Below are 72,089 nucleotides of genomic sequence, written 5' to 3'. Positions count from 1 at the left end.
ACCTCAAGAGGAACCGGTTCAAAATCCCATACAAGAGCTGGCTCAGACAATGCGGGGAATTACAGATTTTATGCAAAAGATAAATTCTCGTATGACGGTTATAGAAAAGGGGATGCTTCCTGCACAACCTCTCCCCAATCCTAAACCGCAGTACGAGATTAATGATCCCAGCTCTTCAAATCAGATGGGGCATGCTAAATCCATCACCACTCTTAGGAGTGGGAAGATCATTGATAAAACTCTTCCGGTTAGACCCGAAAAACCTCAAGAACCAGAAGAGGACAACAATGATGGAGCTAGTGATGCCCCACAAAAATTAGAACCGGAACTTCTAGAGAAGCCAGTTGCTCCATTCCCCCAACGGTTGGTTTCACCAAAACCTCTTTCTAACTCTCAGGATATCCTAGAGGTGTTGAAACAAGTGAAAGTCAACATTCCTCTACTTGATGTCGTGAAACAGATTCCTTCATATGCCAAATTTCTGAAAGACTTATGCACGACCAAAAGATGAAAAATTATTCAAAAGAAAATCTTCTTGACTGAGAAAGTGAGTGCCATCCTGAAGCAAGACGTGCCGCAGAAATTCAAGGATCCCGGTAGCCCAACCATATCATGTGTAATCGGGAACCATCGAATTGATCACGCACTTCTTGACTTAGGAGCGAGCGTCAATCTGATTCCCTACTCGGTATACAAACAGTTAGGTTTGAGTGAATTAAAACCCACCCTAACCACACTACAACTTGCTGATCGCTCTGTTCGTGTACCAAGAGGGATAATTGAGGATGTGTTAGTCCAGGTCGATAGATTTTACTACCCTGTAGATTTTATCATCCTGGACACCGAACCCATCAATAACATAAGCACTCAGATTCCCGTCATTCTTGGTCGCCCATTCCTTGCCACGTCAAATGCAATTATCAATTGCAGGAATGGTGTCATGACTATGTCTTTTGGAAATTTGACATTGGAGTCAAATATTTTTTCCAATAACGGAGCAACTCAGAGGATGATGACGATTTCCATGACATTAACATGATTGACTCTTTCGTGGAAGATACGACACCGCTAACCTTATCCTCCGACCATTTGGAGACGTGCCTGGCCCACTCCCATGATTTCGATGATGACATGATTAGGGAGACGTGTGCCTTGCTTGATACTGCACTGGTACTTGAAGTTAACCGGTGGAGGCCACAATTTGAAGAATTGCCACAAACCGATGTAGTGCCTCTACCGTCTAATCTCAAGCCGCCGAAGCTTGACTTAAAACCTTTGCCCTCTGATTTGAAATATGCCTATTTAGGTCTAGATGAGACATACCCGGTGGTGATCTCTGCCCACCTGGAGAAAGAACAGGAGAGTATGCTCATATCTACTCTCATTGAGCATAAAGGAGCCCTGGGATGGATGATAGCGGACCTCAAGGGAATCGATCCCTCGATTTGTACTCACCGCATATATCTTGAGGATAATGCAAAAACCACTCGGCAACCACAACGTAGACTAAATCCAAACATGAAGGAAGTGGTTAAAGCCGAGGTTCTCAAACTATTGGACGTGGGTATTATATACCCTATATCTGATAGTCAATGGGTGAGTCCAACTCAAGTGGTCCCTAAGAAGTCCGGAATCACCATCGTAGCCAATGCTAATAATGAACTCGTGCCAACTAGAGTCACTACTGGTTGGAGAATGTGCATTGAATACAGGAAGTTGAATACCGTCATGAGGAAAGACCACTTTCCTTTACCATTCATTGATCAGATCCTGGAAAGGTTAGCTGGTCATTCCTATTACAGTTTCCTTGACGGGTATTCGGGCTACAACCAGATAGAGATAGCCCCTGAAGACCAGGAAAAGACCACATTTACATGTCCCTACGGCACCTTTGCCTATCTAAGGATGCTATTCGGACTATGTAATGCCCCTGCCACTTTTCAGCGATGTATGCTTAGTATTTTTTCGGACATGGTGGGGCAATATCTAGAGGTCTTCATGGACGACTTCTCTGTTTATGGTCCATCTTTCAGCAAATGCTTGGAAAGTCTTAAATGTGTGCTGAAAAGATGAAAAGAAAAGAACTTGGTACTTAATTGGGAGAAGTGTCATTTCATGGTTCAGAAGGGAATTGTCCTTGGGCATATCATCTCGTCCAAGGGAATCGAGGTAGATAAGGCAAAAATCGATCTTATCTCTAACCTACCTCCACCCAAGAACATCAGAGACGTGCGATCCTTCTTAGGACACGCAGGATTTTACAGGCGATTCATAAAGGACTTTAGTCTCCTCTCTCGTCCTTTATGTAATCTTCTTCAAAAGGATGCTCCGTACGAGTGGACTGAGCAATGCCAGGAAGCTTTCACCAAGCTTAAGGGCACGTTAACCACTGCACCTATCATGCAGCCACCCGACTGGAGCCTTCCTTTTGAGCTTATGTGCGACGCTTCTGATTATGCTCTTGGGGCGGTCCTAGGCCAGAGGAAAGATAAGAGGCCCTACGTCATTCATTACGCAAGTAGAACTTTAAATTCTACCCAGGTGAACTACTCGACTACGGAAAAGGAACTCTTAGCTGTAGTGTTCGCCTTGGACAAATTTAGGTCCTACTTGATCGGATCCAAAATCATTATCTACACAGATCATGCGGCACTTAAGTATCTTCTTTCTAAGAATGATTCTAAGCTCCGTTTGAGACGATGGATCCTTCTACTCCAAGAATTTGATTTGGAAATTAAAGATAAAAAGGGAGTAGAGAACGTAGTGGCCGATCCCCTTTCTCGCCTTAATACCTCTGAACCCCTTGAGATGACCCATATCAACGACATGTTCCCTGATGAACAACTGTTTCGAGTCTCCCATTCACCTTGGTTCGCTGATATTGCTAATTATCTTGCTATAGGTGCCATACCAACACAGTGGACTGCGCAAGATAAGAAGAAATTCTTCACCGAGGTGCGCAACTTTTTCTGGGATGATCCTTATTTAAATATTGCCTAGACCAAATCCTAAGGAGATGTGTACCAGACGATGAGCATCAGAGCGTCATCTCCTTCTGTCACTCACAGGCCTGTGGTGGTCACTTTTCTGCTAAAAAGACCACGGCCAAGATTCTGTAGTGTGGCTTTTACTGGCCCACTATGTTTAGGGACACTCATGAGTTTTGTAAAGCTTGTGAGCGTTGTTAGAAATTGGGAGCATTGTCCCGACGAAATATGATGTCTTTGAATCCCATCCTTATCATTGAAGCATTTGATTGCTGGGGCATCGATTTCATGGGACCATTCCCCCAATCGTTTGAAAATCTGTACATTTTGCTCGTTGTGGATTATGTCACTAAATGGGTTGAAGCGATTCCGTGTCGAAAGAATGACCATCGCACGGTCATTAAATTCCTAAAAGAAAACATCCTTTCTCGATTCGGAACGCCTCGAGCCATCATTAGTGATGGGGGCTCACACTTTTGTAATAAACCATTTGAGAGCTTAATGAAGAAATACGGTATCTCTCATAAGGTGAGCACCCCGTACCATCCACAGACAAGTGGACAAGCTGAGATTTCTAATAGGGAAATTAAACACATTTTGGAGAAAATGGTTAACCCTGACCGTAAGGATTGGTCAATCCGATTGACCGATGCCTTATGGGCATACCGTACTGCCTTTAAAACCCCTATTGGAATGTCTCCCTTTAGACTTGTCTATGGGAACGCTTGTCACTTGCCTGTGGAGCTGGAACATAAAGCGTACTGGGCGATCAAAAATCTTAATTTCAATCTGGACAACGCTGGCTCGTTACGCAAACTTCAATTGAATGAACTTGAAGAAATCCGGAATGATGCGTACAATAATTCGAGAATTTACAAGGACAAGATGAAAGCATTTCATGACCAACACATTTTGTGAAAATCATTCACACCTAGTTAGAAGGTCCTTTTGTACAATTCTCGATTACATCTCTTTCCGGGTAAGCTTCGATCTCATTGGACCGGCCCTTACATTGTTGTCACTGTTTTTCCGCATGGGCCGTTGAGATAAGAGATCCCGACAATGACAAGGATTTAAAGTCAATGGACATCGATTAAAACCATTTGTCTAGAAATTTGATTCAGAGGACATGTCCATGCCTCTGACTGATCCTGTTTACCAGGATTGATCTCCTAGTCTGATGGAGGTATAGGTAGGTTTCCTATTTTCTTAGGACTAGGGTAGTTGCTTTATTTGTCTGGCTGAAGACGGTAAACTTAGCGCTCCTGGGAGGCAACCCAGTTCTTCATTTCATTTCATTTTTATCATTAGTTAGTTCAATGTTTGTGGGTAACATTACTGCAAACCCTCACGAGACTACAACTCATCCACTAGGGGCAACCTAGGGGTTTAAAGGCTTGTTGTATACGCTAAATGCAATCGAGAGCACCTACGAAAGTGGTATAGATAGGATTTTATTTTTGTTATTTTATTATACTTCTGTTGGTTTCTCTCTTGTGCTTACCCGCTCTTACGTAGATATCTTTGGAAAGCCTCTTGCTTCTTTCGTCCAGGTACTATCTTTCCATCACTCCTCTTATATTTTCGTTGTCCCATGTGCATTGCATGCTTATTTCTTTTACATTGAGGACAATGTAGATTTTTAGTTGAGGATGGGAGATTAGGCTACCTAATCAGTGTTTTCTTGGTCTTGAGCAGAAATTGTGAAATTTTTTAAATTTTTCTGGAATTTCGTATGAATTCGAAGTGATTTTGACGGCCATCTTGGATTTAAAATTACAAGATAAGTGATGTTGGTAATTTATGACTCTTGGATTCAGTATCTTTTAGATTTCACAGTTAAGTTTGAACTATTATCTTTTAGACCCCCACAACAGTAGCGATAGCAGCCCCCACCACCGAGGCCACCTCAGCAGCAGCATCAGCCTCTGAGACCGCAGCAGCAGAGGCAGCAGTTTCGATCGCCTTAGCTACAGCAGTAGCAGCAGCATGCTAAGAGGGGACAGACACCTTCCCAACCGACTCAGGCTAGGTTTTATGCAGCTCAGCAGGACCCATAGTCGTCCGGAGGAGTCGTTGAGGGTATACTTTTAGTATCTATATGCATCGCACATGTGTTGTTTGATTCTAGTGCATCGTATTCTTTTGTAGCTGAGAGTTTTTACCGATCGACTGGTTTGCCATTGGAGTCTGCTCGTGAGGGATTGACAATATCGACTCCCTTGGGAAAGACGGCAGTGTTGGGCCGATTTTGCTTGTCTTGCCCCGTTCTGGTTGGGGGTATATTTTTACCTGCCGATCTATTTGCATTGCCGACGTCTGAGTTCGACGTCATCCTGGGTATGGATTGGCTTGCCGAGTACTATGCCATATTGGACTGCTCCATGAGGATAGTCACGTTCTGTATACCCGGCGTGCCACAGTTCCAGTTCATTGCAGAGCCCAGAAGAGAGCCGTTATCTTGTATGATGTCGTGTGCCATAGAGGAGCCCATAACGGTGAGCATCGACCAGTTGCCCGTAGTTTACAATTTTCCCGATGTGTTTCAGGAGATTCCGGGATTACCGCCTCGTCGACTCACCGAGTTTCAGATTGATCTTGTGCCCGGTACAGCGCCTATTTCGAAGGCCCCGTATCGTATGGTACCGTTGGAGTTGCGAGAACTGCACAAGTACTTGGACGAGTTTCGCGAGTTGGCCTTTATCCGTCTGAGCAGTTCACCATGGGGAGCGCCGGTACTCTTCGTGAAGAAGAAGGATGGCTCGTTGAGGCTCTGCGTAGATTACCACGAGCTCAACAAAGTCACGATCAAGAACAAGTACCTGCTCCCGAGGATTGATGATTTGTTCGATCAGCCGTAGATTACCACGAGCTCAACAAAGTCACGATCAAGAACAAGTACCCGCTCCCGAGGATTGATGATTTGTTCGATCAGCTGTAGGGTTCACAGTTCTTCTTAAAAATCGACCTGCGTTCAGGTTATCATCAGATTCGGGTCCGAGAGGAGGACATTCCGAAGACAGTAGTCAGGACGCGTTACGGTCATTTTGAGTTTCAGGTCATGTCCTTCGGACTGACCAATGCACCCGCAGTGTTCATGCAGTTGATGAACGAGGTCTTTCGCCCTTATCTCGATCAGTTTATTGTAGTCTTCATCGACGACATTTTGATCTATTCGAGGACCCGTGAGGAGCACGAGCAGCATCTGGAGGTTACGTTGCAGACCCTCAGCGCACACCAGTTGTATGCGAAGCTGGAGAAGTACGAGTTTTGGCAGGAGGAGTTGAAGTTCCTCGGTCACATGGTGACGAGGGAGGGTGTCGTAGTGGACCCCTCGAAGGTTGAGGCAGTGCGTCAGTGGGGCCAGCCCACGAACACGTTCGAGATCCGCAGTTTCCTTGGTTTGGCGGGCTACTACCGGCGTTTCATTGAAGGCTTCTCTCGTATTGCAGCCCCACTGACCAGGTTGACTCGAAAGGGCGCAGAGTTTATTTGGAGTGACGCCTGCGAGCGAGCTTTTATAGAGTTAAAGGATTGTCTGACGTTCATTCCTGTCCTCACTCTTCCCTCTGGGAGTGACGGATTTATTGTATTTACTGATGCCTCGCATATTGGTTTGGGTGCTGTCCTGATGCAGCACGGCAGGCCTGTAGCCTTCGCGTCTCGTCAGCTCAAGGTCCATGAGCTGAACTACCCCACGCATGATTTAGAGCTGGCTGCAGTTGTCTTCGCACTAAAGGTGTGGAGACACTATTTCTACGGGGTTAGGTCTAGCTCTTTTCTGACCACAAGAGCTTGAAGTACCTCTTCTCGCAGTCTGAGTTGAACATGAGGCAGAGGCGCTGGATGGAGCTCCTGAAGGACTATGATTTCGATCTCTAGTACCACCCGGGTAAGGAGAACGTAGTGGCAGATGCCCTTAGCCGTCAGGCACGAGGTTTAGTGGCGCATATGATGATTCGGGAGTGGAGGATGCTCGAAGATATCGCAAAGTACGGCTTTGAGTTTGGCTTGCAGTCTTCTATTGTGTAGTTATCGAGCCTGTCGATTCAACCATCTCTTGTCGCAAGGGTGATCGAGGCTTAGCAGGCAGACGAGTCATTACAGGATTACTGAGCAGAGGTAGCATCTGAGATTCAGGTAGATTGGTTCTAACGGTGGACTTCGCTTCAGAGGCCGATTATGTGTCCCGGATATTCCTGAGTTACGCAGAGATCTTATGACCGAGGCACATCGATCACGGTTTTCTATCCACCCTGGCTCGTTGAAGATGTATCGCGACATGCAGCGACAGTATTTTTGGGTGGGAAGAGCCAGATCGCCAGTTTTGTGGGCGAGTGTGACACGTGCCAGCCTGTCAAGGCCGATCATCAGAGACTCCCTGGTCTATTGCAGCCGTTGAGTGTCCCGATGTGGAAGTGAGAGTACATATCTACAGATTTCATTATGGGCTTGCCGATGACTTAGCGTGGTCATGACGCCATCTGGGTTGTCGTTGATCATCTGACAAAGTCGACACATTTTACTGCGATACGTGCGACTTGGCCTTTGGACCGGCTTGTGAGATTATTTATCGAGGATATTGTGAGACTGCATGGCGTTCCAGTCTTGATCATTTCTGACCGAGACCTGAGGTTCACGTCTCAGTTTTGGGGGAGCTTCCAAAGAGTGATGGGGACTGATTTGCAGCTTAACACCGCGTATCATCCGCAGACCGATGGCCAGACCGAGAGGGTTAACCAGATCCTTGAGGATATGCTTCGGGCCTGGGTGATTGATTTCAGAGGTAGCTGGGATGAGCATCTGCGATTGGCTGAGTTCGCATACAACAACAGCTATCAGGTGACCATCGGCAAGGCTCCTTTTGAGGCATTATATGGTAGACCATGCAGATCACCGAGTTGTTGGATCGAGGTTGGAGAGCGTCGTCTCCTAGGTCCCGAGCTTGTGCAGGTGACGTCAAAGGCTATTGATATCATCAGGCAGAGGATGCGCACAGCTCAGGGCCGGCAGAAGATTTTTGCTGATCGTCGACGTCGTCCCTTGGAGTTTGATGTAGGGGACCATGTGTATCTCAAGGTCTCGCCCATGAAGGGCGTAGTGCGATTTGGAGTGAAGGGCAAGCTTGCCCCGAGATTCATAGGACTTTTTGAGATCACTGGACGCGTTGGCGCCGTGGCCTATCAGCTTGCCTTGCTACCTCAGTTGTCTGGCGTCCACAACATTTTCCATGTCTCTATGTTGAGAAAGTGTTGGGTCAGACATCGTTCCTATTATAGATTGACAGCCATTAGAAGTTCGGGAGGATGCTTCCTATATTGAGCAGCCAGTCCGTATCCTTGATTGGAAGGAGCAGGTCCTCCGGACCAAGGTCATTCCATTGGTGAAGGTTAAGTGGGGTCACCATTTTGTTGAGGAGGCTTCTTGGGAGCGGAGGCCGAGATTCATGAGCGCTATCCCCACCTTTTTGATGATTGATTATGTTGTATTTTGTATGTTATCTTTGAATTTTAAATGATGATGTCATGTCCGTTTTTTCTCATGAGTTATGTCTAGTTGTGATGATTGTGTAAATTTCAAGGATGAAATTTTTATTAAGAGGGGAGAGCTGTAAGCCCCGTATCCTAGACCGTACTATTCTATAGACTTCCTCGGTCTTCTCGGTCGAATTCCGGCAACCTTCAACCCTTAACTCGTATTTATGCGCGACCCTGATTCACATGCCGTCAACCCGAGTCGACTCAACCCAAGACTTGTACCATAGCGACCGCACCATCGCCGCGGTTCTAATGCCGCGACTCGCGCGCCGAGGTGATACCCTGGTCAGGAGATGTGGGTGTGGCCCACTTGAATGAACCCCACCATGGGGCATGTATTCTATCCAACCATCTACAAGTGGGACCCACTTTGTGTGTGTTGTATCCACACCATCCTCCATGAGGTGGCCCACCTAAGCATGGCCCACTTCAAATGCATGTGCAAGGCCAAACCGTCCAACGTCCCTGAACGCTGGACAAAAAGGGAAAACACAAATATCAGCTTATTTCCAAGCTTATGGGTGGCCCACTCATGTAGGCCCCACCTTGATGCATGTGTTCAATCCACGCCGTCCAACCTTTTCCCCAGACCATTTTAGGCATTAAGCCAAAAAATGGAGCCAATCCGAGGTGCTGGCGGACCATAGCATAGCAAACAGTGTGTCTACCATTAAAATCTTCCCTGAAGTTTTGATGTGCCAAAAATATATTGAATATTGGACTCGTTGGGTCTGTCTTAAGCAGTAAAGACCAATGGCTAGGGTGGATTTACATGATGCTGGCCGCACACCCGAAAAACCGAAAGAAAACGTGATTTAAAAAAGATAAAAATAAATAGCTGCTGCTGTTAGAAGGCAACAGGAGTTACCTGCACACGCACGGGCGGACGGGCGGGTGAACAGCAAACCACGGCCCCAGCCGTGGGCCCACCATGATGTATATTTTGTATCCACACCGTTCATGAGGTGGGCCACTCCCTGAAGTGGGCCTACTCCAAAAATTAGCTTAATACAACTCTCAGGTGGCCCACATCATAGGAAACAGTGGGAATAAATGTCTGCCCTTGGAACCCTTTTCTGGGCCACAGAAGTTTTGGATCCAGCTGAGATTTGTTCTTCCTATTCATTTGGGTCCGTGGGACCTTATCAACGGATTGGATGGTATGTAAACATTATGGTGGGCCCCACGTGGAGCCCACAGTGATATATGTGTTTTACTCCCACCGTAGGCGGACGATGGAGCCCACTGTAATTTATGTGATTTATCCCCACCGTCCAAGGGATGGTGGGTGTGTGCGTGTGCATGTGCATATGTGTGTGTGTGTGTATAATATTATATTATATATAATATTGTATATACTATATATAAATTATATATTACATTATATATAATATACTGGGTGGTGGGCCTTAGGAATTTTAATGGTGGAAATCATCACCACCACATTGTTAGGTGTGGCCCATTGGATGTGCATGGGGCCCAATTGGTGTGGCCCATTTGATATACATAAGGCCCATGTGATTAGGCCCATTGTGATGTATTCTGAGGCCCATGGGCTATGGCCCATTGCAATGTACCTAAGGCCCGTTGGTGAGGCCCATTAATACGACCCATTTGGTGAATGTAAGGCTCATGTGATACGGCCCATTTGATGTATTGAAGCCCAATGGAAAGTACCTAAGGTCTATTGCAATGTGCGATCCCAACATGGTGTATGTAATGATGTTTACGACGGGCTATGCCTTGGGAGCAATGGTGGTTTGACGTCCACATTGCAAGTATAATGTTGGTTGAATGTCCACATTACAACTCTCCCTAGGGCCCATTGATAGGACCATACTTGTTGTGTGTAGGCCATCTAGGCCATCTGCATTGAAAGGATAGTGCATTACTTTATAACATGTGTAGTATAGCTCCATAACTCATGATCATACACATCATATGTATGCTTGATATGAGAAGTGACTGATCATAGCATATGCCTTCGGGCAGATTGTTTAAGGGCTCCTGGATAGGCGGTGTTGCCCTACATGAGCGCACGACACGCGCATGATTTCTGCATGACTGGATAGTGTGATTCATGCATTCGCATTGTGTGACATGGTTATCGTACGCCCTAACGACATCAGGGCCGTAGCCTCCACAAGCGTATCGTGGTTGGCAGGATTGGATACTAAAAATCTTGTTCTACATGGGGTGCTATAGATATCCCTGGGTGAAAGTTCCTAAACCCTTATGGTACCAAGAGGTTGCTCCAATGTCTAGACCGAGTGGGTATAGGAGCACCGAGTGCCGATTACCAGACGGTCGCGCTTTCCACTGTGTCATGGTCGGTTGGAAGGGGGTGCGGCCTTACCTGCCCGAGAGTAGGGGCAATGCTAGGCTGAGTTTGACCAGCTCGAGGAATGGGTCTGCTATCAACGAGCCGAGCCCGATATTGGCAGGCAGATAGTGAGGTCTCTTCCACTTACCTTATCACGTGCGATGGGGCGGCGATCTGGTTTAGAGTGTACTAGACTCCGGTGATATTTCAGATTTGAGCCGTATTGATATATGGACTTAGATGAGGATTTGTATGCTTTAGTTATATTTTGCATTGCATGGCTTTGGTATGGCCGACATCATTCATGCTTTGCACCGCATGATCTTGGTATGGCTAATGGTATTCTTGGCTTTCATCAGCATGTTCCGCATTACTCTAATACTACATAACTGCATTACCACCTTGAGCACACACTTTCACCACCCTCTAAGCTTTCTATAAGCTTATGCACGACCGTTAGGTGCAGGTGACGTTGGATCGCAGCAGCACTGAGGCTTGAGCACATGGCTGATTATTTTGGAGTTTTGTTCATCATCATTATATTTCCCTTTATGCTCATTGTACTTGTAAAGTTTTTGATCATAGTGAAAATGTGATGGAGTTTTTGGTTGTTGTTTGTGGGTTATGTCTTTGGTTATGCTTATTACAAATCAAACTGATGTGCAAAATCCTCCTCGTAGTAACCCAGGATTAGAATCTGGCGAATGGGCGCTGGGAGCCGAGAATGGGGTTCTACGGAGGCTGTCGGTGCCGGATTCGACGTTCGGGAATTTTGTGAGCCCGATTTCTGAGTTTGGGGCGTGACAAATTGGAGCGTGGTTTGTCTCCCGCATGGAGGACTAATTGGTGACCAGCTTCTCCCCTCTGGTGGGCAATGGGGCCTCGACTCGGGCCTATAATCCAAGATGATGACAAAGCAGCTACAATCTTCATAAGTGTAGGACTGCCCAAGATTAGCAGGCCCACCATTGGAAAACATACGCTACCCATGTAGCGGTCCCGAATGACCATAGTTTTTGGCCCAAATAATATCGCATCCTCCACCCCGCCTACGCCTCAGGCGACTCCGACCCTATATATGATGGGGCAAATGCTGTTCCTAATGTAATAGCAGCAGCAACAACAACAACAACAACAACAACAAACTTTGGCCACACTTGTGGGAACCATCACCCAAAATCTGAATGCTGCCTCGTTGGCGCAACCCACGCTAGCCCTCGTAGCAGCAACGACATTTCGGTGCTTTTAAAGGCTCAGGCCGCCCACCTTTGCGAGCACCCACCGACCCAAAGACGCCGAGTGTTGGATAAATCGGGTCTCTAAGATGATCAAACCACTTCATTACTCCGAGGCGGAGCAAGTTGAACTCATCACATATGGGTTCGAGAAGGAGGTAGACCCGTTGTGGGACAGTGTGCTAAGGTCTGTCCTGGCTAGGTTTGTATGGACTTGGGACGAGTTCAAAACATGCTTCTTTAAGAATTACTATCTGCTCACCTATCGAACGAAAATGATAGTGAATTCCTCCGCCTCCAACAGGGAGGGATGTCAGTGGTAGAATACGAGAACTGATTCACCGAGCTGTCGAGATATGCTCCTTAGATAGTGGCGGATGAACAAACAATGATGCGACATTTTTCTGAGTGATTACGGGTGGGTATCCGCATGAAAATGTGTTGCTCCAACATTTACACCTACGCTACTTAGTAGAGATGTCCCTGCGGTCTAAGTAGGATGGGGAGTGGGTTTCCTGAGCTCGCCTGCATTTAGGCCTAATGCTTAGGATGGAAGCACAACCCTCACTACTCAAGGGCAAAAGGCCATGAATAGGCTCACTACTGACATTCATGGCTCCACTAGCTCCTCAAGTGAGGCCCGATCGCGTATCCATGTACTGTAAGAAGGTGGGCAATACTGCCCCTTTTTGTTTCACTAAGATAAGGGACAACGGCTACACACCCCCTCAACGAATCAATTACTAGCCCCAGCAAGCGATTACAACCCCTCCTCTGCGAGCAATAGGTCCTGCACAACAACTCAATCGCTTGCCTGCACACCAGAATAGGCCCCCTCAACAGCCTATGACTACACCACCAAACCATGTGCAACAGGCGTAAGTGCATGCAATGACAGTTGAAGGCATCGACGCTGCTATCACGATCCCATCAACGTTCGAGGTTATGAGCCACATTCAAGGTATCCCCATATTTCTCTTAGTGAACACCGGGTCTACTGTTTCCCTAATATCATGTGCCATAGTCAAGCATCTAAAGTTAACACCACCCCTATGTCAGGAATAAGGGTTATAGCAGCCGCATGGACCTTCTCAGATGCTACCGAAATCTGTCGCAACTGCCCTATAAACTTAAGAAATAGGGAGGTGTACATTGACTTGATCATGACAAAACTATTTTATTACGATGTCGTCCTTGGCATAGACTGGTTGACCACAATGAAGGCAGAAATCGATTGTGAGGCCCAATTGGTGAAAGTCCACAAGGTCGAGGGCGCCTCCTTCACATTCCCGATCCAAGTCAACCACCCACACTGAATTCGTTTCTATACTTCCCTGTTAGATGGGTACGATGGCCTCTCATTAATGAACAAGCCTGTGGTCCAAGACTTCGCAGACGTGTTCAGAGCAATACCTGGACTCCCTCCACTGTGCGAGATCAACTTCACTATCGACCTCACACTAGGCGTGATGCCTATCTCCCTACCAACCTACCGCATGCCTCCATGTGAAATGGATGAGTTAAGGGCTTAGATCAACGATTTGTTGGAATTCGGCTTCATTCATTTGAGTGTCTTGCCGTGGGGAGCTCCGGTGTTATTCGTGAAAAAGAAGGACGAGTCGTTGTGGCTATGCATTGATTACTGCAAGAAAAACTACATTACAATCAGGAACAAGTACCCTTTGCTTAGGATAAATGACCTGTTTGATCAGCTAAAGGGTGCCAAATATTTCTTAAAGATAGACTTATAGTTTGGGTATCACCGGTTGCGGGTCAGAAAGGAAGACGTGGAAAAGAAAACTTTTAGGACTAGCTTCGGGCATTATGAGTTCCTCGTGATGTCGTTTGGACTCACGAATGATCAACAATGTTCATGGATCTTATAAACAGAATCTTTAGGCCTCATCTGTATCAATTATCATTGTATTCATTGATGACATCTTAGTATACTCAAGGATCCAGCAAGATCACGAGGAACACTTGCAGGCAGTCTCCCATACGCTCTTGCAAAACCTGCTATTTGTGCTATTTTGTAACTATGACTTTTAGAAGGAGGAAGTCAAATTCATAGGACATTTAGTTTCAAAGGAAGGCATAACCATGATCTCGCCAAGGTGGTGGCACTACAGGATTAGAAATAGGTTGGCTCAATTACGAAAGTAAGAAGCTTCCTTGAAAATGAGGGCTACTACTGTCGATTTATCAAAGACTTCTCGAAAATAGCCTGACCGTTATCCCAAATCACTTAGAAGGATGTTAAGTTTTCTTGGAATGGGAAGGCGGAGGCGACCTTTCCAAGAGCTAAAGGACAAATTCAGGGTTCGCGGTGCTAGTGTTGCCCGAACAAGGGGTTAAGTACACTATCTACACTGACACTTCCTCGGTTGGATTGGGGTACATGCTCATGCAGAAGGATAGATTGATCGTTTACACTTCCTGACAACTAAGGAAACACGATGAAAACTACCCCTCTCATGACCTGGAACTAGCGGCGGTCATCTTAACATTGAAATTGTAGGGGCATTATCTCTATGGCAGGGAATTTGAATTCTTCTGTGATCACAAGAGCCTCCAGTTGATCTTCACACAAAGGGATTTAAACATGAGGCAACGCTGCTAGATGGAGAAGTTAAAGGAGTTCAAGTTTGAGGTGTCCTACCACCCAACCAAGGGCAACCTGTAGCTCACACTTTAAGCCGCAAAAAAGCCCTAGAGTTTACGGCCCCGTTAATGGTGGAATAGTGGAACATGGTAAAGTTTGTGTGCAACTTCAAATTGAAGCTAACCATGGAAGAGCTATACGAGACCATAGCCCACCTTTGTGTTTAGCCATTGATCGATAGTTGGATCATTGAAGCCTAGAGAAGGGACGATTTGCTAATGAAGATGAAGGAAAGGGCATGAAATACAAGGATTCTAATTGGAGGGTTGGCTCCGACAGAGGTTTGCGGTATCATGGCCTCTTATGCTCCCAATCCTCCATGAGCAGAGGAAAGAAGTCCTCAATGTTGCTCACAATTCCAAATTGACAATGCACCCAGTGAGCATGAAGATGTAAAGGGACATAAGGTGAGCCTATTGGTGGGATAATATGAAGAGTCAAATAACAGACTATGTGTCTTGATGTCTCACCTATTAACAGGCCAAGGACGAGCATCACTGACTGCTGGGCCTCCTACAGCCCATGCCACTAGTCGAGTAGAGGCTCTGTATCGTTAAGGGGTGATTGCTCAAATGGTGGCTTCCACTGGGTCGTTTTAACTATCGGATTCGTATTAAGCAAGTCCTCCATCTCCCTAATCATATCATAATTTAAATCAGGGGAGTAGGCCAAGCATGCCTCAAAAGAGTTGTGTGGTTCAATTGAAAGGGGCTCCTCCACATTGAAATCAAGCGTGTTATGTAGGTTGAGTGTGTCAGCATCATTATATTTGAAAGATACCCATGTCTCTTGATCATTCCTTTGGACGGTCATCGAGATCGACTCTTCGAGAAATTGAACCATATACTCATTAACACAATCCAACTCCTCATTCTCACTTTCAGTATTCTCCACAAACGAGTTAGGATCACTTTCCTCGCATTGTGTTTCTAGATTGTGCTGAGGCCCGGATAAACTAGCCTCTTCCTCATCAATAAGGCACAACTGAATCACTTCTAATGATTTTGTAATGTCGGCAACGAATTGGTTGAGTTGTTGTTTGTTTGTTCTTGAGCATCCATGTATTTCTGAAGTGAATTCTCTTAGATTGTTTCCCGTTGGATCTCAAAGATAGGGGATTCAAAAGAATAGTCACTATAATCGATTGTTGGTTCATCTCTCCAATGTTGATTTTTCCACTGATCATAGTCATACGGGTCATATGTGGGAGGGTGGTTTGATAGTTGTTGGTATGCATTATCACCCATAATGTAATCATCCATTGTTTTCTTCTTATGGGATAGGTGATAATTGTTCTCATTTCAATAATCACGTAATATTTTCTTAATCTGTGGAGTGTAATTATTCTCCTGCATATGATCGCATATAGACTTCTTAACCGGTGGAATATCATAGTCAGGTTGGCTCTCAATCATAGTTTCAGAAAACTTTTGAGATAGGTTGTTTCCTAACATAATCATCGGACAGCCCTTCATGGTACCTCTCATCTTCTATAAGTAGATTAACATACTTACGGGTCCACTCTTGCATGTCCATGGTGAAACCTTAATTTTGAATCTATTCCTAAAATAAATTCATATATAAAAAAGAATCTTACAGCAATATGGGAAGTAGATGGAAGAAGTTACCAAAAGAGAGGGACTATAATTGAAGATCCTACAAAATCAAAACAATCAAACTATGTTAGCAATGTTAGAAGAAAATAGGAGAAGAAAATAAAGGTGAATCCTAAAAATAAAATCTAAAAATAGAAAAATCCTAAAAAATCTATAATTTTTTTTTCTTTCAAAAAACAACAAAAATCTAACCTAAAACAGAAATTAAACCTAGAAAAACCTAAACCCAATTGTGTTCAACGCCACTCCCCAGCAACAGCGCTAAAAACTTGTTCACAACCCCTAGTGTAGGGTCGAGATTTAGTAATTACTCAGTGAGAACGAGGTTGAATCCATAGGGAATGGGGAACATGGTCTAGAACTAATTTAACTCTAACTTAGTTGGTATGGGTTTATAATCCTATGAGATAAATTTTTTTTTTTTGAATACTAAAGAAAAAAATACTAAGGATCTAGGAATCCACCTATAGCAATCTCAACATTAATCTACTTGATTCAATGATAACTCAATTGGATTTCGGGCCCATGAACGGGGCGGGGGGAATCAGTAGGGACTCCTCTACTTCCCTACTTTCACTTTCTTTTTTGGCTATAGTGTTGCTTCGAACAATACAGCGAAGTTGCGGGCCCTTTATGTTGCGATGGTCATTTGTGTCACTTGGGGATATAATCAGGTTATTCTGGAGTCAGATTCCAAATGTGTGGTGGATGCATTTCTGGGGAAATCCTCTCCCACATGGAAGTGGCGTTATTGGTGGATGAAGATATGTAGATTGAAGGAAAGGGGTATTTTTTTGATTAACTGGATTCTTAGGGAAGGAAACGGTCCTGTCGATGGTTTAACGAAGGCAGTGGCAATGGAACAACTATAGTCCACTCTCTTTTCTGTCGCCAAACTTCCTGTTGAAGTTAGGGGCCTTTATAAATTAGATAAGATGGATTTAGGCTCAATTAGGGAGACCAATTGTTAGGGGAAAAAAATGATAGGCTTTGCCCAGGTCCTTTTTTCCTAGGGAAGCCTGAATGTCCAAATTCATATAAAATTTGCATTAAGATTGAATGAAGGTTATTTTCCAAAGAAAAAAAAACTCAATTGGAATCGAAGTCCTATCCTATCCAACCGGATGATGAAGCAATTAAACTAAATCTAAACTATTCATTGACCTAGCCACACATGAAGGAATATTGTAATGATTGGAAGGGATTCCATCATCTTACCATGCCCGGGAGACGATGGTGAACAACAGGATTTACCAATCTCACAATTTCAAAACAGGAAAAGAAGATATTCAAAGTCATCACAACATCTATTGTAATTTGAGTCATAAAAAATCATAGAAGACTGAAAATATTCCTTAAATCAAACGAAAAATCAATGAACTTCAACATAAACTTGAATCAAAGCAAGATAAATATCAAAATAAACTATAGGTTTCATCCCTCAGCCTTAGCTAATAGATTATCCTAAGAAGACTAGTATCCTAGAAGAAAAACAAAAAGATCAACTAGAACCCATGAAGAAATTGAAGTAGAAAAATGTTGTCGGCGCTCCTCTTAGGCCTCCTATCCTTTTCCAAACCCTAGAAGATGATTTGGAGTATCCTAGGGACTCCTATTTATAGTTGGGGAACTCCAACTTTCATACCGAGTTGAAGAAATCCAGAAACCGCCTCAAATTTACGAACTCCACGTAGGCTCTGCATAACGCCTTTGATGTCATTGAATGTAAGTCGAATTCGGAAGTCACGCCTTTTCATACCACATAACCTTTTATATCATCGAACCTTCCTTTGATATCATCGAACACTCCTTCGATGTTACGAAGGGTATTCGATCAATCGAGAATGTGTCCAGAGTGTTTCAGCGAGTTACTCCAAAAATCTTCAAAAATATCGATGTCATCGAACTTCCTTCGATGTCATCGAACTGGTCTTCGAGCAATCGAACAGGGTTCCGATATCATCGAGAACTACATCCAATTTGTCTAGCAACGAAACTTGATTTTCATGTAATGCTTCGATGTCATCGACTGGTGGTCGATGTCATCGAATATTGGCTTCGATGACATAGACAGTGAAGTGTGAATTTCTACACTTTGCACTTTCGAATTCCTTCCTTCTCCACTTGGTTTCCTTGAATCTCAGGGTCTTGAAATCTTCAATCTTGGTCTCCTAAGATCCATCCCTTGCCTTGGTGATTCTTGAGCATCAAATTAATGCTTTTAACATTGTTTTCAATCTAAGCTCTTAGATTCACTTTGCAATATAAACATGTATAAAATATACCCATTAAGTATTATCATGTTTATAAAACCAAGATATAAATAGGGAAAATATGTAATATTTGACACTTAATACCCACTAGCGGAGCTGCCCCCGGACCATGCCAGACAAAATATGTCACGCCCCAAACCCGGGAACGAACAGCTTCCGTGATGCCCCGAACCCGGCACTCGACTTCCATACACCAAGTCCCGAGTTCGACGCACCACAAGGAAGATTTTTGGCTGAATTTTTTTTTTGATGTATATATATCTATATATAATAATACCTGAGCATAAAGATCCATGATTAAATTACCAAGCAACACTCTCCATCATAAGTCCCGATGGTTATAAGTATAATGCTTTATAAAAGGTACGTAACGTTAACATTGCCAAATCGAAGAATAGATGCAATGCATCAAGAAAGCTAAGTCTTCTAAGCTACTCCAGCCCTGAAAAAAATGGGAAATAGGAGGCTTAGGTAAAAAGCCTAGTGAGTACACACGTGTGTGCAGTGTGTCCTACATGCAGGCAAGATAAATATGCTACAAGGAAATCATACCACAGCCATAACCATATTACATGCATCCGTAATCACATCATCATCATCATATTGTCATGCCATAATTATACAATATTGAAAATACTGACAAGTCCATGAGTCATACAATATTAGAGTACGCAATATAAATCAGCATGTAAATGAGGAGTTATAAAGAGCCAAATATCAGATGTCAAGGATGCAATGCAATATACAGTTCCTGATGAGTTCACGAATACCATCAGCCGTATCTAAATACTGAAACATAGTAACCCAAAATGCTAAATGTTACTAATGCAATGCAATATGTGGTGCGAATGAAATGACTATGCTGGAGTGAAGTCGGGATGGTAGTACGTAGTATCGCAGACTATGGGGTCTATCACAAAGGACTTCTATCCAAACTAGTCCCATACCTAATTTGGATAGTCAGACTCAATGTGGTAAACTCCTGAACTCAAGTTAGTCGCTCACCCCAACCGAAATCATGGCCGTTGCGAAGGTACACGTAACAAATAAGTACGCACCACTAGGCCGAGTGGATAGTGAGTGAATGAATGAATGAGTATGCAACTCCTGCTCAATAAGTCCACATATCAGTACGGTTTATCTTTGGGATCATCACTGGGGTCTATTACACTACGCCAGCTTGCCGCCCTTATCCGAGTGCACAACCGGGTAAGTGGAAGAGACCTCACTATCCGCCTGCCAATATCGGGCCCGGCTCGTCGATAGCGAACCCATTCCTCAAGCTGGTCAAACTCAACCTAGATATTGCCCTCTCACTCAAGCGGGTAAGGTCACACCCCCTCCCAACCGACCATGACACAGTGGGAGACGCGACCTACTGTATACGGCCCTTGGGCGCTCATGTATTCACTCGGTCTCGACGTTGGGGCGTCTCCTGGCCTCGGAGGTTTAGGGATTTTCACCCAGGGACATCTATGGCGCCCATATGCTAGAACCAAACATTTTCGGTGTCCCATCTGTCCATCTACGATATGCCTGTGGAGGCTACGGCCCTGATGTCGCTAGGGTACACAATGCAAGATGCATGAGTCATACAATACAGTCATGCATCAATCCTGCGCATACCGTACACTCATGTGAGATAACCTTCGCCTATTAGGGACTCTCATAACAATCTGCCCAACGACATATGCAATGGTCAACCACATCTCATCACAAACATACAGATGATGCGTATGGGCATGTATAATGATGCTATGCTGTCACATACTCATAATCAGTATCAATAACTGGCCTCAACAATCGGCTTCAACAATGTGAACATTTAACCAACATTGCCCCCAAGGAATGACCCACATAAACATCAATACATACATCATGGTGAAATCACACATCACATCGGTCCTCAGATACATCGCTTGGGTCTCACACAAGGGCCGCACATTAATCACATTGGGCCTCACTCATGGGCCGCATATACATCATATTGGGTCGTATCATATGTGCACTATACATCGCAATGGGCCATGAATACACTACATCAGGCTTCACGACCCATGGGCTTCAAATACACAAGGGGTGAGCCCTGCACATGGGCCTCAAATACATCACAATGAGCCACAACCCATGGGCCTAAAATATATCTCAATGAACCACGCCCATGAGTCTCAAATACATAACATTGGGCCTCGCCCATGGGCCTCGAATACATTGCAAGTGGCCTTAAATCTATTTCACAGGTAGACCACATACCTGGGCCTAATACACGTCACTATGGGCCACATCACATGGGCTGAAAATACATCAGGATGAGCCTCATCATATGGGCCGGAAATATATCCCAATGAGCCTTGCCCATAGGCTACGAATACATGGCTACACCAATTATGATAAGTCTTATACTACAACCACTTCACACGTCACATAGATAATGACTCATATTCGATGTCACATGGTTAAGGGCCGAGAGCCACATTTCATCATACCATTATGGTTTAAAGATCACATTGTATAAAAATCCAGGATCTTGATAGCATTAGCTTGGGTAATATAACCCTAAATCACATTCGGTTTAGTATATAACTTGGTCATATGTGATTCAAGTGGTGATATCTATGTCGATAAGTACAAACCTACGTTGTTGAATGGTCATCAATGCCACTTGATTTCATACGGTTAGGTGGCCTTGTACGTATTTCACATTCAGACAGTTAGATGACTACATATACTACATGTACTCCACCATTGCCTATGATTAGGTGGCTATACATACATCAAATACCCACATGATCAATGGGCCAAACAGGTAATATCACACCCTCACACCACTAGAGTCTATATATTTGTTATAATTAAATATGTTTTTAAGGGTTTAAACACAAGTAACATGATCCTATTACTTGGGGCCGCACTCTAACCAAAGTGCCAAGTGATCAAGGGATGTCCACAATCAGCCCATTTAAAGGATTAATCATCATTACTTCAAAAATTACAATACCAGTTCGTCATACATTCCACACATGAAAATTACAAACTCTTATCGAAGAGGCCCAATGGTTGGCCCAAACAAGGCTACCACTAATGGGCCCACATGGCATTCACTCAAAATGGGCCTTAACATTCTTGGGCTCACATATCAATGGAATTCATAATGGGTCCTATGCAGTAGAGTCCATGGGGATTTCCCATGAGGTTGAGTTGTGTGTGACCCACCTACGACTTAGGTCTGCTTTGATTTTAGTCCAAGTTCTAAAATGATATGAGGAAGGGGATGGTCCGCATGGATTAAATAGATACACCATGGTGGCCTTAGGTTGGATTCAATAGTTAAGTACTTATCCTCACAGCCTTGTATTGTACGGCCCAATTCAGGTTGGATTGACTGTTCTGTGGGATAATGGCCTAAAGGGAACCCGATATATGGGCTGGATGGGTTGAATATCTAATACATCGTCAGGATGGCCCATAACGAATTTTCAATGATGAGAGTTTAATTTGCATTATTTCAGAACGTACGACTATCTAATCATTGGATGGGCCTAAGTCTTGGTAATGTATCGTCAAAAGAGTTGATAAAATAGATAAACGATGAGGATCTTAAATATAAATCATGTCATAACCATGGTGGATTAAGTGGCATAACACCTACATCAAAGTGGGTCATACCACACACAAGTTGAGAGGGTTACCCTCCCTTAAATATTCATAATTATTTGTTGGGCCCACAGAGGTGTGGTTCATAAATCCAGCCCATCCATTATGTGTGTCCCACTTGGTTGAGGGGTAAGACCAAGTTTTAGATACATCCAAATTTTAGGTGGACCTAACAGGTGATTTACATACTCGAGCTTCGAGTTGTACAGATAGTTAAGGAGATCAAAATTACATGGGTGCAAAGAGATGTATTTATTACATATACACAGTTCATCTATTTTTATTTTTATTATTTTTATTTCTATTTTTTTTTAGATCATTTTATAGCATCATCCAAAAAAATGAATGATATCCAAAGATTATCTGGACCTCACCACAAACAGTAGTGGAGATAATGATTTCACCGTTAAACAATTTACAGGGCCCACCATACCATTTATTTTCCATCCAATCTATTCATAAGGTCACAAAGACCTGAATTAAGGGGAAAAACAAATTTCATACTGCTCCAAAATTTCTGACCCAAAAAGGGTTCCAATGGTTTACGTTCAATCCCTGCCACTTTTGTAGCGTGGCCCACTTGATAGTTAGATCTATCTTATTTTTCTTCTCAAGCCTTAAGACAAACTCGCCAAATGGATGTACGGTTTGGATATAACACATACCTCATGATCAAATTGATCCAAATCTTTTTTTGTAATTATTATTTATTATTAATATTTTTTTATGGGGTGGGCCGCCTGAGTTCTGTGTACGGCTGAAATTTGGGGGTGACCCATTTTTAAACGGGACCCATCAAATGCACAGTGCTGATGTTCGACATACATCAAGGTGGGGCCTGTGGTGGGCCCCACCTCCTTCTAGTGTCAATAGAGACGCTGGCAAGAACAACGTCACCACTGTTGTGTTTTTTTTTGTTGTTTTTTTTTTTCATATATGGGGCCCACAACAAGATGATCCAGTCCATCTGTTGTGTGTGTCCCACGTGGTGGAGGGTTCAGACCAAGTTTCAGATGCATAAAAATTTCAATTGGGCCCAGCAAGTACTTATATATGTTTTATCATGTCTTCACATGATTTTTGATGGTATGGCCTACCAGAGAACTAGATTGGTTTCATTTTTCGTTTCAACGCCTAAAATGATCTGAAAAATTGAATGGACGGCGTGGATTTAATACATCAATCATGTTGGGGGGTGTTGTGGGCCCACAGCCCCCCCCCCTTCCTTTGTAAAAGCAGCCTACACGCTGCTGCTTGCTGCAGCTCTTCCTGGACGCTGTCAGCGTCCATCCCCCACCCCCCCCCCCCCCCCCCCCCCCCCCCCCACACACACACACATATATTTCATTTATTTATTTATTTTTATTTCTATTTTTTTTTGTGGTGTGTGAGAGTTGGCCCCATACATGGACAGTTTGGATGGCATACAAGCATTTTGATGGGGCCCACTATCAATGGGTCCCACATAAAGTCTATAATAAATTATTTTTATTATTAATCTTTTCATATGTTATATGTATTTTTCCATGAATCCACACCATTAAACACATCATTATTATCATAGCATCACCATTTTTTTTTATCATCTTTCTATATGTACTCTCCTCTATATCCACACCATTGATCACATCAGCATCCTTAAATTGTCATCACTAACAATTATACAAATAATAAAAAAGAAAATAAATTAAGAGTGGAGTGGGTGTACTCACGTTGATGAATTAGATGGATGGTTGAGATGGAATTGATGGTTGAGCTGGATGGAAGGGATGGGATTGATGGAGTTGATGGCCCACCAAGATCACTCCTCTCTCTCTCTCTCTATCTCTCTCTTATGGAAAAATGGTGAAATGCTAAGGGATGGAAGGGTATTTATAAAGAAATGGATAAAATTTTGGTTAAGTTAAGCTAATGTGATTAATATTATCTTAGACTAGGATTATGGTACTTAATTCATGCTTTGTAATTAATGGTGGATTAAAGGAGCATGGGATGGCATGGTGTGGTGATGTCATGCATAGTGTATGGCATGGAGAAAGGTTGACTTTTCATGCACATGAGAGAGCAGAGGTATGGGTATGTGACATCACACACATGGGTAGAGATTCTCTCACCCATGTGTGGCATGTACATGTGTGCATGACATGTGTTGTGCACATGTGTGGAATGAAATACATGGTGCCATGCGCACATGATACACTTATTATTCTTCACGACATATCTCACTAACGGAGTATCATACCGACGCACGGGTGATACCTCCACGATCGCGGTGATGGGCCGGTCGATATGAGATAGATTTAGGGGTCTTGGGGTTCCGGTCAGTTGGGTGTGTACTAAGAACGGCCAATCCAAGTCTAGCTAAGGGTGTCGATCATCATGCACATATGCATGAAAAATGGTACGGAATGGACGGGGAGTTACAAAATAGAAAGGGAAAACGTATAAAACCTAGGAACTAAGGATAGTTAGGGTCAGATGACCACTTCTACAAATCATGGATGGATAACGTCGCAAACATTACTAACCCTAAGGATAACTAGGACTCGAAAGGAGCCTTGGAATCTACTCCCCCAAGATTCACCCCAACGAACCAAAATAGAGCTAAATTGTGCATTGTAGGTCCGTTAAGTCCAAAACTATAGAAAACTTTCCGTCTCACCAGGCTCAACGCCCATCGCGGGTGGCAAAAAAAGAAAGTTCCTAGGATCACTCAACTTGGGCCAAAGGCCGAGTGCTTGGGATATGCAAATGCCCTATGTAGAAAATTGAAATTTAAGTGGATTGGGCTATCTACTCTTTCGCAGAGATGTGGCTTTCCAACCATTGGGTTTCAACCAAACTCAAGGTACGAGTTAAGGATATTTTTCTGCACATGTCTGTATAGTTGTGGCCCCGATCGATCATCGACGATCGTCAATCGTAAGTGGGGCCCCCACAGCTAATTGAAGTGTCTGATTGCTGCATGGTTGTGATCAAATGCAGATCTCATAGCAAGGAACCTTCTCCATGGTGTGGATAAGACAACGGGCCCCCGGAAGGACCCGTAGGTCGAAAATAACCTCCTCCGGTATAGTTTTATTAAGAAAAGAATCACTATGGCTATTTATGCACATTCTAACATTATGAGTAGCCCCCCATTTCTACTCTTTCACTCCCATAAGAATTTTTCATTACAAATAGAGGGAGTGGGAGGAAAATAGGGGGAGGAAGTGTGGGAGAAGGGGGTTGATTGGAGGAGACACGCCCCATCCTTACAAGCCAACAACATAGCCGCGACCGCACCACATCGTCAGAGTTGCCCCGATGATGATTACAGGTAAATTAGCGAGTTCCTTTTGGAGGTTTTAGTCTTGAAAATAGATGAATCCTTATGATCTAACTGTACTGGTGTAGGGCATCCGTAAGCCATCCCGAGGAGCCCTTGCCCTAGGAGCAAGTTCGGATTTGATGAACTAACTCAAGGTGCAGACCATTACCCCTAGCTTACCATTTATCAAACCCATGCCACAATTAGTGATTTGTGTTGTGAATGGATGAATGCATGCTATCCTACGCATACTCATATGACTCAATTTACTTTTCGTAAATTGCTAACTTGTATAATGAAGCCTGCATGTTTGAAAGGATGTTAAAATAATTAGGATTACCTAATTTATTGATCATGCTTCCCCCTGCTCACCTGTGTATGTACTTAACTTATTTTGCCTTTCATGATATAACCTGTATGTTCGATAAAATGCTCAATCAAGTATAATTTCTTGATTTATTATTCATACTCCTCTATGTAGTCGCGGTGGTTAACTTACTAGTATTTTTGATTGATTGGGACTATTTGGGTAGTCGGGTTGGTCGGCAAACCATGAAAACATGAGGGTGGCTCTAATTGGGTCAGCCACCCTAGAATAGTGCAATTGACTTGGGCTGAACGCGGACAACTGATAGTAGTCAGACTACACGGGATGCTTGCACCAAATGCCGATTATGTCGAGGTTCGCCCGAGTCAACCGAACTAGCCTAATAGCCGACCAACAATGTGCGTCCACCATATATGATAACGCCTGCATGAATCTGGAGTACCCCATACCCTTGAGAGGTATACTATTAATCATTAGTGATACGATCCCTGAGTCTCAGGAGCTGAGCATGGTGGTATGGGATAACGTGTCAGTGCTGTCAGCCTATGTTGGGGTGATGAGCCTCCCTGTAATGACCAAGAACGACTTCATTCACAATCTTAGCTATCGTATGAGTTCAGTTGGGAGTGACGAACCCAGGCGGATCAAGGATCATAGGCACAGAGCCGTGTTGAGACTCAAATATTACATATTTTCCTCCATTTATATCTTTCTTTTAGGAACATGATAATGTTTAATGGTATATTTTATACATGTTTTTGTTGCAAGGTGAGTTTAAGAGCTTGAATTGAAAAGAATTCTAAAAGCATGGATTTAAGGCTCAAGAATTGCCAAAGTAAAGAACGGATCTTTGGAGACTAAGATTGAAGATTTTAAGACCCCAAGATCCAAGAAAACTAAGTGGAGAAGGAAGAAAATCGGAAGAACAAATTGCTAAAATTTACTTCACAATCTGCGTCATCAACCACTGATCGATGACATCGAAGCCATTGTTCGATGACATCGAACACAAGTTGATGACATCGAATTTTCACAAGAAAATCAAGTTGGTTGTAGGACATATTGGATGCAATTCTCGATGAATCGAAGACATGTTCGATGACTCAAAGAAGATGCTCGATGACATCGAAGACTGTTCGATGGCCTCGAATTTATTGAAGATATTGAAGCAACTCGCTAGACTGTTTTGGATACTTTTTCGATGGATTGAAGACCCTTCGATGACATCAAAAGACTTCTCGATGACATCGAAGGAAGGTTCGATGACACAGAGATTTACGCAATGCGAAAGGAGAAAAGTCGCGACTTCCGAATTCAAACCCCTTCGATGACATCGAAGCCATTAAATAGAGTTACGCGAAGTGTGTAAATTTGAGGCGATTTTGTAATTTTACGGAAACTAGCCTATAAATATGGGTTTCCTAAGTCTTTTTGAGATATCTACAGTTTGGAGGAGTAGAGCAAAGGGGTGGAGCCGTCATTCACGAGTTTCTTCTTCTTTTCTTCTTAGTTTTTAATGCTTTTTTCTAGGGTTTTAAATCCAATCATATTTATGGTTGGCTAAATCCCTTAGCTAGGGCTAAGGGGTGAAGCTTGTAGTGTGATTGGGATATTTTTCTTATTTGATTCTTGTTCTTATTGAACTTCTTTGATTCTAATTTGATATTTAAGGAATACTTTTAGTTTTTAATGATTTTTCATGACTCTAATTACAATGGATGTGCAATACCTTTGAGTTTTTTTTTTTGAATTAAGATTGTGAAGTTAGTAAATCCTGTTGTTCACCATTGGCCCTTAGGCATAGTTGGGTGATGGAATCTCTTCTAACCTTCATAATTCTTTTATGTTCGGCTGTGAGATTGGTATATCCTGTTGTTTACTATTATCTTTAGGGCATTGTTAGATGATGGAATCACTTCCAATCCTCACAACTCTCATCCGTTGAGAATTAGGTCAATGAAAGTTCAGATTGATTTTATTGATATATCTTCCAATTGGATAGGATAGGACTCCAATTCTAATTGTGTTCCTTGAATCAAATAAGAAAACATCCTAATAGCTGCAAGTGGATTCCTGTAACTCATAGTTCCCACCTTTGAATTCTTAAGTTTCTAATTAAATACCTCACAATTACTTCCTTTATTTTCCAGTTGAGATTTAGATCTTCTTCTAGTTTTGATTCTAGTTACTTTCAAAATACACACGAGATTAGTCCCTGTGGATTTGACCTCGGTCTTACCGAGATTATTACTACATTTCAACCCTACACTTGGGGTTGTGAACAAGCCGCTACTACTGCCATGGGGCCTACTGATCTAGATATGGCCATTGATTCAATGGAGGTGTTCCATCTTCCCCAATTTTTCTAGATGAACAAACTTAATTAATTACTCGACTAACATGAACATTCATCACATCGCATTAGTTTAGGCTATGGTGACTTAGGTGTTGTGGTAGCATGATGAGGGAGTGTTGGCATTTGCGAATGTGGCATCGGAATCGCTTATGAGGGAGTGTTGGATTGTGAGGGTATGTATCATCTCATGACCACATGCACATGCCTTAATAAGAGTATTTATGAACTGGGTGTTTAAGTTGCTTTATCATTACTTGTGCTTGTGGAGTTGATAACATGTGTAACTTAGAGTTAATGAAATCACCAAGTTGATCACTCACTCCCACTCTGGGACGATGTTTTAAAATACCGACTAGAAAGTATTATAAATGCAGGTACCATGATTTCCGATGCGGTGGAGGAGGCGCACATGGACCCGTAGGAGGAGTTCTCGTACTTTCAACTGTCGGACGGGCTGATGTAGGACATCATCGGGATGCCGATGAGATTTTAGGGTCGACACATTTTTTATATTTTTTGAAATTGTATATTTTGCCCAGCTATGGACCCGTACTTAGATGGACGTTCTTACCTTATTAACTATATATATATATATATATGTCGGAGGACTTCACACCCATGGGCGAAAGTGACTCCCGGGATATCGGAGATTGAGTATGTGCTCGATCCCCGAAATCCGAGGCGTTATAGGGAAAGAGTCAGAATACAGGCCTTACACCCCGTTACTTGTGTTTGATGACCCTTGGGAGGACTTATCTATGGACTTCGTGCTTGGTTTCCCACAAACACATGGCATAAATTCAATGTTTATGTTGGTAAGTCATTTTTCAAAGATGATACACTATATCTCATATAAGAAGACCCTCAATGCAATACAGGTTGCTAATCTATTCTTCAAAGAGGTTGTGTGGCTACGTGGGATTCCCAAGACCATTACTTTTAACCGTAATTCAAAGTTCATTAGTCACTTCTGGCAGACTTTTTGGAATCAGTTCGGTATGCAACTTCAGTTCAATAGTTCCTACCACCAACAGACCGATGGACAGACTGAAGTTGTGAATTACACATTGAGAAATCTCCTTTAGTGTATTTCAGGTAACAAATCAAAGCAGTGAGATTTTTCTTTGTCTCAAGCAGAGTTTGCATTCAACAACATGGTAAACCACTCGATAGGGAAGTCCCCATTCCAGATTGTTTATGGTTGAGTGCCCAGCCACATACTTGACTTGGTCCCTTTGCCGAAGTTCCCGGGCATAAGCATTGCAACAGAACCTATGACAGACCAAATCATCGACATTTATACGGATGTACAAGCCAAGTTGCATGCCTCGAACAACAAGTACAATGAGCAAGTCCACAAACATTAGTAATAAAAGATGTTCGAGGTGGTCCATCTACACACAAATTTTTTTGACCAGGACCTACAATAAGTTGAAGAACAAGAAGATTGGATCGGTATTGATCCTCCCAAGAAATCTCTGCGAGGAGTTTGCATTCAAGAAATCTATGTGAGGAGTCCAGAAAAACACCGTAAATTAGGAGTATTTATCCCTAGGGAAGACAGTGATCTACTTCATCATGTCCTTCCCAGCGTCACATACTCCAATTACATGTGGCAATTTCACTTAACACCTATTTGTGAAATCACCAAACTTCTGTAAATAAAATGTTCATGAATTTAATGGAAACAGTCAGCACCAAGAGTCAGTGATAACATTTCTTCAGCCATTGAAGCCAGTTGCTACGAATCCAGGACAATTTTCAAAAGTGGCTTCTTCTGCAAGTCCATGTTGAAGCAGCTTTTCAACCCTTTTTTAGAATACAAATTTTTAGAAGGTCATTTTGAGTGGGTTTATTTAGAGACTATGGTGCGCACCTGACTCTCTGTGCGGTGTACAGACGAGGTATTGCCATAAAGATAATAAAACCCGTTGCCGATTATTTTTTTTCCCTGAGTAGGGCGGTTCTAACATGTGCAGGAAAACAGATACAGGAAAAGAAAATTGGATCACTTTTTCACTTTGATGGGGATGGCCATAGCCTACGAGTGACCATCAGAGCAGAGAGAAAGGAAATGACGCAACTCAGGACAGAGAAAAAGTGAGAGGTCCAGACTAGGAAAGTGCCACAAAGGTCCCCAACAGCCTGCCTTTTGTCTTAAAATCATTCTCTACAAGAAAATAGAAAGATCAACCTGAAAACTTCACATGAATTTGTACCCATACATTCAAAATCACAATCACAAAAATATTCTCCATAAAAACCTCAAGAGATCGAGTGGGGGAGAGAGAGATTCACATGAACTTACAACCATAGACTTACAATCACCATAATACTCGAGACAGACACGAGAGAGAGAGAGAGAGGGGCTTCAGAGACATAGTCTTCTACACCATCTGTCTCATCTGTACGTTATTCTACTCAAGAGCTGAGCAATAATGGCTAAAAAGCTAGATGCTTATTTTAGGAAGTGACAGGAGTGATTTTGAACGTAGATTGCACATGCAGTGAGGGGGGGAGTGTTCGAATCAACGTCTCCTTGCAACTGTTTGTCTCTGAGCATTGAAATAGACAATGGCGACGGGGAAACCAAGATCATTGTCGTTGGCGAATCGACGGTTGTTGAAGTGGTCTCTTGAATGGGGTGGGGTGACTGCTTGCCTGCGCTTCTGCTTGAACAGAACGAATACAAACCTGTGGATGCCTATGTTGGGCCTTGGGATCCCGTACCCCACCACTTCCCTTCCTGTGTTGTGTTTCAACGTCAAAAGAAAGAGTGTGCCATTAGATTTACTTCTCTCTCTCACACGCGCACACGCATCCCAAGGACTCTGATTGGATGGTGATGGAAAAGTTCCGTGGGCTCACCATGATGTTTATGTTTTACCAGATCATTGATCATTGTAGGGCAGATCCAAAAAACAAGTGGACCAGTGTGCTTGAATGCATACAATTACAAACTTCTTGGACCCATTGCCCCAAGGCTCAAGATTTTTTGGATCAAGCTGATATTTGTGTTTTCCTTTCATCCACAGTTACGTGACTTTATCAATAGGTTGGATGGGAAACAAACATTGTGGTGGCCCCAAGAAGTATTCAATGGTGAGCATTCAATCCTCAACTATTTCCCATAGTGTGGTCCACTTGAGCTTTAGATCTATCACATTTTTTGTCTTGTGCCTTATAACAAGCTGGAAAAAGAGATAGATGGTTTGGATAAAACACATACATCATGGTAGGTCATGGAGCCTTTTCAGTAGATAGCTGGCTGTTGTAGGGTCACCAGCCAATCCTCGTGGTCACCAGCCAATACTCGTCCCATTTGGGCTCTTGCTCTAAGCTGAGTAGGCAAAATGGTTGGACCACATGAATAAAATACACACATCAAGGTTTGATTTTTTAATTATAGAGGTAATTCAAGGTAAAGGGGTAATAATTATTTACCCTTGTATTTCTGGTTGGATTTCCAAGGTGATGTTGAACGCCACCTTTCATTTATAGCACTCCTCACATCACTCGACAAGAAAAATATTAAATTATGGGGCCCACCATGATGGTTGTGTCTTATCCACGCCGTCCATCCCTTTAGCCAAACTCATTTTAGGGTAGGAGCCAAAAAATGAGGCAAAGCCAAATATCAAGTGGACCACACCACAGGAAACAATGGGATTTGAACTCCTACCATTGAAAGCTTCTTGAGGATCCCATAAGTTTTAGATCAAACTAATATTTTTATTTCCATTTTATCCATGATTGTGTGACCTTATGAACAGGTTGGATGACAAATAAACATCAATTTGGGCCTAAGGGAGAAAACAACTTTCAACCATTGAAATCTTAATGATCATTGTTTCCTAAGGTGTGTTCCACTTGAGCTTATGATTTTCCTCATTTTTAGGCTCATTCCTTAAAATGTATTTTTTAAAAGGATGGATGGTATGGATAACTCACATATATCATAGTGGAGCTCACATATTTAAATCAGTAATAATAGGGTTTGTATGGACCAATTTTCGAAACATAATTCCGGCTAATTTCAAACAGGTGAAGTAAGTAATAATTACTTATTTCCATGTATTTACAGTGGGAAGTTAAAAATCAAACAGCCCCTACAAGAAAATAGAAAGATCAACCTGAAAACTTCACATGAATTTGTACCCATACATTCAAAATCACAATCATAATAATATTCACCGTGAAAACCTCAAGAGATCAAGTGGGGGAGAGAGAGATTCACATGAACTTACAACCATAGACTTACAATCACCATAATATTCGAGACGCACACACGAGAGAGAGAGAGAGAGAGTGAGAGAGGCTTCAGAGACAGTCTTCTACACCATCTGTCCCATCTGTACGTTATTCTACTCAAGAGCTGAGCAGTAATAGCTAAGAAGCTAAATACTTATTTTAGGAAGTGACAGGACTGATTTTGAACGTAGATTGCACATGCAGTGACGGGGAGTGTTCGAATCAACGTCTCCTTGCAGCTGTTTCTCTCTGAGCATTGAAATAGACAGCGGCGACGGGGAGACCAAGATCATTGTCATTGGCGAATCGACGGGTGTTGAAGTGGTCTCTTGAATGGGGTGGGGTGACTGCTTGCCTGCGCTTCTGCTTGAACAGAACGAATACAAACCTGTGGATGCCTATGTTGGGCCTTGGGATCTCGTACCCCACCACTTCCCTTCCTGTGTTGTGTTTCAACGTTAAAAAGAAAATGCCTTTAGATTTACTTCTCTCTCTCACACGCGCACACGCATCCCAAGGACTCTGATTGGATGGTGATGGAAAAGTTGCGTGGGCTCACCGTAATGTTTGTGTTTTACCGTATCATTGTAGGGAGATTCAAAAATCAAGTAGACCACACGATTGGAAACAGCGGGATTGAATGCCTACAACTGAAAACTACTTGGATCCATAGCCCCAGGGCTCAAGAAGTTTTGGATTAAGCTGATATTTGTGTTTTCCTTTCATCCACGGTTACGTGACTTTATCAATAGGTTGGTTGTGGTGGCCCCAAGAAGCATTCAATGGTGAGCATTCAATCCCCAATTGTTTCCCATAGTGTGGTCCACTTGAGCTTTAGATCTATCACATTTTTTGACTTGTGCCTTAAAACGAGTTGGAAAAATACATAGATAGTTTGGATAAAACACATACATCATGGTCGGGCCATGGAGCCTTTTCAGTAGATAGCTGGCTGTTGTAGGGTCACCAGCCAATCCTCATCCCATCTGGGCTCATTCTCTAAGTTGAGTTGGCAAAATGGTTGGGCCGCATGGATAAAATACACGCATCATGGCCCACTCAGCTTTTCCACCACCCATGTGGGTGGTGTTGGGGTCACCACCCAATCCTCTTCCCACACACGCACCAACAACCCCATATACAACGGGAGGACGCTGCCCTGTGGGGCCCACTTTGACGTATGTGTATTTATCCACGCCCTCCAATAGTTTTTCCAGCTCATTTTAGGGCATGGTCTCAAAAATAAGCAGATGCGTTTTTCATGTGGACCACACTACAGAAATAGTGGTCATTGAACACTCACCATTAAAAACTTCCCAAATGTTTATTTGCCATCTAACCTGCTGATAAGGTCACACAGACCTGGATGAAGGTAAAACACAAATAGCTGCTTGATCCAAAACTTTGTGGCTCCCAACAAGTTTTTAATGGTAAGAATTCAATCCCTACTGTGCGGTCCAACTGAGATTTGTATCTACTTCATTCTTTGGACTATGCCCTACAATGACCTGGAAAAACTGATGAATGGTGTGGATATATAAAACATACATCAAGGTGGGCCCCACAGTCAGTGCTGCACCCACATGGCCGGATCCGGGTCGCACTTAATCCGCCTTCCACGCACACAAAATAAAACAGGTAAAACTCTCTCTCAGGAGAAAAGACCCACCAAAAGTTGCGTCTGTTGTGCCTGGAATATCTGTCACTATCCTGTAGCATAGTCAATTCAAATTAAAATGGTAAGATCCTCTCTTAATTGCGGCCTATTAAATGCATTTCATTGATTTCATGTTCCCTTGTCATTTATGTTTGGTTCTATTGCAGTTGGGTCAAAGAGGGCTTTTTTTTTTTTTTTTTTTTTGACTCGTACCCAGAAAACTAAGCCCTTGCAATTGGTCGGGATTCGTCCAGAACTGGGTCAGCCCAAGCCTGACGCATTTAATCAAACGGGGTCAAGATATTTGGTTAACATGATCCAGTACTTATTACCAAATGACCTGACCCAACAGGGTCAACCCAACCCAACTTACTGTAATCTCTCATGTTAGGTTTCTCAGCTCTTCTTGGAGTTTTCATGTAAGGGAGCTCAATATGGCGCGCTCATAGCTCATATGGTGGATCCGACAACCAATGGTTTGGATTTGCTCCCTTGAATTCTTAAACATTCTTTAGTTATCTACTTTTTTAATCAAAGAAAATAAAATAAACACAGCCAACAACATTTGTTAGAATACAAGTGGTAAGCAATTTGCCAAGAAGTCTTAAGAGGTCTAGAGATAAAAACTATAGTTGGGTTGGGTTGATTTTGGCCTAAACCCGAGCTCAACCCATTAATTTAAATTGGCTACCTTCTTGGCTAAATCCCAACCTGCAACCCAAACCGACTTGGCCCAAACTCAGTTTAGAAGCGGGTCAGGCCAATTGACCTGAACTCAACCCGCACGACTATAAAGAACTGCAGGAAGCCTTCCCATGCATACATATTCACAAATCAATGGAAATGAATATCACATGCATACAATTACATGGATGGTAATAAGCCTCATCTAGGACAGGAAAGATGAGGATGGGTCCAGCTGATTTAGCAACCAGGTATTTAATGACAATCCCAAGCGCACCTATTAACATCATAAATTGGTCTGATCTTCGTGCTCCGCCGGGATCCAATAGAAAATTTGCAGAGCCTAAGCCCAAGCCAGACCCATTTATTAATTGAGCTTCAACATCAGGCCCGTACTCAACCGATGTGCCGTTATTACAGGCGCAAGCCTGACCTGTCTCTGGTTAGGACCAAAAACCCGGCAAACCGGACCGGCTGATTGCCGCCCCTATTTAGAGGTGTCACCGTGACTCATATGTGGGCACACATTTTAATTTCATACATACATACATGTGTTCATATGCGTGGGTGCAGGTGTGTGTGCATATACATGCGCCTGGCTTATTTAAATTTGAGCTTATGGATGATATCTACGTGCAATATAGTATGTACCAGTGTAGGTGCTCCCTCAGGTATGGGTCACTGGGGCCAGGAACATCGGGGTCTGTCAAGACCTACAAAAGGAGCAGTTGATTGAGGTAGAAAGAGATGAAATAATACAAACAGTGGTAAAATTTTAAGACCATACATGGAAAATTGTAAAAAGAAAAGGATAGGGAAAGAAGAGAGTATAAGAATAGAAATAGAAGCATACCAATGTGAAGAAAGACCTCATGTCACCTCCTTGAACTTCAACCCTAGGCTTGGAGACCACTGATGATGGATAGAGCTCATGACCATTGCACACTTGCTTGTTGGAGTTGTAAGTTACAGACATCTTTACACTTGGATTGAAAGAATCAAGAACATCTCCTATCACTCTCCCAACGATGAGGGGCTCTAACATTCTTGCCATGATAAGAACTAGTTTTTTTTTTTTTTTTTTTTTTTTGGGGGGGGGTGGGGGGTGAGAGAGAGAGAGAGAGAGAGAGAGAGAGAGAGAGAGAGAGAGAGGCTTGTTGTAGTAGGGAAGGGACTTCTTATTGGACAATGCAAGTAGAGGTGATGGTATTTATAGTACTGGAGAAAAGCACATCCAGTTTTCTTCAGATCCATGGAAGATGGAAGAGAGGGATTATAAAAGTGTTGGAGGTGGGACACCAAGAAAAGGCTTAGTGGTGGTGTTTCATTTCTCGTCTCAAATTAATAATGCAAAAGGGGCCTCTTTGTTTCTAGAAAAAAGAAGAGGGAAAGGTTAGTGTGATGTGTTTATGCTTCTAGTCTCTCTCTCTCTCTCTCTCTCTCTCTCTCTCTCTCTCTCTCTCTCATGTGTTGGGGTCCACATGGCTTGGCATCATTTGGCTTGAGAAAGGCTGATCAGTGTTTTCTTTTTCAACTTGTAGATGAAACGAGGTTCATTTGGTCAATTTTTTTGGAGTTTACGTAGACTGAAACATGGGCTCATGGCCTTGGGGAGAGCGAGGGAAGGAGAGAGGGGGGGCCCCGGGAGAGAGTGAGAGAGAGAGCTGCAGTCTTCATTTCTTTCTTTGATTTTTTTTTTTTTTTCCTGGGTTTTATGTACATGTTACATGTAGATATTTTGAAGAAGAGTCATGTGAACTTTGCCAATCATTTTCCTCTCCTAGATATTCTAGTGAAAAGTTATCTTTTTTCTTTTCTTTTCTTCTTCTTCTTTTTTTTTTTTTTGAATGATTTTATCTTACGGTTCTTACTTGATGTGACCCAGGATTTAGCTAACTGTTGTAATTTTCCTTTTATTTGTCCTTTCTTTCCTTGGAATTAACATAAGGAACTTCCTTTGAACACAGAAAAGAATCAGATGAGGTGAATCTTCTTAATGGAACTGATAATAACACCCTCTTTCAGTGCTGCTCACCCTTCATTTCTACATTCTCACTAGAATGGAATAGTGTGCTTTGGTACTGAGCTAGCAATACGAGTAGGAAATGGGGTGTGTGAGTGTCAAAAACATTGGTTCTATTTATCATTTACGTTTCTTAAATGCTAAACCTTAAAATTTTTAATTTTTTAATTTTTTGCAAGGAGCGGTTAATTTTTTATTTTTTATAAAAAAAAAGCTTATAGGTCCAAATTGAGAGGGATAATACCATAGAACTACAGACCAGGAAAGAGTTGAGCCATCTATCTGCAGTATGAATGGTAAGTGTTCTATCAATCAGATCCATCCATCCACTTTTCCTTATCATGGATGGCTTCTATGTCAAATATCACACTTATTAGACAATCTTATCCATCCGATTGGTGATCCTCGAAGCGATGGTAGAAAACCAAAGAGATTAGGACCAGAAAAGAGTAGAGCCATCTTTCGGCAGTATAAATTGTAAGTATTGTATCAATCAGATCCATCCATCCACTTGACCTTATCATAGATGTCTCATATTTCAAAAATCACGCTCACTAGACAATCCTATCCATCTGGTCAGTAATCCTCAAAGCTACGGTAGAAAGCCCAGGTAGTTTTATTGTCAGATATTCAGCATGGTAAATTGAACAAAATTGATGGATTAAATTGTGTAGTAAGTTTACTTTCGAAGCATAACACATCATTCTAGGGTCTGGATGGATTTGACTGATACACCAACCTGACAAATGTACCGTGTAGAGATGGACTGCCGTATTGTAGTTCTCCTACACTACCATATCCTCTCCGCAGATGAAATATATTCCCCTTTTAAAAAATATGATAAACATGAGCTGGGTCTTTTTTTTTTTCAACTTTTCCAATGGGGACTGTTTGATTTTTCATTCCGTCTGTAATAGTTGTAACCGGTGGTGAATAAGCATTTATTATTTACGGAAGGAAAGCTATCCAGCCGCCCTAGTGACCTGATAGCTAAAACCTTTTGACGTGAGGATTGAAAATTAAAATTTGTGGGGCCCACTACGATATATGGGTTTGATCCATGCGGCTCATTCATTTTATACTAGCTTATTTTAGGGCATGAGCCCAAAATTAAAAAGGATCTAAAGTGCAAGTGGACCATACCACTTGAAACAAGGAAAATTGAATGCTTTACTTACAATAGGTTTTTTAGGGCACCAAAAGTTTTAGATGAAATTAATTTTTATTTTTTTCTTTCTTTCTTTCATCAATATCTATTTGGGCTTATGAACCCGTTGGATTATTACTATACATCACCTCGGCCATAGGAGGTTTTCAACTTTCAATGTACCATCCGCATTGGTTCACATGAAGTTATATTTGCTTTTAAAAAAATAAATAAATAAATAAATTTCTTTTTATCATGACCCAAAATGAGTTGGCAAGATGAATTGACAGTGTGGTCATTCACATCATAATGGACTCACAAATTCTTGTTGCCCAATCTCCATCCATTTCGAAAATATAATCTCAAAAATCAAAGCCTAAATACAAGCATTTTTTTTTCTTATGTCAATCAGCTTGAGAAGTCATAATTATATATTTATCTTATTTAATTAACAGGGTGTTTGGTCCATAGGATTAAATGGTATAGAATTGCACTAGATGGAATTAACATTATTATTGATCAATGATTATATGTATGCAAATATCATGGTATTTTAACAGTCCAATACCCATGTTTGGGATCAAATTCCTCTTCTGGCAAAACTACTATTTTAAGCAAAATTTTATTTAGTGGATGATGAATTTATAGTAAATAAATAAGATTCATAACTGATGTTAGTCACTTGCACATATATACAACTCAAATGTCATATGTAAAGGATGCATATGGATGGACCACATGGATAAACACATCCATCAATGTGGGGCTCACAACTACGGTGGATTTTAAAATCCATTAGAAATTTCACGTGGGACCAAAGACAACTATATTCTACTTAATTCCATTTCTTCTTGTGTCTCCAAACATCCTTTGGAATTTGCATGAAACCAAATACATTTCCATACCAATTAATCCCTCCTAAGCCCACGTACCTGTTGGGGGTCGTTGCACAAAACCTTAGAATCTAGCCTGCCAAATAATATTGAAACTATGGGATAATAAAGTAATGAAATAAATCAAAGTACAAACCACACAACACATAAAATTTTTACGTGAAAAACCCTCAAAGAGGTAAAAACCACGGGACCTAGTTCAGAGCAACAATCCACTAGGAAGTAGAACGTTACAACCGATTACAAGCACACACCGCTTGGATCAAACCTTCTTCACTCACGCAGGAGTGGATAAACAATAAGAGAATAAGAAAAATAGAGAGATCTCACCGATCACGAGGACGTAGAAGCGCTGAGATGTTGAGTGCACAGTAGATTACCTCTACGAGCAAAACCTCCCTTCCACAAGCTTCCTCTCTCTCTCTCTCTCACTCTTTCACTCTCTCACACCTTTGATAGCCATAAACCCTTTAGCAAACCCTTATAAAGCTTTAGGAAACTCCCTTGCATTCCCTAGAAAAGCCCTAGGCACCCCTATTTATAGTTTAGACAACTCCCTTTCGCACCTCTTGCAAAACCGCCTCAAATTTCCGTAGTCCGCACAAAATTCGGACTCAAATCTTCATAACTTTGACTAGTCGAGCAGGGTTCTCGACCGGTCGAGCGGCCCACTCGACCGGTTGAGCACCTCCTTCAACTGGTCGAGCACCTCGGAAAAATTCCAACCAAGCTCGCTGGAGTTTGAGTCGAGTCAGTCCTCGACTGGTCGACCAGCACTCTCAACCAATTGAGTGAAGCTCTCGACCGATCGAGCCATCATGAGGAGAAATCCCCATTAAATTTTTCCCTTTTCGACTCAGAAGAAATCCATATTCTTCAAGCCAACCTGGTTTCTACAAACCTCAAACTTGCCCTTGAACAAAACATTGGTCATCATGTCTGACTAATTGTCGTCCGTGTGGACTTTCTCAAGCTGTAACATCTTCTATTCCAAAGTATCCCTGATCCAGTAGTACCAAATCTCTATGTGCTTCGACTTAGATTACTGACTTAAATTCTTACTCAAGTGTATAGTACTTTAATTATTGCAATAGACCACGTGCTGCTCCTGCTTCAGGCTAAGTTCCTGTAGGAACCTCTTCATCTAACGCATCTCTTTACATGCTTCTGTGACTGCAATGTACTCGGCCTCTGTCGTCGATAATGCTACGAACTTCTATAGCTTGCTCTGTCAAGAGACCGCTCCCCCTGCAAATTTAAAATGTACCCCGATGTAGACTTCCTGGAGTTTATGTCACCTGCCATATCTGCATCTGTGTAGCCCTCTAACATAGGTTTTCTGTCACCAGAGGATAGGCTCCACTTGGATAAGCCTCTTAGATACCGCAGTATCCATTTCGCTACTACCCATTATTCTTTGTCAGGATTGGCAAGGTATTGGCTTATGACACCAACCATATATGCTATGTCTGGGCGCGCACATACCATAACATACATCAAACTTCCTACTGCTGATGCATAGGGTATCTTCTGCATCTCATCCACCTCTGCCTTCGTCTTGGGACACTGCTTGTCGCTCAATCTGAAGTGACCATCTAGTGGAGTACTGACCGGCTTTGTTGCATTCATATTGAACCGCTTTAGGACTTTCTTAATATACCGCTCTTGTGACAGCTAAAGCTTCCTGCTGCTTCTGTCACGGGTTATCTGCATTCCTAGGATCTGCTTAGCTGGGCCCAAGTCTTTCATCGCGAACGACTTGCCCAACTCCTGTTTCAGTCTGTCAATCTTTTTGATGTATTTTCTCATGATGAGCATGTCATCAACGTATAACAATAGAACTAAGAAATCACCATCTGAGAACTTGCCCGTGAACACACAGTGGTCTGACTCTGTTCTGTCATACCCATGCTTCAACATAAACGAGTCGAACTTCTTATACCATTGTCATGGAGCTTGTTTCAACCCATACAAGATCTTCCTCAGCCTACACACCATATGCTCTTTGCCCTTGACTTCGAAGCCCTCTGGTTGGTGCATGTAGATCTCTTCTTCCAGGTCACCATGGAGAAAGGTAGTTTTAACATCTAACTGCTCTATCTCCAAATCCATGCTAGCCGCCAACCCAAGCAACACCCGTATGGATGTCATCTTCACCACTGGTGAGAATATCTCCTCGAAGTCTATACCTTTCCTCTAATCAAACCCTTTCACCATAAGTCTGGCCTTGAACATCGTCTATGAATTCTTCTGCTCAACCTTCTTTTTGAACATCCACTTGTTGCTCAAATCTTTCTTGCCCTTAGGCAATTTCACCATATCATAGGTGTGGTTCTTATTCAAGGATTCTATCTTCTCTTGCATAGCTTTCAACCACTCCCCCTTATGATCGTCGGCTAGGGCCTCAGAATATCTTCTGGCTCTCCCCCATCAGTGAGTATAATGTACTCATGCAGCGAGTACCTCTTGGACGACTGTTTGTCTCTAAATGACATCCTCACCTGTGGCTCAAAAGGTGGATCAGGTGGGGGATGTTCCCCCGGTCCATCTTCTTTAAGAACTCCATCGTCCTCTGCTCCTTTGTATACTCCCCCGTCATCAGGTACCACGGGATGAATAACCGGATCCATGTCCTCTAGCTCCCTTGAACTAGACTGGTTCTTCTCTAGTTTACAAATGTCTTTAATACATTGATCTTCAAAGAATACCACATCTCTGCTCCTTACGAGCTTCTTCTCGGTCGGATCCCACAATCTGTAACTGAACTTTTCATCACCGTACCCCAAGAACATATACTGCCTCATCTTCATATCGAGCTTGGACCTCTCGTCCTTTGGTACGTAAATGGATGCCCTACATCCAAACACCCTAAGATGACTGTACGATGGATCTTGTCAAGTCCACACCTTCTTAGGTACTTCTTCATTCAATGGGGCTGATGGAGACTTGTTTATCAAATACACTGCTGTGTGCATTGCTTCTCCCCAGAACGTTTTGGGCAACTTCACATGGGATAATAGGCATCTGATTCTCTCCACAATTGTGCGATTCATTCGCTCAGCCACACCATTATGCTAGGGGGTCTTGGGAACCGTCTATTCATGTCATATACCTAAGGACTTGCAATACTCATGAAAGTCACCAATATATTCACCACCATTGTCAGTGCGGATGCACTTCAATGATCTACATGTCTCTCTCTCGACCATAGCATGAAACAATTTAAACACACCAAACACTTCATCCTTAGATTTTAAAGCATAAACCCAAACCCTCCTAGATGCATCATCTATAAAAGTGACAAAATACAATGCCCCACCCATGGTTTTTGTTCTCATAGGACCACAAACATTAGAATAAACCAAATCCAATGCATGCACTTTATTAACATGAGAAGCAGATTTAACAAATGAAACTCTATGCTGTTTTCCTGATAAACAATCAATACAGGTTTTGAGAGGTATACCTGTCAAATCTGGAAGGAGCCGCTTCCTCGCTACCTGAAGCCTTTTTTCACTCATGTGGCCTAGACGCCTGTGCCACATGTCAATAGATGAATTTTCCGCCGTGTTTAACCCACCCTTACATACACTGACACTTTTCTTGTAAATGGTATAACACTTCTTTCCTCTGGCTGCGATCAACAAACTCTTGATGAGCTTCCAGTACCCACCAACAAAACGGCTTTCATAGCCATCATCATCCAGCCTTCCCATCTACATCAAGTTGAGGCGAAGGTCTGGGATATGCCTCACATCCCTGAGAACTAATGTGCAGCCCACATTGGTCTTCACACAAATATCACCGACCCTTACAATCTTCGATACACCAGAATTTCTCATCTTCACGGTCCCATAGTCACTTGACTTGTAGCTTGTGAAGAAATCCCTATGTGGAGTCGCATGAAAAGAGGCTCCCGAGTCTATCACCTAGTCGGTGTCCTGACTTGTACCCATGAGACAAACATCATGATCTGCTAAAAGAATAAGTATAATGCTCCATCTGAAGTGACCACAGTGGAATCTAATTCATTTTCCTTTCCTTTCCTTTTTCTTTCTTGTCATTCTTCTTTTTATGACATTCATGCTTGTAGTGGTCCTTCTTGCCATAATTCTAGCATTTAACATCATTCTTGGTACTCGATTTGCCTCTTGATTTATCTCGGGCCTTCCCGTTCTTTCTGTTCTTTCTTCTCCCTCGATCTTGTATCACAAGGGCCTCATGCCGAGTAGACCCCTGAGACTTCCTCCTTGTCTCCTCATTGAAGAAGCAACTAGTTACCTGTTCCATGGACACCTTTTCGTCTGGTGCGGAGTTACTCAGAGACACTACCAATGTCTCCCAACTATCGGGTAATGAGCTAAGCAATAGTAAATCTTATAATTCATCGTCCAGGAGCATATTCATAGTGGAGAGCTGGTTCAATATATTGCTGATTTCATTCATGTGCTCAGCCACAGAAACACCATCTTTGAACTTGAGATTCACAAGTCGTCTTATCAAAAAAATCATATTGACGGCTATCTTCCTCTCATACAGCCCTTGCAATTTCAGTCATATGCTAGCGGTTGAGGTCTTCGTAGACACATGGTGGAATACGGAATCTTCCAACCATTGTCTAATAAACCCCACCGCCTTTCAGTCTAATTTATTCCAATCATCATCTGTCATATCCTTTGACTTCGCTGAAATGCCTAGAATTAGAGAATATAAGTCCTTGCAATAAAGCAAGTCCTTCATCTTAGCCTTCCATATGATCCAGTTAGAACCATTGAGGCTAATCATCCTTGATGAGCTACCTTCCATAATTTAGAACCGATCCCACTCCGTTCAATGAACTTGGCTCTAATACCACTTTGTTGGGGGCCGTTGCACAAAACCTTAGGATCTAGCCTTCCAAATAACACCAGAATTATGGGATAATAAAGTAATGAAATAAATCAAAGCACAAACCACACAACACAAGAGATTTTTATGTGAAAAACCCTCAAAGAGGTAAAAACCACGGGACCTAGTATAGAGCAACAATCCACTATGAAGTAGAACGTTACAACCGATCACAAGCATATACCACTTGTATTAAACCTTCTTTACTCACGCAGGAGTGGATAAACAATCAGAGAAGAAGAAAAACGGAGAGATCTCACCGATCATGAGGACGTAGAAGCGCTGAGATGTTGAGTGCACAGTAGATTACCACTACGAGCAGAACCTCCCTTCCACAAGCTTTCTCTCTCTCTTTCTCTCACTCTCTCACACCTTTGATAGCCCTAAACCCTTTAGCAAACCTTTGCAAAGCTTTAGGAAACTCCCTTACATTCCGTAGAAAAGCCCTAGGCACCCCTATTTATAGTTTAGACAACTCCCTTTTGCACCTCTTGCAAAACCGCATCAAATTTTCGCAATCCACACAAAATCTGGACTCAAATCTGCATAACCTCGACTAGTCGAGCAGGGTCCTCGATCAATCGAGCGGCCCATTCGACCGGTCGAGCACCTCCCTCGACTGGTGGAGCACCTCGAAAAAATTTAGACCAAACTCGCTGGAGTATGAGTCGAGTCAGTCCTCGACTGGTCGACCAGCACCCTCGACTGGTCGAGCCATCATGAGGAGAATCCCCATCAGTACCAAATGAGACCAAGAATTTGAAAAACAAAGAGCACATAATATAAAAAAGGATAGCATTTTTTTTTTTTTTCATCTTTTAAAATTAAGGATAGGGACAGAGGAAATTCTCATGTGGGTCTTTTGTATAACCTTGGGTTAGACTCCAATGATGGTTAACCACCATTGTAGAAATGGTGGTGACTCATCCTCCTCACATGTGGTGCTCATGCATGGGTATCTAGACTCTCCAAATTGAGTGCCACATTGTGGATGGAGCATATTAAAAAAAATAAATAAAAATAAAAATAAAAATAAAAAAATCGCACTGATCAAGAAGCCCAGACTGTCAAATTGATGGTTTACAAATGAATCCTACCAAAAAACCGTGAGTGGTCCAAATTCCAAGGGAAATGATCGATGGTTATTATCATATACTCAATGCAATAAGATCAGTAGTTTGGACGGTCTAGATTGTTGAACATCATGAAAATCAGCACATTTTTAAAATTATGATAAACCATCATGGGAGCCTTGTCCAATGGAACCTTTCCAACCTGATTGACGTGTGTTCTCTTTTTTTATTTTTAATACAAAGGTAAGAGAAAATTGGGAGGTGGTGATCCTGTTAGAACATTCCCAAACTTGCATGCAGGAATTTTTACTTTTTCTCTTAATGGAAAGAAAAGGGAATTTCTTGAGCTGGGGGACTTCTCCAACTGGCTAATTCATAAAGGAAGTTTACCATATTTAGTGATATTCTCTTGAGAGCATAAAGGGCCAGCCCACCACATAATGCAAAGTACTTAGTGGTCACTGGTCATTTCAAGTAAAGAGATCCAAGGATTTCTTGATTTGGTAAAAAGAAGAGGGTGGAATTTCTATAATTGGGAAGGACAAGTACTTGGGTGATTTTTACATGCTATTATAACATTTTCACGAGCGTTTCTAGGTGCATGCGCTTGTATAAAGGCATCTAATCCACACCTCAACACATGTGCCAGTGTGGAATAAGGGTCTTCAGATCCAAGCCGTCCATTAATCAGTTCCATTATTGAGATGCGCGCTCTGGCAGAGAAATCAGGTGTCAGCTCCTCAGATTACAAACGAAGTAGACGGGGTGAGAAAACCGTGGGCAAGTATCTGTAAACCATCTAGATTTTCATAACAGGACCCGCCCAATTTTATTGACCAGGAGAAACCCATGTGATGTTCGGTTTGGATCTCATACGTGTTTGAGCATTGGCACGTGCTGTGTATGGTATGTACATAAACTCACTTATACACGTGTGTTAGAAAAGCTCACATTTCTGAATGTACTCACGTTCCATCCAGGTTTGTAACAGATAACACAGCTGATCTGAGGTCATCTTTCAATGACCCAAACAACTTCTTAACGAAGGGTCACACCATAAACAGACATCTCAGATATGAATATCTCAACCCTTTGATTATTTAATTAACTATTTTTCTTTCAATATAAACTGTCTTTTTAATGGTTGATTTGTGGCTTATTGATCAAAATCTGGGATTTTCTAATCTGAAAGATTTCTAGCTAACAGAAGCTGTGTATCTATCTAGTCATATTAACGGTTTGGATCACCGAACAAGAACCCAGATCGAGTGGTTATACTCCCAATGTTTCCTGTCACAATACATGTGGACGTATAGCTAGCAAACATCTGTGAATGTTTTGCACGTCTGAGTCACCTGATGACCAGACGAGGTTGATTTTGTATCAGGTATATACATGATCGAACCCACCTGATGAACAGCTCAGATCTCACGTGCACCTGACATGTTGGCACATGTGGCGACAGAAGGAATCATGTAGCCTTTTGCACTTCTCTTTATTTCCCTAAAGGATTGACAAAGGGACCCGCGTCTGTGCTAGGGCTGAAGGTGGGGTGGGGTGGGGTGGGGTGGGGCCGGGTTGGTGCTCAACCCTAGCCCAACCCAAGGTTCCCATACCTCAACCCTAAGTCAACCCAACCCAATCCAACCTTGGGTTGGGAATTCTCAACCGAAGCCCAACCCAAGTAGCCTCGGTCTGGTTAGCCGGGTGGATACATGCATGCTAATATTTTCGTTATTACAGTAGTTTATTATATTTTAATATACATCTTATTTTTATACCTATGATTTTATTAATTATATATATAGCTATTCATCGGAAAGAATTTCTTTAAAAAAAAAAAAACAAAGAAGCTAAAATACAGGACAACTATCCCTTCATAAGTCATGCGATCTCTATTTGCTAGAGAGCTTATCATGTTAGCTTGAGCCATCCAAAATGATGTGAACCAATGAGACCTGGAGGCATTGAAATTTCCAGTGCTTTCAACAAAGATGATCCAACCTCAATTATAATTTTGAAGTAACTTATATATCGATCGGGTTTGGGTTGGGTCGGGCAACCTGAGACCTCAACCCAAGCTTGACCCAAGTTTTATCGGGTTGGTGTTTATATAGCCCAAGCTTGAGACCAAACCCGATACATTCTGCCCAAGCCCAACCCAATGTTGGGTTGGTCACGCGTCAGTCGGGTTGAACCCGCCCAACTTTCAGCCCTAGTCTATGCATGGTTCAGGCCGTTGTCGCGCACAGTTCCGGGTGGTACACATGCAGTGATCAAGGCCATTCATTTTTTGTCTAACCTTCATTTATCTCTAATTGTAGCCCACCGATGACCGGACTATCGTTTTATTTGGAAAAATGCCCCTAGAAAACAAATGGCACGGATTACATAGTATAAGAAACATTTGGCCAACTCAGTGAGTTGATTCGTGACTCCCTCGAATTTGACCCATGACACAGCTAAAAATTACCCGAGCCACACGCACGTGGCATTGCATTTCAGATACAGGTGTGGCACCAGCCACCCTAGCTAGTGGCGCCAGCCTTTGCTGGTAGCGCTGTGGACTCAACACCACGATGGTCTGATAACTGCAGCAGAGCTGGTCTCTCTTGAAAGTAATACCAGTGCTCCTTCATGATCCGTAGTACTCGGGTACTACTGATGTCATGCCAGCAGAGATTTATCGGTTTTTAGTTGGATTACAAGTAATATAATTATAAATACGTATCAAATTTTGATTGGTCGGCAGACTGCTTTCAGAGATAAGCTGCATTATACCTGACAATCGAATAACTTTTCAATTTTGTATGACCCTCTCTAACTGCAGTCTGCCTTCTAATTAAATTCTACCATGTCGTACATGATCAACCTGGGCCTTCAAGTTTACTCAATCAGTGATTCAACCTGTTCTCAAGAGCTCCGTTCATGAATGATGTTATACTCTCCACGGGTGTGTACATTAAAGCTGACGATGCCAATGATAGCACCAGCCACACAAAGGGTAGGATTGAACACATGCACTGGCAGTACAAGTTGGTGGCACATTTTGCCTAACAGACTCTTGTCAAATAAACAGAAGTCCTCAATTAATAGGAAGGCATCACATCATCATGTAATTATTAAAATGAGATATGGAGATCCATAATTTCCTTTGAACTTGAAACCAAGATCTACAACTCATAAATATCCTTATATTTAACCACAATTGTTATACTGTGAAACCAAAGCTCCTGGGTTTCACCATCAATTAGAAGAATATTTAGAAGAAGTGTAAATTCTTTAAAAAAAAATAAATTTCTGATCATTTATGTTGTTGTCACCAATGACATCATCTCACAGAATACATGAACTTTCTCTCTCCGGTAGTTTGTCTACTACATAATTTTTAACGCGTGAAACTTCTCTGGCCCCACCATGATTTATGTATTAGATCCACACCGTTTATTCATTTTTCCAAATCATTCTATGCATAAGCTCAAAAAAAGAGGCATGTCTAAAGCTCAAAGGTACCACACCACATAAAGTAACGGAGATTGGACTACGACTGTTGGAACCTTCCTAAGGCCATTTGTGAAGTTTATTTTACATCTAACTTCTTCATAAGGTCACACTGACCTGGATGAAGGGAAAAAACAAATATCAGTCAGAGCCTTCTCTAGCCCGTTTAAGTTTTCAACTGTATGATTCCAATTCTTACTGTTTCTAGTGGTGTGGTCCACTTGAACTTTGGATTTGCCTTGTTTTTGGGATCATATCTGAATAAATGGATGGATGATGCGGATCTAAAAGTACATAATGGTGGAGCCAAGTAAATTTCACGCGTCAGGAAATTCCATTGGTGTAGCACATTCCAGGGAGAAGAAAACTAGAAGCATTGACATGTAAAACTTTTGTGGGCCCTACCACGACGTATGTGTTAGATCCACACTGTCTATCCATTTTTTTTCATATCATTTTAGGGCACAAGCCCAAAAATGAGGTAGATCCAAGCTTTAATTGAGCCACACTATAGAAAATAATGCGATACCATAGAATTTTTTTAGGGCCACAGAAGACTGATCAAATTAATATTTATTTTATGCCTTCATCTGTGGCCTTATGAACAAGTTAGATGGAAAATAACCTCACGGTGGGCCCTAGGAAGATTTCAACGGTACTAATTCAATACTCACTAGTGTCTGCAATATGGTCCACTTGTGCTTTGGATGTGACTCTTGGGCTCATGCCTTACAAGGATCTGAAAAAATGGATGGACATCGTGCACCTAATACATGCTTCGTGGTGAAGCCTAGAGAAGTTTAACACCTTAAAATCCCTGGTGTAGTACGTAATTTACTTGGGAGAAAAAAATCTGTATTTTCTGAGCTGATGTTGTCCGCAATGACACGGACGAATGAGAAGTCGAGTGCTGACACTGGATTTTGTTGTGCCTTCAACATAGATGATTTGCAATCAAAAAAGAGAAATTGACCGTACTAATCTCAAATTTGGGTAAATTACCTAGAAAACTAGGACATTCCATATATCCTAAAAGTAGCCCTCTGGCAAGCTTCTGAAAATTACTTGGACCAAAATGCCCTTGTCATTGTTTCAGTAGTAGTTGTACGATTTTCTAGGGATTAAGAAATTAGGTCGTATTTAATGCCAAGAAAGTGACTTGTACAGAACCCTTTTTTGCACGTGGGTAAGGACCAAACTCACGGGGCCCACATTGATGTATGTGTATAATCCATGCCGTCCATCCTTTTTGTCGTGTCATTATAGGGCTAGGGCCCAAATATCAGCCTGATCCAGAGCTCGTGTAGGTCACATAATAGAAAAAAATCATGATAATGAAACCCACTGTTAAAACTTTCTAGGCCAGGACTTTTTGGGCCCACGTCGCCCATCCTTTTTTGTCCTGTCATTTTAGGGTTTGTGGGCCACCGAGCACAGTTGGGATGTTAGATAAATAGTATAGTGGGAACATATTTATATGAGATCCATTCCATCTATCTGACAAAGAATCATATTTTCACCATGTATCATAAATTTCATTTAAATATAATAGTCATTTGTATCACATCATAGGGAAAAGTGTCATATCCATGACCCATTTAACATGACAACCATGACCCATTTAACATGACAACCATGACCCATGGAAACTACAACCCATTACAACTACAACCCACATCACATGAGAACCATGACCCCATATAACATGACAACTAGGATTCATGACAACCACGACCCATGGGATTTCTCATTGATGACCAGGGGCGTACCATTTCTGTCATTAAGTACTTCAAAGAGAAGTACAAAGTTGTCCTCCACAACCATAATTACAATACAATATGGGTCGTGGTGAACATGTAACAACCGCGACCCATATAACATGACGACCACGACCCATGACAACCACGACCCTTATAACATAACAACCACGACCCATATAACATGACAACTATGACCCAAGCAAACCACGACCCATATAACATAGTCACTGCCAGAAAAGAAGCTAAAGTTGCACTCTCACTTCTGTCACTGCCAGAAGAGAAGCTAAAGCTGCTGACAAACACGACCATAATTACAATACAATATGAAGAACAGTCTCTTCAACGGGCACCTAGCGAGGTGAAAAACTCTGTTGAGAAGGTGTCTTTAGAATTTTCTGTAGAGGCCATTGATCTTCAAGAAGATCGTCAACATCCTTGAGGAAATGGAAGAGATCACCCATAAAGGAAGGACGTGAGAAGGACTTGATGGCTTCTTCGAATATCTCCTCTATTATTTTGATTGAAAGAGCAAAGATGTCACACCCCAAACCCGGAAATCAAACTCACAGGAATCCCGATTGCCGAATCCGGTGCCAACAGCCTCCTTAGTACCCCATTCTCGGCTCCTAGCGTTCATACGCCAGATTTCGATCCTGGGATCCTACAAGGAGGATTTTTTTTGTACATTTAACTCGTAATAAGCACAACCACAAGATTACCCAATTCACAAAAGCAACATCATCATCACATATCCACTAATATAATCATTTGAGTACAATGCTGAAAGGGAAATACATAAATCTAAAATCAAGCACCAGAAGACCATCGCATGCTCCAAGCTCAACACTGCTGCAACCTAACATCACCTGCACGTATCTATCGTGCATAAGCTTATAGAAAGCTTAGAGGGTGGTATGAGTGTGTGCACAAGGTAGGTGCCAAGTATTCAATATCAGAGTAATCAGATTGAGTGGAAGTACTAACAAGTCCATGGATCATACAATATCAGGGTACACAATAGAAATCAACTATGCAAATGAAGAGTCAAAGCGAGCCAAATATTAGATGCCGAGGATACAATGTCATAAATCACATATTATCGAAAGTACTGGTAATCCATAAATTGTATAATGTTGAAATAAGCAGAAATACTGACAAGAGCATGAATTATCATAGTAAACGGAATATTGGCAAGATCATAAATCATACGATAACAGGGTAAGCGAAAATACGGACAAGTCCATGAATCAATCAATGCCAAAATATACAATGTAGAACAACTATGCAAATGATGAATCATAGATAGCCAAATATCAGATGCAATACAACATACATTCCTGATGAGTAACACAATAGCGTTAGTCGTACCTAGGCCATATAAATGCAGAGACACAATAACCCAAAATATCGTATGCCGCGGATATTATGCATTACGCGGTGCGAATGGAATGACCATACTGGAGTGTGAAGTCAGGATGATAGTACGTAGTATCACAGGCTATAGGGTCCATCACAAGGGACTTCTATCCAAACCAGTCCCATACCTAAATTTGGATAGTCAGACTCAATGTGGTAAACTCTTGATTTCAGGTTAGTCGCGCACCCCAACCAAAATTCTGGCCATTGCGAAGGCACATGTAATAAATAGTTACACACCACCAACCCGAGTGGATAGTGAATGAATGAATGCATGAATGAGTATGCAACTCCTGCTCACTAAATCCACATATCAGTGCAGTTCATCTCTGGGATCATCACCGGGGTCTATTACTCTACGCCAGCTTGCCGCCCCTATCCGAGCGCACAACTGGGTAAGTGGAAGAGACCTCACTATCCGCCTACCAATATCAGGCCCAGCTCGTCAATAGCGGACCCATTCCTCAAGCTGGTCAAACTCAACCTAGACATTGTCCCCTCACTTAGGCGGATAAGGTCACACCCCTTCCCAACCGACCACGACACAGTGGGAGACGTGGCCTACCGGTATACGGCCCTCATGCGCTCATATATCCACTCGGTCTTGACGTTGGGCCATCTCCTGGCCACGAAGGTTTAGGAATTTTCACCCAGGGACATCTATGGCGCCCGTATGCTAGAACCAAACATTTTCGGTGTCCCATTTGGCCATCCATGATATGCCTGTGGAGGCCACGGCCCTGATGTCGCTAGGGCGTACAGTAATCATAATGTGAGATGCATGAGTCATACAATCCAGTCATGCATCAATCCTGCGCATACCACGTGCTCAAGTGAGATAACCTCCACCTATCAGGGAGTCTCATAACAACATACTCAATGACATATGCAATGATCAATCACATCTCATATTTAACATGCAGATGATGCGTATGGGCATGTATCATGATGTTATGCTGTCACATACTCATAATCGGTATCAATAACCGGCATCGACCATCAATCACAATAATGTGGACATTTAACCAACATTGTCCCCCCAAGGAATGGCCCACATAAAGCCAAACATATAATAGGCCCACAGCCTTACATAAAGACCTAATATACAACATAATAAGCATTACTCAAGGGTCACATATACGCAATAAGTGGGCCCTGCTCATGGGCCTCAAATACATGACATATGGGCCCTGCACATGAGTCTCGAATACATCAAATAGGCCATGCATCGTGGGCCTAATACACATCACAATGGGCCTTATTACATAGACCTCCTATTCATATTCGGCCTTAAACACGGGCTGCATATACTTTACACAGGCCAAATACATATCTCATTGGGCCTTAACTACAGGTCGCATATACATCATATAGGTCTCGACAATCGAAATCGGCCTTAATAATCGAATTCGACACTCGGAACCGGCCTCGATACTTGGCCTTGGCAATCAGAATCGGCCTCAATAAATCGGCCTATACAATAGGTATCGATGAGAATGGGTCTAACTAGGCTTAAGGAAAGGTCACCATGTGGGCGTTTAACCATCATTACCTAAAAATGTGGACATTCAACCAACACTACTCCCAAGCAGTGGTCCGCATAGAGTCAAACATAAGGTGGGCCTAAATATCCAATAAGTGGCCTTAATTAGTCATCACAGGTGGGCCTTACACATGAAGCACATGGGCCTACACATCACAGCGGGTCGATACATTGGGCCGTACCAATGGGCCTCATATACAACAAGTGGGCCGCATCAAAGAGCTGCACAAATGCATAATAGATAGGCCTTGCACATGTAGCAGATGGGCCCCACCAGATGGTTAGTGAGGACATAGAATGCATACATCTAGTGGGTCACACATCCCACGGACGGTGTGAATAAAACATACATCGAGGCTAATCCTATATGACCTGGATGGTTAGGGTGGAACATATGAGGTGGGCTCTGATCAACACGAATATGGGCCTAGACGGACTATATGCTACAGGTATGGGCCTATTAATGGGCCCTAAGGAGAGAGGGACAATGCGGACATTAAACCAACATTATCCTTATAATGTGGACATCAAACCATCATTGCTCCCAAGGTATAGTCCACTATAAAATCAACATATATACCATGGTGGAATCACACTACAATGGGCCTTATGTACGTCCTATTGGGCCTTGACCCATGGGCCTCCAGTACATCAAATGAGCCTCATACATGGGTCTCGTATATACTTATCAAGGTGGGCCTCATTATATGGGCTGCACCAAAAATCATTTCCAGAGTTATAGGTATAACATGTGTATTACTCCACTCATGGCCCACGTATGATGATCCGCACTGTCCAAACATATCCATGTAAATCGGCACCAATCAAACATTGTCTAGCGCTATCCCAACATTATGGACAGTGTGGATACAAAATACGTACATCTAGGCGGGCTGCACAAGTGGACGGTATGGGTGAAGTACACAGCATGGTGGGCCTGTATAGTGTAGGCGGGCCCAGCACATGCAGCAAGCGGGCCCTGCGCCATCAAGACGGGTAGACAGTGCGGATATAAAATACATACATCAGGGGGGGTCCCACCATCCAGTGGGCTAAATGGTGCGGATATACAATACATTTATCATAGCGAAATCACACATTGAAATGCGCCTTATATACATAATATTGGGCCTCGACCCATGGGCCCAAATACATCTAATGGGCCGCATCACACTGGCCTCAAATACATAACAAGGTGGGCCTTAACAATAGGCCATAAATATGGTAAGTGGGCCACACCACATGGGCCACATGTATATCAAATGAGCCACACTCAAATATAAGTGGTGATAATGATTTCCACTACTAAAATTTCCAAGGCTCGCTATAACATTTATTTCCCATCCAATCAAATCATAAGATCTCAAGGATTTTGAAGGTAGCCGTTCAATCCTCACCGTGCACTATGGTCCACTTGATAAATAAATCTGTCTTATTTCGTCCAAACCTTAAAATCATTTTCCAAAAATGGTTGGACGATTGGATGAAACACATGCATCATGGTGGGTCCCATAGGGATGAAAGGTATAGATAAGTCACATATTCCGTGATGGAGGTCCACAATTGTGGACACAACACATACATAAATGGGTCTTAAGTAAGACCCACCAAAATGTTTATTTTCCACCCAACCTAGGGCCCAACATACTGTCCATCCAGACTGGGGCCAACATGATGTTTATTTTCCATCCAAACTGGTCATAGGGTCACATGGGCCTAGGGCCCACTGTAATATTTATTTGCAATCCAATCTATTCATAAGGTCACGTGGACCTTGGGCCCACTGTAATATTTATTTGCATCCAACCTGTTGATAAGGTCATATAGACCTAGGGCCCACCTTAATGTTTATTTCCATTCAAACCTGTTGATAAGGTCATACAGACCTGGGGCCCACTACAGTATTTATTTTTCTCCCAACCTGTTGATAGGGTCATACGATCATGGGACCCACTGCAATGTTTACTTGCATCCAATCTGTTGATAAAGTCACATGGGCCAGGGGTCCACTGCAATGTTTACTTGCCATACAACCTGTTTATAAAATCAAGTGGGCCTAGGCCCATTGTGATATTTATTTTCCACCCAACCTGTTGATAGGGTCACATGGACAGGGAGCTCACTGTGATGTGGTCCACAAATCCAGTCCACCCATTATGTGTGTCCCACCTGGCTGAGGGTCTAGACCAAGTTTCAGTCGCACCCAAATTTCAGGTAGGCCCCACCAAGTGTTTTTGTATATTTAGGCATGTCTTCACAAGATTTTAAATGGCGTGGCCCATCTAAGTTTCGTATACGGCTGATTTTTGGGGTGGCCTCCTGGTCCGAGGGGGACCATCCAATGCATGGAGTTGATGGTTGAAACGCATCAGGGTGGGGCCCACAACTGGGGCTGTGAGGCACTGCCAGACCGTCCGCCCGCCAGCCGCAAACGCTGCCTGCGCGTACTGTCAGTGGCAGCGCTGCTGCTGCATTGCTGTTTTTTTTTTTTTAAATTTTAAAATACCGTTTTCTCACGGTTTTTCACAGGCGGGGCCCTTATCAGAAAAATCCTCCCCACTCATTGGCTTCCATATCCCAAGACCATCCAAACAAGCCCGATATGTAGCATATTTTTGGCGAATAAAAACATCTAGGTGGGTTTTTACGGTAAACATTACTATTTCTTATGGTATGGCCCGCTTGATTGTCAGATCAGCCTCATCTTTTGGCTCAACTCCTAAAATGGGCTGAGAAGTGAAATGGACAGTATGGATTTTATACATACATCAAGGTGGGGCCTGTATGAGCGGCCCACCCCAAAGCACTATTCTTCTCCCCCCCCCCCCCTTTTTTTAGCTTGTTAGTACACCACCATGTCAGTACACGCACTCCACGATAGCCGCTTCCTGTCCAGCGTCCCCTAGACGCTGGACAACATGGATATAACACAATCATCATGGTGGGTCCCACGTGTAGGTGGCCCACGTGTCATCAGGGTGGGTCTCACATGAACGTGGCCCACCGTACATAAATCAATTTGATATTTGTGTGTTTCCACCACCATAAGGTAGGGTCCACATGACTTGGACGGTTTGGATGAAACATACCTCAAGGTGGGGTCCATCCAAGTGGGCCACACATCACAAAAAAATGAGAAGGAGAAAGAAAGGAGCACCCACCTCAAGATCTCTTCGTCTTTCTTCCGCCAACATGATTTAGAGCTCCAAGGGGACGATTTTAACGGTTGAGATGAACTTTGGAGGGTGGGGATGAGAGATAGGAAGGTGAGCCACACCAAGGTTCTCCATGGAAGCCATGGATGTTGGAGTTACTTGTCTTTGGAGAATGAGAGAGAGAGTGTGAGAAAGAGATGGGTGATGGGAGAGAGGGATGGTGGAGTGACATGAGAGGTAAGGTGCTTGTTGACTTTTTGGGGTTGCTTTTGTAGTTGGGCATGGGGAGAGTAATGGGTTGAGTGATGGGTGTACTTTTGACAAGTGATGTGATTGATGTGATGGATTTGATAGATTCTCTTAGAATTTGCAACGTGCGGTGTTTTCCTCAAACTGAACGCGGGCCCACACTTTCTGGCACGGGTATCGCCTCGGCGAGCGAGACGCGGCGTCGGAACCGCGGCGACGACGTGGTCGCAAGGGTATAGGTATCGGGTCAAGCCGACTCTGGAAAATGGGATGAGTCAGGGTCACGCGCAACTGCCGATTATAGGTCACGAGCTGCCGAAATTCGACTGAGAGGACCGCAGAAGCCTACAGAACGGTACGAGCTAGGATATGGGTCTTACAAAAGAAATACATGAATGCTTAAGGTGTCGTAATAGGATTCTGGTTCAGATTGGCTTGTGAAAGTAATTTAAAACCCAAGTACCACTTTTATAGGCTGGTTAAACATTCTGAAGAGTCACGCTGATTCCAAAGGGATTACGGGAAAGTAGCGACATTAATGTGATTTTCTGAAAAAGAATGTGGCGCTGATTCCGAAGGGTCGCGCTGATTCCGAAGGGAAGGGTCGTGGATATGACGAAAAATGGGTCGTGGTTGTCATAAACATGGGATCGTGGTTCTGTGTATGACAACCACGACTCTGTCGTGTGATCGTGGTTAATATGCACATTGGATCGTGATTTTTATCCATGTTGGATCGTGGGTAAAACATGAGAACCACGACCCATTTCTCACGAAAACCACGACCCATAAAACATGAGAACCATGACCCATATAACACCAGAACCACGATCCATATAATATGAGAACCAGAGATATCCTGTGGTGTGTTCCACTTTAGATTTATATCCGTCTCATTTTTGGGATGAAGCCCTAAAACGATCTGTAAAAAAATAGATGAACGGTATTCTGACTAGAAAAGTGAGAGTGCAGCTTTAGATAACGATTGTGGTTGTTATGTTATAGGGGTCGGGGTTTTCTTGTAAATGGGTCGTGGTTTGCATGAGTTGTAGTTTCCGTGTTGAAAGGGTCGTGGTTGTGATGAGGTATGGGTTATGGTTGTCATGTTATATGGGTCGTGGTTGTTGCATGTTCACCATGACCCTTATAACATGACAACTACGACCCATGACAATCACGACCCATATAGCATGACAACCACGACCCATACCTATTCTCAGGTTACCATGACCCTTATAACATGACAACTACGACCCATGACAATCACGACCCATATAGCATGACAACCACGACCCATACCTATTGTCAGGTTATATGGGTCATGGTTTTCATGTTACACGGGTCGTGGTTTTCGTGTGATATGGGTCGTGGTTTTCATGTTACATGGGTCGTGGTTGCCAATTCGATCCACGATCCAACGTTGGATGACAACCACGATCCAACGCTGGATGACAACCACGATCTAACGTGGATAAAAATCACGATCCAATGTGCATGTGAACCACGATCACACAATAGGGTCGTGGTTGTCATACACAGAGTTTTTAATCAGGATAAAACAAGACAATATCAATGAAGTTTTTCAGCTCGCTGGGTGCCCGTTGAAGAGGGTCGTGGTTGTTACTGCATATGGGTCATGGTTTCCCATGGAGTCGTGGTTGTTATGTTTTATGGGTCGTTGTTTTTATTTTAGGGCCAAGGCCTATAAAATGAAGACCACGACCCATATAGCATGACAACCACGACCCTTACCTTATGACAACCACGACCCATGACAACTACGACCCTTACCACATTACTTACAACCACCTGATGCGACCTATACTACTATGCAGATATCGTTTGCACGACTATGGCGTGACTGTACTAACTTGGTGACCACATGGGATAAACATACATAAGATCCTTACCGTCCACTAGATGAAATGATCTATTTATACCGTAGATACTAAATTTCATTCAAATATAAATCTTAAATAGACCATAACGTAGAAAATGGAGTAAAATTCTCAGTAAGGGTCATGGTTGTCATGAGGTAAGGGTCGTGGTTGTCATGTGGTAAGGGTCGTGGTTGTCATGTGCTATATGGGTTGTGGTTGTCATGAGATAAGGGTCGTAGTTGTCATGTTAAATAGGTCATGGTTATCAGGTTATATGGGTCGTGGTTGTCATGTTATATGGGTCGTGGTTGTTATATGGGTCGTGGTTGTCATGTTAAATGGGTCGTGGTTGTGATCTGATATGGGTCATGGTTCTCATTTTCTCCTCCCAGATTGCATGACAACCACGACCCATACATGCACATAAGATCCTTACCGTCCATCAAAGTTAGAAAAGTAACGTGCCTTTCCGTACCATGTTGCATAGGACGTGGTTATCATGTTATGTGGATTGTGGTTTTCATGTTATATAGGTTATAGTTATCATGGATTGTAGTTATCATGTTACGTGGGTCATGGTTGTCATGTTATATAGGTTGTAGTTGTCATGGATCATAGTTATCATGTTATGTAGGTCGTGGTTGTCATGTTATATGGGTTGTAGTTGTCATGGATCGTAGTTATCATATTATGTGGGTCGTGGTTGTCATGTTATATGGGTCTTGGTTGTCATATTATATGAGTCGTTGTTGTGATGTTATATGAGTCGTGGTTGTCATGTTATATGTGTCATAGTTGCTATATGGATCATTGTTTGCATGAATCGTAGGTGCCATGTTATATGGGTCGTGGTTGTCATGTTGCCTAGATTATGGTTGTGGTTTGCAACGTGTTTACTTCCTTTTCTACCAAACCATTGGCACCATAACTTAAGGCCCACAATAGGGTGGATACCTTACTCCTAAAATGACATGGCATAGATTATGGACGGCACCAAACCATTGGTACTATAATTTAAGGCCCACATTGGGGTGGATGCCTTACTCCTAAAATGACACAGTGTGGATTATGGACGGCATGGATTCCTTACCCCTAAAATGACACGGCCAAAAGGATGGGCGGCATGGATTATGGATGGCATGGATGAAACACATAAGCACCGAGCACCAGCCATTGCCTGGTGGCAAGGGGAGTAGTCAATTCATCACTTTCTCGAGAGAGTGGGAGTAGCTATTCTATCACTCTAGGACCGTATGACTTTTGAACCAAGGACAAGGGCATTTTGGTCCAAGTAATTTTTGGAAGCTTATCAGAAGGCCACTTTCAAGATATATGGAATGTCATAGCTTTCTAAGTAATTTGTCCAAACTTTGAAGTCAGTACGGTCAATTTTCCCTCAAAAAAAGAAATATATTAATGAGTGTGAATTGTCTATGTTGGAGGCGCAAGAAATCCAGTGTTGTCCCTTCTCATTGGTAGATGTCAGTTTCAATGACTTCAACTCACAATATACACCGAATTTCTCTCACAAATAGATTGGGTGATACACAACACAACTTTTATTGTATGGAACTTTTTTGGGTTCCACTATGATTTTTGTGTTCCATCCATACCGTCCATCAAATTTTCTAGATAATTCTAGAGCATGAGACCAAAAATGAGGCACATCCAAAGCTCAAGTGGACCACACCACAAAAAATAGTAGAGATTAAACAAAATACCATTGAAGCATTCCAACGACAACCTTGAGGTTTGTTTTCCATCTAACCTACTCATACGGTCACACATACCTCAATGAAGGTAAAACATAAATATCAGCTTGATCAGAGCCTTTTGCGGCCCAAGAAGTTTTCAACAGTAACATCAATTCCTAATGTTTCCTGTGGTATGGTCTTGTCACGTCCCGAATTTTCAGGTGTCGAGCACACACTCAATTCCCGATATTTTAGGTGTGGACTTTTATTTACGGAAGTGTAATTACTCAATACAATTACAAATGCATCAAAACAATCATAAGAGTTAAACTAAACAGTGCATAAAAGTCCAAATATAAGTGTAATTCAAAAAAATCTAAAATCTCTAAAACATAAATACATACTTCCAATCAATGGAGTCCACTTAGCTAAGGACTTCAATATATGCATATATAAAATGAATAAATTGTAAAGTTTAATGTTTTCGCCTAACGCTCCAAAAACATCACGGCAATGCTGAATGACAATCTAAGCCTGTCCGTCTGAAATCTCGATGGTACTTGCATCAATAATATCATCTGATTGGTGTTTTAAAATACTGTTCCAGATGGGAATGGGTAGCTAACTCAGTGGTACCATTTTCTAAGTTACATATGTTATCAATACAATCAAGGGCAGGTAATGATAGCTTAACAAAACAATTAGTTTCATAAACAAGTTGAATAGATGCGCGTATATCATGATATACAAAATATACCCCAGGAATCACATGAGGAGCTCAAACGGTAGCATTGTCGCAACCCGTGGGCAACCAAATACCCACAACCATCTAAGTATTTATAAGACGACAGCACTAGCACAACCCTTGGACAACTAGGCACCCACATTATATTTTCATAGGTACCTTGTGAATGATTAGGGTGAAAAGAGCTCGTTGCCCAACTCTTATAATATCATGGTAGGCTATCACCGATATCACCACAAGTAAACATCCTATGTGATATGGCATGTCACATCCAATGGTGCTTAATTATCACATGGGGAGGTACCACCCCAGCATAAGCCAACAGCTCGGACACGGTGTCCCATACTACCATACTCGATTCATGAGTTTTTGTATGATCGTAACACACTAACATTTATGAATGGACTTAGAACAATAGTAGTAGTGGTATCTAAGATTCTATTTGATGTTATACAATCGCCAAGCGTAAGAATAATCGAATTTGCATTAGAATGATCCGATCAACTTCGAAGAACCCCGGGAAAATCTAGCATTAGGTGTAAAGCATCCCGTGTAGTTCTAACTACTATCAGTCACTCATGTTCAACCTCAGTTGACCGTGTAGCCTGGGATAGCCAACCCTAAGCGGGCCATCCACTAAGGGCGTGTTTGGATCGCAGGCCCAGAACGTACTGTAATGTGTTATTTTAAAATAATGCATTAAGCGGTGTTTGAATTAGATTTGAAATCCGATATACAGTCGCCGCCCATGTATGTCTCTAAACCAGAAACGGATGGGCACGCGTCTCTGTATTTACATCTATTCACACAGGGCAATGCAATGTGTTCATTGCGTTGCAAAGGCTTCAAAGAAAAATCTCCTTTTCCTCTCTGGTGTTTTGAGAGAGCATAGCGCGAGTGTATATCTTCTTTCGTCTTCTCCATTTGTCTGCCACGCTGAGAAAGAGGAGATCGTTCCTCTCCGTTTGAATCTGGGATGTCTGCCGGGATGTATGCTAAAGGGTCTTTGGCTACGACGAAGATGCCATGAACTTTTATGCTGCTTCGTCTTGAGAAAAATTGATATTGTTTTCCTGTATACCCATCATTCTCATAGACTCTGTACGACTAGGTAATGTATTTTCCATCCTTTGCATTTTCAGGGACAAAATCCAATCAGTGTTTTTAGTTGACAGTATCCATTCTATGTGTTGTGGATATACATTCTCTCCATGCACCTTCTTTTGTTGGAGCAGTTGAATAGGGTTGTGGAGACAGTTCTCTCCTGTACCCTATAAAGAAGGTGTGGCATGCAATACACCTGAGAGACAATTTTCTTCAAATGAAAATCTTGATGACAACCTACGTATCAGAAGAGTATCTGGGAGATGGATTCACCTCCCGACACCTTCAACATGACTTCTGCATGTCATAGATTGTGGGAGTAGATGAACTCCACCGACTGATATTAACTTCATTTCTTGGTTGCATATAAAAGACATTGCTGTCTTCTATATTCTTCCACAAAATAAAAAAAGAAAAGAAAAGAGAGAACTAAGTTCTAAAAATATTCTGGGGTGTTTCTCTAAGATCTAGAGGCTTGTTGATTGTTGAAGGTAATATTCCATCTTTTTTCTTACATGATTTAAAACGCATCGAACTTGTTTCACATATGGCTGATTGGATGCATCTTCAATCGACTCTTTGTATTGATTGTATCCACTATACTATTTGGAGATGCTCATTGGCTGTGATAGATCTTTGAAAGGACCAACATATTATTTCACGTTTTCTATACTGTGTTTGAAAAATGCACCTTTATCATTTCTAGTCTGTACTTATATGATTGTTCAATATAATATATATTGACATATATACGTCCCCAAATCGTACAGACAAATCTCGCATCTGGTTGGGTAAACCCTGATTAAGAAAGGTGTGTAATTCGAGTGCTAAGAAGCACTTAAAATCAAGCCATTATAAGTGATCACTCTTAAGATAGTGAAATGACTGTTCTTATTTTTGTGTTTTGTATAAACTTCTCTTACTCATGAACTCATTTTAATTGATTGTAACATGTGTTATATTCGAGACTTCACTGTAATATGTTGAATTATTACATACATTTTGCATATGTGAAATCCTCTAAAGAATCCAAATACATTGATATCAACTCACCTTCTGTGTACCTGAATTCTTTTCCGTACAAATTATATTCTACTTTCATTTACACTAATAAATATAAAATATTTGAAAAGAATAACAGGTGAGTTGCCCATCTGTCTTATGGGATCTCATAGTAGTGAATCTAGCTATGATCGGTCCTCCAGTAGTGAATGGAATGAAACAAAATTGCAGCTGCATTAACGGCGATTGTAGCGTCTGCGTGTGTCATGGGAGCTATCAAATATTATCAACGTTATTGTATAAAGGCTTCGCCTAGAGGTGGTTATATAGAGAGAAATAAATTCATAAATGGAATCATTAAGAAAGTGATGCTGACTCTCTAGCATAGCTAAAAATGAGTAGAGATAAGTTTTTCGAATTGTGCTCTCTAATTAGAGATAGAAATTTACTTTCTGATTCAAGGAAGTGTAGCTTAGAGGAATAGGTGGTATTGTTTCTTCATACTATCGGTCACAATGTCCGGAATCGTGTCATTGGTCATCGTTTTTCAAGTTTTGGTGAGACAGTCAGTCGTTATTTTCATAGAGTTCTTGATGTTGTAATTGGACTGTATCTCGAATATGTGAAGTTCCTAGGTTTACATACTTCGAAAGAGATATCTGATAATCTTATGTAGTCATCATACTTTCAGGTAAAACAATTCTTATTATAGAAATAAATGAAATGAAGTGTGTGCTAAACAGTAATTAATAACCTAAAATTCATAATAAATTTCTTGTACAATTGTATTGGGATACTTGATGGGACTCATATACCTGCATATGTTGCCAATGAAGTAAGCGCCACATTTCGAAATTGGAAAGGTTTTCTGTCTCAGAATGTAATGGTAGCTTGTACTTTTGATATGAAATTCATATATGTGCTTGCAGGTTGGGATGGTTCGGCCTGTGATGCTCGTGTTTTGCAGAATGCATTAACCTGTCGACCAGATTGTTTTCTTGTTCGTCATGGTAAATAAAGATTGTTGTTATTTCCTCTAAAAAGTAAGACAATATCAAATGTAATATCCTTAATATACATACCTTGGTTTGTGTAGGAAAATACTATGTGGTTTTTATAGGATATGCGCATTCTCCTGGGTTTATGGCACCTTATCGAGGTGTCAGATATCATTTGAATGAGTTTCGTATAGGATGAAAGCCGGCTAACAAGAAAGAACTCTTTAATTATCGTCATGCACAGCTGCGAAATGTCATAGAACATTGTTTCGGTCTCTTAAAAGGCTGTTTTCCTATACTGCGTGTAGCACCACAGTTCAAGTTTATAACTCAAGTAAAGATTATTATAGCTTACTGTGTTATACACAACTTCATTCGTGTCTGTGGTGATGATGGTTTTTCAGAAACAGTTGAGGATAGTGCAGACAGTGATGAGGAAATGTCGTCATCTCCTGTGGACGTGACTGCGGCCGAAGAAGATCACATTTTATCTCGCGTGACTGATAGAGCAAGGGAAGAGTGGGCAAAAAAGAGGGATGCCATTACAGATAGGATGTGGAATGACAGTCTCCCTTGGACCCGGTAGCGACATTGACTATTTCAAATTTCTGGACATGTATATTGTTGTTTTGTGTAACAGCAGAATTTTTTTTATTTCATGTGTTTTGTTTTGGGATAGGTGTTGAATTTATAGTTAAGGTAGTGATGGATCATGCATGGATATTATTATCACAGAAACTTATTCTATTTGCTAACTGCTACATTAAATTTCTTGTCATCATCTCTGAATTATGTTAAGACATGTATCTGCAATGTTTGTTAAGATCATGTTTTCCTATTCCCATTAACTGTTATTAATGCGTAGGTAAAATGAATTTCCTATGGAGTTCGTACAAGGGGAAAAGATGTCTATTTGAAATGGGTTCCCCTGCACGTGATACATCCTCCCCAAAAAAATTAACTGCAACTCCGAGTAAACAATTTGGTAGCCCGAGTAAGAGAAATGCCACACCGAGCAAAATTAGAAAAAATATAGGCAGTAAGAAATCAACTCGGATTCAATGGACAGACCCTATGGATAATGCACTAGTGGATGCACTAGTGGAACAAGAGAATCTTGGAAGAAAGAGTGATATCGAATTCAAACCTGAGGCATATAAGGCCATAATAACTGAAATCTCTGATAGATGTGGTCTTCATCTAGAGAACAAACACAGCTCAAACCGCTTGCGTATATTGAAGAGATTTTATTGGGCCGTGCAAGACATGCTCAATGCTTCCAGGTTTGGCTGAGACAGTGAGATGAAAATGGCGATAGTAACAAACAAGTATGGGATGGGTACATTGCGGTAAGTAATACTTATAACTTTTTTGTATTATATGTACTCAATAGAAATTGTTGAAAAGTTGCTAACAAAATTCCATTAACTGTTGTTGCAGTCACATCCATTCGTCAAAACCGTGGGAAACATATTGACACTTACACTGATCTGGCATTCATGTTCGGCAACGACTGTGCTCATGGGTCATTTGCGAGCACCGCTTACTTGTCACTAGTTTCTAGTCGATGTCGATCTAGAAATAAATTCAATACTGACTCTGATTCCGATGATTATGAGATTGAGACAGTTCGCCGTTCATCTGATTCTAGGGATGACCACGATATTGGTTCAGCCATTCGTGTCAATGATGGATCACAGTGGGTACATAGGATTAGGACAGTACCTGTAGAGACATCTAGGGGCTCAAAAAGCATTAAATCAACCGGTACAGGATTTATCCAACAAAAAAGGGGAAAGCTGAGTGATATCATCGGTTACATAATGGGTGAAGTGGCTAAAGTTGTCAAGTCTCTTACTATCACAATGTCTCAGGGCAAAACAATGACTAGACTCCAGAAAATTTTGGGCATACTTGAAGAATTTGATGGTCTTAGTCCCGAGGACCAAATACGTGCTGCCCGGTTGATGCAGATGGGCCATGAGAGGAGAAAGGAGTGGGTACAAAAACTCCTCGAACGTAGTGGCCCAGTCTGAAAATAGAAATTACGTTTGTTAAATAGTAGTGAGGAGGTTGGTGAAACTGAAATATTTCTTTGATTTTGTTTGTTATGTATAACTGTTATATTAGAATGAGTTTGGATAGGTGGTAATTTTGGATTAGATGGGTGCTCAATGGAGCACAGATTACTCTAGTTATTTGTTAATTTTGAATTGTGGTGATTCTGATGGTTGCACCATCAGCAATTTAGATGATATATATATATATATATATATCAACCTTTGCATTCTCATTTGCATAGATGTTACTACATTTCACTTGACTTCATATTATATATTGGGCAATGTATGTAGCTTGGTTAATGCAGTGACCTGGATGTAAGTCTGTCTGGATCTATTACAGAGGTTCTACTTGTGTTTTTGGAGATGTTGCTTCTTACAATGTTTCAATATATTATATTAGCCAAATGCTATAGATGTTATAATCCGTTACATTGTGTTGATTTTCTGCATTTGGTCGTTGTTGTTTTTTACAACTTGTTTCATATCATCATATTAGAACTTGTATAATTCTGTATGTAAGTAAACAAGGTCTATAAAAAAATTTTCCACAACAACCAGGATTTGAATCCATCACTCAGATGGGTAATATTATGTTAGTTTGGGTTTGAATGAAGGGTCCGTATCAGGTGAGAAAGACTCTGTTTATTTTCTACAGAGAATTTCAATTTGGCTTTTTGTTTATAATATTCCATCTTAGTTTTCAAAAGTGCTGTTTTTATATCTATACTAGTTTGAAAAAACTATTTCATCAATCAATGCACATCTAAACTGACATTAATTGAGTTTTTTTATAGGTACAAATGGGGAAATACTATGTGGTATTTGTCAGTAGCGTGCATGAAATTTATGAGAAGTGGGAGCATGCTCGGGCACAAGTAGAGGGATTCAGTGGGTGCAAACACCAATCTTTTAAATCTATGCAACGGCTATGACAGAGTGGACGAGATTCAAAGTATGAATTTTATTTATGTATGCATTATTCGATTATTTTCTTCAATATTTTTTTGGTTATGACCAGCTTTGTATACCATATCATATAACAAAATAATAGATGGACATTCGACTTTAATGATTGTAGGCCACTCTGTAGAATGTTGGATATTCCACCAATCCTGCAGCTTAGTACAGGGCATCAACGATCAGTAACGAAGGCCTCACCAAAAGAGTTGAAAGTGAATATGCTTCGTTACATCGGTTGTCTTCTAATGACGAAGATGAAGTTGGGGTGCACCTTCTTGATTAGCTGAACTCAGAAGAGAATTGGGTTAATACGAAAGGAGGGATTATGAATGTCATTTTCAAGGTTCGTATTGGAGTGGTGCTTATATACTTAGTGATATCTTGGTTTATTTCATCGCTGTGATGATAAGGATGTGGAACAATTGCTTCGCTGGATGACTGGGGCATGGAACACATAATCTGAGGACTCAGAAATAGCTTTTTTTGGTTTAACTTATGATAAACTTTTTTTTTCAACTTTTTTGTTTTTATATTTTTTTAGTTAATGAAAATACGTAATTAGGTATTTGTATTAAATGTATTGTATTTATATTATGTAAAATCGGGTAATTATTTTTTGTTCTGGGGTATCTATGTGTTGTGAACTGCATGGAAATTAGTCGGTTTTCTGTGGGCCACACCCTGACATATGTGCTTCATCCTCTGATGTTCGTCCATATGAAATAGCCTAGATGAAGGACTCATATAAGAATCAGCTTGATCCAGATCTTTTATGGCCCCAAAATGTTTTTTACTGTGTCGATTGATTGAGCACTGTATCCTAAACAGTTTGAATGAAACACATACATCGTGTTGGTGCCCCCCAGAGCATTGAACACCATCCATTGGGTGGTGTCAAGTTTTAGTAGCCAATTCATGGTCCATAGCAACTATTGTATGTGGTTAGTGTTATGGACTTTTCGCAATAGGGAGTCCGTTCCTTCAACAAACATTGAATTAAGTATATCCGCTGATTACATTTCCAAGGTCACTCCATACCAAACATTCTACTGATCAATGATAATACTCATGGATATAGTGTACAATGTCCAGAGTATACGTGTTGTACAATATTACATCGTAATACAGTACTATACGTGAATCCAAACACGCCCTAAGATAATATACAGGGCTTGATCCACCACAACAACAATGTAAATTATCAAATACATAATCATAATCACAAAACAATTTGATCACTCAGAATCATATTCACAAAACAACCTAATACCATTCTAAGATACACTTATCGAACATATGTACGAATCAGTACAACCCAATATATATGAGTACCACCCAACATGTATCAATAGCACAAATTAATACCCCACCAGGGTATATCAATTAAACACATGCACTAATCAATATAATCCAATGTATACCAATACAAACTAACGTGTATCAACAACACTTATCAAAGTGCATAAAAGAGTTGTAATAGTATAGATTTCATATTGATCAAGCATTTCATCAAACAAGTTCGCTACCAATAACAAATAGTATTAAAGTTATAATAATAAAGCAATTCAAACACAAATAGCATATAAAATGCTAACAACAATAAAAAAATCATTATTTAACACTATCAAGGGTTGATAAAATGAAACCTAGAAGAATGGTCCGCACCTTAGGAAGAGATTTCTTAATCTCCAAGCTCCTAGGGCTAGGATTTTGAAGGAAACCACTGATTCCTAATTAAATCAAAGGGAACTTATGTAAGATTCATAAAACTAATAGGAGGTAGCTTAATCGAAAGGTAAGAAGTATTTCTTACCTCCATGCTGTGTGTAGAAGTGGATTCGACAAAGACAAATGACAATAGTTTGGGTTTCGTCGAAGGAATTTTGGTGCAAGAAAACACTAAGGACCCCACACTCTCTTTCTCACAAAACCTAGAAATTTTCAGATTTAGGGGTTTAGGTCTCAATAATGAGGTATTTGTAGTACTAGAAGTGGTGCTATTAGCCTTAACAGTAATGTACTTGCTAATATAACCCTGTAACAAGTCATTTTTAGTTGTTCGGGTCCACTAAGGGGTGTACAAGTTGATCTACATTATAGGGAAGCTGCCTTAAGTGGTGATCTACATAAGAATTTGATTAACATGCCATTCGGACATGTCGATTGACGGGTATGATTAAGAGTTGGTTCAACGATTACCGATCATCAATCGGGGTCATGATTATATGGATATGTGTAGGATATTAATTTAATTAAATGTCCTTAATTTGTCCTTAATTTGATCATGATCCAATTGTCTAAAAGCCATAACTTCAGCAAAGATCGAACAAGGACAATTAGCTTAAGTTCTTGATAGATCCTAAGGGTATTTGAACATTTCATACGCTCACCCTATGAGCCCAAGTTGAACGATTCAACTCATAGTATCAGTCGTTCATTCCACAATAGATGACAAGTCTGCTAAGATGAACATCTTTTTATAGTTTCAAGTATGGCTACCCACTAACAAGCGGCCTAGAGCTTTTTTGCTTAATCTAGGCATTTATGAAATAGATTAAGTAGTGAAGTGAGATAGGTATGATTTAGATTAGATAAGTTCATAGTGTGACCTATTCACAATCAACAAAAATAGTGATTCGATCCTAATCATCATAAATCATTGATTTTTTACTAAAAGAGTGATTATGTGAAATTAGTTTAGGTGTTTGGAATAATTAAGACCTAATCCAAAAGTTGTTTTGGATTTAGGTAGATCTTCATTAAACTATGGTGATTTTGATTAATCAATGGTGGGTCACCTAGATCTTGGCACTCCACTAATAGATCACATGGTTAGGTCCAAGATTTTGCTGATCAGGGGTATTCGTTTGCTTCTTACAGTTAATTAATCAAACTTGTGTGATTCCTTAACGATAACAACTGCATATAGGCTATGCTTAAGTATTAAAGATCAATAAGTGACAAAATAAGCTAATTCTAACAAAAGAAATTGAGAATTGTTTAAATCTAAATTAATGAAAATTCGGGACGTTGTAATCTACACCCCGTAAAAAAATGTCATCTTTAAAATTTTCTAATGCATGTTTTATGTAAATTGATAAGGACATTATGGTTCGTGATGTCTAAGTTTCCACTGAGTACAGTGTGATATGCTAGTGTGTAGGTAGGTGTATATATCAAACTTAGACAAAGTCGGGTTATTCTAAAGGTCTACACCCCTTAAAAATTTTCACCATCAAGATTTGAGAACGTACGTAAAAATTATTAGTATCACACTAAGTGTTCGACCACAAAAGTTACCTAAGGGCCCATTTGGCCTGTCGGATTGGAAGGGATTGAATGGTATTGGAAGGGATTGGAAGTCAAATCCTGGGATTGGCCTGGCGTGCCAAACAAAGTCGGTGATCTGATCCCAATCCCATGGATCTTAAGACAATCCACTGACAACACCATTATTACCTTTAAATCCCATCTAATCCACCCTAATCCTTTCAAATTTTCCTAGGACGTGTTTGGTTCGAGGGGTGGAAGGGATGGGAAGGTTTAATCTCGGGATTGGCCGGGCGTGCCAAACAGACTGGATATAGCAATCTCATGGATCTCAAGATAATCCACTGACAACACGATCATTACTTAGAAATCCATGCCATCCACCCTAATACCATTCAATCCCTTCCAATCCACCTAGCCAAATGGGCCCTAAGGTGTGGTGTATTCTATTCTTCACGATCAGGCTAATTAGGAGAAATGGTTGTGATAGGCTTGAATTCAATACGTTGATCCCGGTCTTTTTCTCGGTCAAAGCAATGAGTCCATTGGTAGTCGCCCATAATTAAAAATTAGGTCAAGCTATGAATGCTCACAGGTGTATAGTTCGGTAATTCTCTAGTCTAATTATTCTAAACGTTTGAATAATATCATAAATTATTGGGAAGTTCAAGTTTCACATTTATAAGATTGTCATTTGGGTTAAGTTCAAAGAGTATTTTCATTTTATTCTTATGTACATCATGGTGGAGCACTTGTTTTCCCAGTTTATTTAAGTTTTATCTCTAAGTTTACATGGTTATCCTGACAAGTTTCAAGGGAGCCTAAGTTTATGTCTCTAATTCACAATTCATTTTGATCCTAGGGAAGAGGGTACTTATTCTTAATCTTACAGAGGGAAGGGCGTAAGGAGGAAGATCATTGTTTACCTCAGGTGTATAAAACCTTAAATCTACAAGATCATTCTTGAATACATAGAGAAAAGAATGTTTGATTGAAATCAGACCCAAAAATGAAATTACAATACTTTAAATAATAGTACGCAAATCCTAATCGAGAGTCCTAATTGGACTAAACCGGAAATAAAATGAAATAGTAAAATATACTAAAAATAGAAAATTTAAATCTAATCACACATGATGATTCTTGGTATGATTATAAATAATTCGTAAGAAGACACTGATTACTAAAACTCTAAGATGAAAAAGATACGTCCACTCCATCAGTAACTTACAGTCGCAGAAATTTTCAATTTCAATAGGTTTATTACTCGTAACTTTTTTAGTACTTTTAGTTATTGATTTATTTCGTAAATTCTCTGTTAATTTATCATCAAGTCTACTATATTTTCACAAAATTTCATTCCATTTCAAGTTTCATAAAATTTATCAAAATTCAGGAAGTACCGATTGTCTAAAAGCAATAATTTTCTGCATAGTTTTCAAAACGTCCTAAAATCAACCTTATTTGAGTTTGGTTTTATTATTTTTTTATAAAATTAACTCATGAATCTTCATTCTATATTTTGAATCACCTCAATTGGAGTTGTATAAAAAATATACATAATTTTGAAGTCAGTGTACATAAGTTGTCCACTGGTGTCCATATATATCCATTGTTGTCCAGCGTCCTGGGGTTGAGCAGTCCCGACGGGGTCGAATGGGTTCCCCTATCCAGCGGCCCAGGGTTAACCGGGTTCCTCCAGGGTCGACCTCGAGTGTCTATCTCTAAAACCACCCATGCTTGAGGCTCCCAAAACTCTGGACTTTGAATTTCTTTCCTCCTTTCTTGCTTCAGTCCACCCACTTAAGTGGTCCCAGCATGGATTTAAACAAACCGAAGTTTCTATGGATTTG

At 41.6% G+C, this 72,089-nt stretch overlaps 1 protein-coding gene across 1 annotated transcript; it reads right to left on the bottom strand.

Moving 5' to 3' along the window:
• Positions 1-32,469: 32,469 nt before the first annotated feature.
• Positions 32,470-35,935, bottom strand: LOC131235348 (CEN-like protein 2). The gene is made up of 4 exons (XM_058232506.1): positions 35,727-35,935; positions 35,525-35,586; positions 34,202-34,242; positions 32,470-32,972 (listed from the first exon to the last, which is right to left on the bottom strand). Exons 1-4 carry the CDS (start codon positions 35,925-35,927, stop codon positions 32,755-32,757), a joined length of 522 nt encoding a protein of 173 aa, XP_058088489.1. The 5' UTR covers positions 35,928-35,935; the 3' UTR covers positions 32,470-32,754.
• Between the last annotated feature and the right edge of the window lie 36,154 nt (positions 35,936-72,089).

This window comes from Magnolia sinica, chromosome 19 (assembly GCF_029962835.1).
Source record: "Magnolia sinica isolate HGM2019 chromosome 19, MsV1, whole genome shotgun sequence".
NCBI classification, from domain to species: Eukaryota; Viridiplantae; Streptophyta; class Magnoliopsida; order Magnoliales; family Magnoliaceae; genus Magnolia; species Magnolia sinica.
The sequence above is the reverse complement of the archived record's forward strand: the minus strand, read 5'-3'. Positions and strand labels throughout refer to the sequence as shown.

What these genes read in the sequence shown, in the direction of transcription:
- LOC131235348 (XM_058232506.1), bottom strand. Translation starts at nt 35,927, where the DNA reads ATGGCAAGAATGTTAGAGCCCCTCATCGTTGGGAGAGTGATAGGAGAT. An exon ending in TGAGGTCTTTCTTCACATTG is followed by an intron (nt 35,587 to 35,726) that starts GTATGCTTCTAT and finishes CTCCTTTTGTAG; the next exon opens with GTCTTGACAGACCCCGATGT. An exon ending in CTGAGGGAGCACCTACACTG is followed by an intron (nt 34,243 to 35,524) that starts GTACATACTATA and finishes ACTATGCTACAG; the next exon opens with GATAGTGACAGATATTCCAG.